The sequence below is a fragment of the Phodopus roborovskii genome, unplaced genomic scaffold, assembly GCF_943737965.1.
Source record: "Phodopus roborovskii unplaced genomic scaffold, PHOROB, whole genome shotgun sequence".
NCBI lineage: Eukaryota > Metazoa > Chordata > Mammalia > Rodentia > Cricetidae > Phodopus > Phodopus roborovskii.
The window spans coordinates 26,648,785-26,712,708 of record NW_026126571.1 but is presented as its reverse complement, the minus strand read 5'-3'; the positions used below and the strand labels follow the sequence as shown (position 1 = coordinate 26,712,708).

General features: G+C 46.0%; 2 protein-coding genes and 1 pseudogene across 2 annotated transcripts in view; 1 reads left to right on the top strand and 2 right to left on the bottom strand.

The window, feature by feature from the left end:
* Nucleotides 1-3,560: 3,560 nt before the first annotated feature.
* On the bottom strand, nucleotides 3,561-3,660 carry LOC127235888 (uncharacterized; annotated as a pseudogene).
* Nucleotides 3,661-17,851: 14,191 nt separating this feature from the next.
* Nucleotides 17,852-35,693, top strand: Nom1 (nucleolar protein with MIF4G domain 1). Its single transcript, XM_051202926.1, has 11 exons — nucleotides 17,852-18,828; nucleotides 19,128-19,246; nucleotides 21,131-21,326; nucleotides 23,378-23,701; nucleotides 24,803-24,913; nucleotides 25,469-25,636; nucleotides 26,533-26,654; nucleotides 29,858-29,990; nucleotides 30,420-30,551; nucleotides 33,223-33,332; nucleotides 34,394-35,693. The coding sequence occupies exons 1-11, from the start codon at nucleotides 17,872-17,874 to the stop codon at nucleotides 34,566-34,568; spliced, it is 2,547 nt and encodes an 848-aa protein (XP_051058883.1). The 5' UTR covers nucleotides 17,852-17,871; the 3' UTR covers nucleotides 34,569-35,693.
* A 24,659-nt stretch (nucleotides 35,694-60,352) lies between these two features.
* Mnx1 (motor neuron and pancreas homeobox 1) overlaps nucleotides 60,353-63,924 on the bottom strand; it is a 4,463-nt gene continuing 891 nt past the window's right edge. Inside the window, exons 2-3 of the mRNA XM_051203006.1 lie at nucleotides 61,168-61,328; nucleotides 60,353-60,715 (exon numbers count right to left, since the gene is read on the bottom strand). Coding sequence (XP_051058963.1) covers nucleotides 60,353-60,715; nucleotides 61,168-61,328 — 524 coding nt within the window. The remainder of the gene's footprint in view (nucleotides 60,716-61,167; nucleotides 61,329-63,924) is intronic.

Genomic DNA, 63,924 nt, shown 5'->3' with positions numbered 1-63,924 from the left:
ACTCATTTTTGTTTGTTTTGCTCGTTTGTTTTTTTGGGGGGAGGGGGGGTTTCTCTGGATAGTACTGGCCGTCCTGGAACTTGCTCTGTAGGCCAGGCTGGTGGAACTCAGAGATCTGCCTGCCTCTGCCTCCTAAGTGCTGGGATTACAGCTGTGCACTGTGCACTGTCACTGTCCATCAGTCCAACACTCTTGACAGAACACTGCAGCTCTCTCTGAGGTATTCTGTAGACCTCACTCATGACGGTGCTCTCCAGATCCAGCCCAGACTGATGGCACTCTGGCTACGCCTGTATACAGATAAAAAAGACTGTGCTCTGGCTTCACATAGCATTCACACCGAAGCCACATGCATCACAATCAGGCTTGTTCTTGAGGATGGCTTGAGGCTGGAAGTCATGAGGAATACCTTAGTAACAGACTCCAATGGTGCTGGGCTATGCACACCCCTCTTCTAATAATCCACTTAGAAGCCTAGCTCTCGAAACTGATGTGCTGTTCACGTGTACCCCTCTCCCACCTATGCACCTACAAATCTGTTAGCAACCTCAGACTCCCACCTATGTGAGCTACATACACACCCCACCCTGAATGATGAGTAAGTTTCTCCTCTCTGACAACTATCGAACTTGGACACTTTTTATTCAAATGTACACTCAATATATACAGGCCAGTCTGATCTGAGCTGGTTTTAGGTGCATGTGTCCTTGAGTGCACTTTTCAGGAGCATTCCCTATTTATGACCTTATTTCTGTGCATAACTGAATGTTCTTATGTTTAAAATCAGATGCATTATGGGAAGGAGTATAAGCAGTAGAAATATGGCTATTACCTAATTAATCAATCAAAACAGAGCCACCCTCACTATACTCTTAAGAACCAAAAGCTCTCCTTCTCTTTCAGGAAGAGGAAGGAAGCCTCAAACAGCACCCAGGGTCCTTGTGTGTCTTCACTATCAAGGTCCATTGCTCTCTTGTGGTAGAATCTGCCCTTTCTACCGCTTGCCCTTGGAAAGGTTTCTTGGCTACTTTCGCAAATCTGTGTAAGCCTTTATTTCAGTTCTTTGGATGAGAGACAAAGAACCTGAAAGCACCATCGATGACAGCAGAACTAGACACTACCACCCCTGTGTTCTCATCAGAACCACTGAGCACTGACTCTGGGCACAGGGCTGAGAGGAACGGAGCCTGGCCTGGCCCCTCCTGTGTTCATAGTTCCTCTCTGCTGCATGGCTACAGCATGGAGTAGCCCATCTGTCTAATGGCAAACCAGTGCCTCCTCACATAGGTGTTGTCATGAGACAGGACATGCTCTCCCCTGCCGGGTGCGTGGGAAAGTTTCAATGCATAATGGCTGCCTTTGTCACCATCTGAGTCACTGTCTCAGAGGGAAGAAAGAAATTATCTGAGGTGATTGTAGCTGTCTTTCTTCGATATTCTACCCAGGGCACACTCTGCATCCCTTATCTGCACTCCCCAGCTCCTCGGGCAGTCTGTCCATCTGCATATTCATGCTCTCCCTGGGGAGTCCCTTTTGCTCAGAGTTTAAGCTCTGCTGAAGATTTCCGGTCCAGCCAGACTATTCCCTAAGACACACGTGTCACCTCCCATCCATGCACCATGCTCAGCCGGTAAATTCGTTCTATGACACCGTGGAACACACATTAAGCAGAGTCCCAGGAGCACACATTCGGGTTCCAATACCCCAAATGACTGTAAGGGGCTGTGAGAGGTCTGCCCTTCAGTACCCCAGTTCTCCCTGCTTAGAGACCTCATCTCCTTTCCTTCCTGCTGGCGTTAGAATCCTAGGGTTTACAGACCATCCCCCAGAAGAGTCACCTCCCCAGGAACTGCTCAATGCTGGATGGAGAGGAGCCACGTGAGTCTTCTAAGGGATATGAGCTTCCTGATTCTTAGGAAGAGGGAATGTTTCCATACAGAACTGCTATACAACAGCCTGCATAGATACAATTGTGTTTCTGTTTCTAAGTGGTCTAGTTTGCTCTCTGTTGCTATGATAAACACCACAACCAAAAGCAACTTAGGGGGAAAGGGCTTATTTCACGTTACAGCTTACAATCCCTCATGAAAATTGGGACAGGAACTCACAGCAAAAACTGAGAGGCAGGACCTGATATTTAATAGAAGTCACGGAGGGCTGCTATTTATCATTCCTCCTGGCTTGCTCTACCTGTTTTCTTCTACAACCCAAGACCACTGCCCAGGAGAGGCAGCACCCACAATGTGCTGGGCCCCCCACACCAACCATTAATCAAGAAAATACCCCCAAAGGCTTGCCCACAGGCTGATCTGGTGGAGGCAATGCCTAATGGCCTGTCCTAATTGGGGGTTACTGTTACTGTAATAAAACACCATGACCAAAACAACTTAGGGAGGAAAGGGTTTATTTGGCTTATGCTTCCACATCACTGTTCATCATCCTGAAGAAATTCAGGACAGGAATTCAAACTGGGCTGGAACCTGGAGCAAGAGCCGATGCAGATGCTACAGAGGAGTGCTGCTTACTGGCCTGCTCAACACGGCTTTCTTATAGAACCCAGGACCACCAAACCAGCATTGGCATTATTACCCAGTGGCCTGAGCCCTACCTCATCAATCACTAATTAAGAGAATGCCCTTGCAGGCCTTTCTAGAACCTGATCTTTTGGAGGCATTTTCTCAATTGAGGTTCCCTTCTCTCAGATGACCATAGCTTGTGTCAAGTTGATATTAAACAAATGAGCACACCACCACACTTGGGGTGGGTTCTTAAAACTTTTTGAGCTTTCTTATTCTTATGAGTCTCCTCCTCTCTCCTGGAAGAAATGTTTCACTGTATAGCAGCTATACAACAGTGTACATAATTAGGATTGCTAGAATTTCTGTTTCTGTAATATTACTATAGACTGTCCCTCCCTGTCTCTGATAATGTTTCAATAATATTACTGTGTAATGTTCCTCTCTAATTTCTTTGCTCTGAAACCTACTTTTTTGGAAATTAACCATGCATTTTTCCTTTAATATTACACCAGACAGAGCTTTGCAAACTTTTTCTTTCAAACCACCCATCTCTGATAGCTGGCCTTAGTTCCTTCAAGCATGTGTGGCTGGTTCATGTTCTTTGAATCTCCTATGTTAATGTCTCTCCTTGACAGTATTTAGTATAGCTATCAGTACAAGTGTTCCCATGCCTGCCTTTTAATTTTTTGTTTTGTTTGCTATATTTACATCTGTGTTTTCCTTGCCTTCCTGGAGCTACCTGAAGGTGTTTTAGAATTCCTCTGTTGGGGCTGTAGAAATATCTCAAAGGGTAAACACGCCTGCAGCCAAGCCTGATGACTTGAATTCAGCCTCTAAGACTCTCACATGAAAGAAAAGAACTTACTCCTACAGGTTGTCCTCTGACCTCCATAAGTACACCATGGCATAAGCCACCCCAATAAATACATATGTATGTACATACATACATACAATAAAGAATAGGAAATCCCCCTTGTGATCTTTCCATAGTATCCTGTGTCTCTTTCTTTCTTTCTTTCTTCTTCTTCTCCTTCTTCTTTTAAAAATATGGAATGAGTTTGCGTGTCATCCTTGCACAGGGGCCACACTAATCTTCTCTGTGTCGTTCCAGTTTTAGTATATGCGCTGCTGAAGTGAGCGCCGGTGTCTATTCCTTAGTGTCGCTTTGCTTTGTTCGCGGTTGCTCCAGCCTCTGCCTGTGTCCTTTGGAGCTCCAGGGATGCAGTCATCAGATCTTATGCTCCCTGAAGCTGTTCTTCCCAGGCCCCGACCACTTCCTCTGGCAGTCCTTCCCTGTCATCTCCGCCACTCTCTTCCAGTTTGCTGCCTCTCGCTCTACCCCCTTCATCCTGAAGGTGAGCTCATCCTTTCCATTATTTCATTTTTTTCAGTTCTGAAACTTCTACTTGGTTCATCTCTGTGTTTTACAGTTATTTTCTGGGGTTTTTATTTCACTCAGTTAAGGCATTTTTTATCATAGCTGTGTCAAAACTTTTGTTGGATATTTTAACATCTCTACCAGACAGGTGTGATGTCCAGGCTTTCTGGTCTCCTTTGGTGGTATGAGTACAGACACTAGGCAGCTCCTTGTGGCCTTACGGTGGCTGTGCCCTCCTCTAGTCTTCACTGACACACAGTGATTATCCTGGTGGCTAGATCTCTGCATTCAAGAACAGCCATAGTCTACATAGCAAGGACAGCCAGCATTACAAAGTGAGACCTTATCACAAAAGTAAAATTAAGGAAAAAGCTTCCTTCCTTGGAGGCATCCCTTTCCTGGAGAGTTGGCTCGAGAAGGCATCTCTTTTGTCTGTGCAGACTGGGGTTTCTGAGTTTCTAGCTTCTTTAGCCCCAACTCTGAAATACACAGGTAGAAAGAAAACCGAGGAAACTCGGCTCATAGTGCCCTTGGGCTCCAACATCTCTACTGGATCTCTGTTCTTCACACCACCATCCAGTTTTTCCTGTGATTGTTTTCTATTTCCTGTGCAGTGATATTAGTTGTTTTTAGCAGGAGAAATAAGGAAATACTAATCTGTCTTTCTAGAAGCAGAAAGAATAACATTAAAGTCACAATAATGAAAATGCTGATTTTTTAAGTTTAGAGCCAACTTATAAACTGGATAGTAGATCTCATCATGGCCCCACAAGGAATGCACATGATTGTTCCTGAAAACATGATGGTCATGTCGTGTTGACGGGAGAGTCAGGAAGAGAGCAGGGTGAAGCCATCAAGAGAGTCACAAATGTGCTACCCGACAAAGTGGAGGTCAAAGGCAACGTTTCCAACTGTTGGAGCCAAGACTGATCTGGAATGCATGTTGCTTGAGGTACTAGAGTTACCAGGAGGAACCAACTGATTAACCAGGAATTGTTTCCCACTGTAAAGACCAGCAACAATGTTATTTAATAAAAATATGTACTTATATTCACAAGCATGCAAATATATGTAAAAGAATAAAACTACCTCTAAGGATGAGGCAAATAGCTCAGAAGTACAGTGCTTGCCTAACACGCACAAGGATGTCTGCATTGAATCCCAGCACTGCAAAACAATAACTACACAAACCACACTTATCATTAAACTACTCCCATTCTGAAGAATTTATACATAGGCACATTTTTTTTAAAGACAGGATCTTTCTATGTAGCCCTGCCTGGCTTGAAACTCTCTAAGTAGGCCACACTAGCCTCAAATTCAAGAGATTCGTCTCCAGAGTGTTGGGACTAAAGGCATGTGCCATCATGACAAGCCCATAGGCATAAATTCTAACTTTTGATCATAGTTGCTATGATCATTTTATCAATTCTATCTGTATCTTTGAAAAGTTTTCAAGTACCATTTAGTCAAAATGGTATTTTTAAATGATTTGCTTATTTTTGTTTTATGTATGAGTGACTGTGAAGTCAGAAGAAGGCATCAGATCCACTGGAACTGGTGTTGCAGATAACTTCAAGACAACACACGGATGCTAGGATCCCAACCTGGATCCTCTGCAAGAGCAGCAAGTGCTCTTAACCACTGAGTCCTCTCTCCAGCCTCAACATTCCTTACCACAGTTGGATGAGATGTTAGGGTCTTTGAAACAAACTTTCACTATGAAACCTAGGCCAGCCTTAACTCATGATAATGCTCCCAAGTTCTAGGATTATAGGTGTGTGTCACTAGGATAACAACATTGTTGGTTTTAACACGTGTGTGTGTATGTGTAATTACCACCACTCTCCTGACAATACAACCCAACATGGATCTAAACCGTATACTACGGTATTCTTATCAATCTAGCAGCAATTTAAAGCTCGTGAGAGACGATGTGTAGGTAAGTGCAAACCCTTGCATCACAGCAGCCGAGGGCCCTGAGCACTGTACATGTTGGAATTCTTGAGGTTCCTGACATCTGATCTCTGCAGACAGGGGGATAGCTGTGTCTCCATTCAGATGCCACAGTCGGCCTGATAAGAACAGCTTTCTAGCATTATCTGAGCTCTCTTGGCTGCTGCTCCTGATGCTAGTTGGCCAAAGGTTTCATGGCTTCCTGGGCTCCTGGGACAGTTCTGTGTCCTCAGCTGAGAGAGCCCCCTGCTTGTCTCATTTTAGAGGTCATATTGGAGAAGATGTTGAAACTTTTAGGTGCCTGGGATGTGTAAAAGGAGTCTTGTGAAAACATTTCAACACAGAATTTGATGTTAGAAGGCCATCACCACTCCCTCTGCCTTTCTTGGTGACATTATGAAAAAAGGCAAAAACTGCATTATTAAGTCTTGAATGAATCCATGTGTGCGTTGTAAAAGTCTGCCAATAGATAGTTTCTGTCTGGGGCTTTATATGTCAGACATAGGTACAATGGACTGGAAAATTCTGGTAGGATAACCAACTGCTCTGTGAAGCTCCAGTGAGCACTTGTCAACCACAGCTGCAGATCTATAATTCCACTATTAAATATACAAGCTAATGAATGAAATTTCTTGGGGGAGTACTCATTGAAAAGTGGTGGTGTCCTCGACTGGGCAACACAGTAGAACTGCCCTTAAGGTACAGGTGTGGGAGAACTGGCCCCACCCCTTTGCTCATCCCTGCCAAAGGTAAACTAGCCAGGGCCATGCTGGAGAACTCACCCTTGTGGTGATCGATTATTTATGATTTATTAAAGCTTGCCTGAGGATTCAGAAAGCAAAGCCAGCTACAAGCCATAGAGGTCAGGCAATGGTGATACGCACCTTTAATTCCAGCAGCCATACTAGCTAGCCATAGAGCTAGGTGGTGGTGGCACACACCTTTAATCCCAGGACTCAGAGGACAGGTAGATGGATCTCTCTGAGTTCAAGGCCACACTGAGCTACATGAAGTTGACCCAGACCTAAAGAGAAACAGCTCACAAAAAGGAGATCTCAGCACTTAGGATCACACGCCTTTAATCCCAGCCCTAGGGAGGTATAAAAGGAAGAACCTAAGGGTCTCATGTGGAGATTTATTCTCCAAACACATTGAGGACAGGCAGCAGTCTAGGGTTGCAGTTGGCAGGCTGATTTGCTTTTCTGATCTTCAGCTTGAAACCTGGACCCCAATATTTATCTCTGGGTTTTTATTATTCGTGTCACACACCCTAGTGGTGTAGACAAGGGAGAGCCGGCAGGCTGAACAACCCTGCAACTACCCACTCCACCATCCATCCCATCTATGATCTGCTGGAGGTGGGGGGGGGGGCGCTGTTCCTGTGGACCCAGGGCTACCTTTCAATTGCTGTGGTAAACACTGACCAAAAGTAATTTGGGGATGAAAGGGTTTCAGTTTTTAGTTCATGGTCCACCATGAAGGGAATTCAGGACAAAAACTCAAGGCAGGAGCTGAAGCAGAAGCCATGGAGGAACGCTGTGTGTGCGTGTGCGTGTGCGTGTGCGTGTGTGTGTGTGTGTGTGTGTGCACCTGTGTATGTCCCTGTGTAGGCCAGAAGTCAACAGCACATGCATTCCTCGATTGATTCCACTTTTTAAAATATTTTTTTTCCTTTATTGGTACTTGATGTGTGTGTTTTGCCTGCATGTTTGTTTGTGCAGTGCCTGTGGAGGCCAAATGGAAGCACTGAATCCCCTGGGAATGGAGTGATAGCCAGTTATGAGCCATCATGTGGGTGCTGGAATCAAACAATCTTCAGGAAGAGCAGCCTGAGTTCTTAACCATGCGCCATCTCTCCAGTCCCAACTTAATACTTTTTACAAATTTCTTGGCATTCATTTATTTGTGGCGATGGGGCATGTGTGTGCCATGGTGTTCGTGTGGAGGTCAGAGGACAGCTGGAAGGATTATTCTCTCCTCCTGCCTATGGGTCCCAGATATAGAAAACCCAGGTAAGCAGACTCAGCAGCAAGGATCTGGCCTGATGAACAGTTTCATTGGCCCTCTCCATCTTATTTCTGTTGTTGTTTTATTGCTTTGTTTTCAATTGGTTACTCTTTGGGAATTTAATACACGCGTACAATGTATTTTGATCTTATCCAGTCCCACCTCCTTCCATCCAGTGCCTCCCAGGCCCCATCACATGTCCCCAAGTTCATTTCTTCTTTTCATCTTCTTAATTGTTCTTCTACCTTCTTTTTTTAATCCACACACATTTTATTCTTTTATGTGGAGGGATAATGGTAGGAAAACATTAAGTCCTCTTTTTCTTTAGTTAGACTGGTCATTCTTTAAGAGCAGAAAACTTTGCATGGGCAGTAAAAATACTATAATTCATAACATGTGTTCCAGTGTTTGTTTATTGTGGCATGATGGCATGTGTAATGCAAAGTGTGTCTTGTCTGTTAGATGTTCAGAATCAGGGCTACAAGTGGTATGGTGTGGTAGCTCATTCCTGTAATCAGTCCTAACAGTCAGGAGGCAGAGTCAGGAAGGTCTCTATGAGTTCAAGTCCAGCTTAGTCTACATAGCATGGTCCAGACCAGCCAGTACTACACAGCAAGACCCTGTCTCACAAAATGAAACAGAACTGCAGCTGCAGCCGGGGCTTCAGTGAAGTCACATGATGCGACACAGGTAAGTGCTGCCGGGAAACCCTGGCTTCAGGGAGCACTTAGTTTTAAATTTGTTTTCACATTCAGAAACCTTTTACAGTTGCCAAACGTTTCAAAACGTATGTGTTTGGTTATGTAGTCCAGTAGAGACTTGTGACCCACAGTTGAGGAAGCTGTGTGCTTGACAATATAAAAACATAGAGAAAATAGAGGGAAAGTAAGGGGGAAATTAAAGCACTAACAGGAAAGGGCTCTCCATTCGAAATCCCACAGAATCAGAAGCAACCTTCTGCTGCCCAGACGGGTAAGGATCAGTCCACGGGGACTGCGCTGGGAACAAAGGTTTCTCAAGGACCTTAGTAACTGGGTGAGATTGATAACTACAACGGAAGCCACAGCATTAATAATAAAGGGATCAGTGACACAAACTAATATATTTACAAGTCACTGACTCAAGTTGAGGTCTGCGAAGCCCCAGATGCATCACCACTTTCAAATTTATTTATGGATCCATGTCCGAATGTGATAAACAGTTGACTTGTAAACTAAAGCTACTGAAAACTACCACATATAACTCCAGCTGTTTTTCTAATATTCACTGTGTGAGAGATGTCATCAAGGCCACTGGTCCAGGACAACTCCTTACTCATCTGATGAATGGATGAGTGTGTCAGAGGATGAGCAGCCTACAGCTAACTCTTCATAAACAGCAGCTCAGTCCCCTGTGGACAAACTTGGTGAGAACACCAAAGTTCTGCCCAGCCATGTCCCTCTGCAAAGCCAGTGTGAGCACACTATGCAGGCAAGTGCTGCCCAAGGCTCACGAGGGGAAACTGAACCCCTAGGCTTTCGGTTGAGCCGTTCCACAGGGAAAAGATGGAAGTTAGGACCTCTGAAACTCACCACCACTCACACTGCCTGAAAGCCCATCTTTCCTTTCTCCTTCTCCCCTCCCTCCTTCCCTTTCTGTCTTGGTGGTTGATTTCGCTGTGAAGAAGCATCATGACCAAAAACAAATTGTGGGGATGGGGTGGGGCGGTGGTGTTATTTCTCTCATAGTTCCATATCATTAGAAGCAGTGAGGGAAGGAACTCCTGTAGGGCAGGACCCTGGAGGCACGAGCTGATGCAGAGGCCATGGAGGGATGCTGCTTACTGGCTTGTTCTTTATGACTTGCTCAGCCTGCTTTCTTACAGCCCACAGGATTACCCACAATGGGCTGAGCCCTCCCACATCAATCACTAATTAAGAAGATGCCTTTCAGCCACATCTGGAGGATTTTCAATTGAGACTCCCTCCTCTTTGATGACTCTGCCTTGTGTCTAGTTGACATAAAACTGGCCAGTACACTTCCTTTTCTTCCCCTCCATCTTTTTTTTCCCCTTACCTTATTCATTCACTCAGCAAATGTCTGAATGGCTCCTGTGTTCCAGGAATGAGGAGGGCTATACAGCAGAAGCAAAGCAAGACTGAACCTGAGCTTTCCTCTCTGCAGACTGTGGCATGCAGACAGCCAATCCCAAATAATCACAGTTCCCACCAGTGACACCTCTCACATGTGGGAGCAGGGGTAAGGCACTACCTGGAGAAGCTGGAACACTAAAGCTGGGCAAGCCAGAGGTTGGTCATACCCTGCTTAACACAGGCTGGGGCTTCAAGGAACTCATCTTTCACTCTAATCCTACTTTACACTTGATTCTGTACACTAGAGACAGAGCTACTAGAGATCCAAAGCAGGGGAGTGGCCTAGGGAGGTGGGCTTTGTGGCCACAGCCTTGTGTTCCTCCTTCCTATACAATGCCTGCCTCCTCCACTCCAGCAAAGTGATCCTCATTGCTTCCTTATACAGAGCCAACCCACATCTACACCAACACACTGTCTGTGAAAATCCTCTCAACACATTAGGAAAACCTCTTGAAAAACTGGCCTGCATCCAGCTTTTTCAGAAGAATGTTCCAGCCTCCTCCATCATTCTCTACAATGTCTTCAAGATGGACCCTCCCTCCATCCTCCTCCAAACATTATTTACAATCTCCTCCAAATAAACCTCCCATCCTCCTCCTATAATGAACCAAGGTGGCACCACATAACTGGCTTGACCCCATAAGGTTAGAGAAATGTTTAAAGTGATGCCTCATGATGTAAGGACATTGAATACATTCCAAGGCATGCTACACTGGGTGAGCCAGAGCATCCATCGATGTAGGCCTCATCACAGGAATGTCTAACTTCTCCAAACAGACCCTGTATCCTCTTCCACCACACCCACTCCCATCTAACTCCTCTGGACACACCCCCCCCCCACCTAATTTCTTCAGTCAGGGGCCCCCTGTCCCATGTCTTAGGGTTATTGTGACTGATGAAACACCATGACCAAAAGCAAGTTGAGGAGCAAAGTGTTTATTTTGCCTACACTTCCACATTGTAGTCCGTCACTGAAGGAAGCCAGGACAGGAACTCAAGCAGTGCTGGAACCTGGAGGCAGGGGCTGGTGCAGAGGCCATGGAGGGGGCTGTTTACCGGCTTGCTCAGCCTATTATCTTACAGAACCCAGGACCATCAGCCCTGGATGGCATTACCTACAATGGGATGCCTCCCACTCCATCAGCCACCAATTAAGAGAACGCCCTAGAGCTGGATCTTTTGTGAGCGGTGGGGGAGGTACAAGACAGGTTTTTTGTTTGTTTGTTTGTTTTTTCTATGTAACTTGACTGTCCTAGAACCCTCTTGTAGACTAGGTTGGCCTTTAACTCACAATGATCCACCTGTCTCTGCCTCCCCAGTGCTGAGATTAAAGGTGTGCACCACCATACCCTGTTAGAGCTGGATCTTAGGGAGACTTATTCTCAATTGATGTTGCCTCCTTTCTGATGACTCTAGCTAGTGTCAAATTGCCATTAAACTAGCCAGGACACCCCTCCTTCAGACAGACCCTCCATCTGTCTCTCAGTGGGCTGTAGCTTTTGTTTTTGTGTCTCTGTGGCAGTGACAGAAGCAAGTTATAGAAAGACACACTTATTTGGGGTCTGTATCCAACATGGCAGAAAGGCCTGGAAGAGTGGTTAGGATGATGTCAACAGGAACATGAGTTACAGACTGCTCACATGGCAGCTGCCCAGGCAACAGAGGGAAGGACAACCCCAGTGCTCCCGGGCCTTCTCCCGTTCTTTCTTCTTGTTCTTTAGATTTATTTCTTTATTATGTATAAGCTGTTCTGTCTGCGTGTGTGCCTGTACACAAGAAGAGAGCTCAGTATAGATGGTTGTGAGCCAGCATGTGGTTGCTGAGACTCAGGTAGAGACTGCTTTATCCCAGGAAGTCAAGGTCACCCTGGGCTACAGCCTGAGACACTGTCTCAAAAGGAGAAAGAAAAAGGACACACAGAGGCCTTAACCCTGCTGCACCCACTGCTAGAGGTGAGTATTTGGCCACCTTGGGTTCAACACACCACCCTCTCCTTAGAACGTCCTGGTCTCTGAGACCTCCAACGCCTGACCCACCTACGCCCACCGGGACAGGAGAGGAGAAGAGAGAGAGAGCCCAGCTGCAGCCACTGGAAGAAGGGACAGAAAGACAGCAGTACAAGGACACAGGCAACAACAAAAAGACCAATATGACACCACCAGGATCTAGGGACTCTACACCAACAAGACCTGAACACACCAAAACAGATGAAGCAGAAGAGAATGACCTTAAAAACAACTTCTTGAAAGATAGAGGCCCTCAAAGAGGATATGAGAAAATCCCTTAAAGAAATGGAAGAGAAAACAAACAAAAAATTGGAAGAACTAGAGGAAAAGATGAATCAAATAATGCAAGGAATCAACAAATCTCTTAAAGAAAGTAAGGAAAGCCAAGAAAACATAATCAAACAGATAAAGGAAACAATTCAAACAGTTCAAAACCTGAAAACTGAAAGAGAGACAATAAAGAAAACACAAACTGTGGGAATGATAGAAATGCAAAACCTGGGTAAATGATCAGGAACTACAGATGTAAGCATAACCAACAGAATACAAGAGATGGAAGACAGAATCTCGGGTGCTAAAGATAAACTAGAGGAAATTGATTCATCAACCAAAGAAAATCTTAAATCCAACAAATCATTAACACAAAATAGTCAGGAAATGTGGGACACCGTGAAAAGACCAAACCTAAGAATAATAGAAATAGAAGAAGGTGAAGAAACACAGCTCAAAATGCAGAAAATATATTCAACAAAATCATAGAAGAAAACTTTCCCAACCTGAAGAAGGACAAGCCAATGAAAGCACAGGAAGCTTACTGAACACCAAATAGACTGAACAAAAAAAAGTCCCATCCCCTCACCACATAATAAACAAAAAGGCCAAACATCAAACATACAGAATTAAAAAAAAGACTATTATAAGAGCAGCAAAGGAAAAAGGCCAGGTAACATAAAAAGGCAGACCTATCAGAATTATACATTACACCTTATTTCTCCACAGAAACTCTGAAAGCCAGAAGGTTCTGGATAGATGTTCTACAAACACTGACAGTCCGTGCATGCCAACCAGACTACTATACCCAGCAAAACTCAGTCACTATAGATGGCTAAAACAAGATATTTCATGACAAAATCAGATTTACACAATACATATCCACAAATCCAGCTGTACAGAAAGTACTGGTAGGAAAACTCTAACCAAGGAAGTTAACTACACTAACAAAACCATAGACAATAGATAATCTCACTTTACCAGAAGGCAAAAGAAAAAGCGTGGCAAATCTACTCACCATACCAAGAACAACAACAAATCCAAAACAAACAAGAATTAACAATCAATGGTCCTTAATCTCCCTCAATAATAATGGTCTTAACTAGCCTATAAAAAGACACAGGTTAACAGAATGGATACAAAGACAGAATCCATCCTTCTGCTACATACAAGAAACACACCTCAGTTTCAAAGACAAGACACTACCTCAGAGTAAAGGTTTAGAAAAAGATTGTCCAATCAAATGAACCCAAGAAACAAGCAGGTATAGCTATCCTATTATCTAGCAAATTAGACTTCAAACTAAAATCAATCAAAAGAGATGAAAAAGGTCATTTCATATTCATCACAGGAGAAATCCATCAGGACAAAGTCTCAGTCCTAACCCTAACCCATATAGGTCTCACATAAAACCTCACACACTTACAGTGGGAGACTTCAACACCCCACTCTCACCACCAGACAGGACCACCAGGCAGAAATTTAACAAAGAAACAAAAGAACTAACAGAAGTTATGTCCCAATTGGGCTTAACAGACATTTATAGAACATTCCATCCAAACACAAAAGAATATACCTTCTTCTCAGCTCCACATGGAACCTTCTCTAAAATTGATCACATCCTCAGCAACATAACAAATCCAACAGATTAAAAAAAAAAAAAAGGAATATCCCCCTGTATCTTATCAGACCACAAAGCTTTAAAGTTAGAATTCAACAACATCACTAATTGCAGAAACCCTACACACTCATGGAAACTGAGCAATGTGCAATTGCACCATTCCTGGGTCAAGGAAGAAATAAAAAAAGAAATTAAAGACTTCCTAGAATTCAATGAGAATGAAGACACAACATACCCGAACTTATGGGACACTTTGATAGCAGGGCCAGATGGCTTCAGTGCAGAATTCTACCAGAAATTCAAAAAAGAACTAATACCAACACTCCTCAAATTATTCCACACAATAGAAGCAGAAGGGTCAGTGCCAAACTCTTTTAATGAGGTTACAATTACCTTGGTACTCAAGCCACACAAAGACACAACTAAGAAAGAAAACTACGGACCAATTACTCTCATGAACTTTGATGCAAAAATACTCAATAAAATATTGGCAAATCTAATCCAAGAATACATCAGAGAAATCCTCCACCATTAGCAAGTAGGCTTCATCCCATGGATGAAGGGATGGTTCAACATATGAATATCTATCAATGTAATCCACCATAAAAACAAACTGAAGAAGAAAAACCATATGATCATCTCACTAGATGCTGAAAAGGCCTTTGACAAAAATTCAACACCCCTTCATGATACAGGTCTTGGAGAGATCAGAGATAACAGGAACATACCTAAACATAATAAAAAGCAATATACAGCAAACCAACTGCCAACATCAAACTAAATGGAGAGAAACTCAAAGAAATTCCTTTAAAATCAGGAACAAAACAAGGTTGTTCACTCTCTCCATATCTCTTCAATATTGTACTTGAAGTTCTAGCTAGAGGAATAAAACAACAAAAGGAGATCAAGGAGATACAAATTGGAAAGGGAGAAGTCAAACTTTCACTATTTGCAGAAGGTATGATAGTTTGCGTAAGTGACCTGAAAAACTCTACCAGGGTCCTACAGCTGATAAACACCTTCAGCAAAGTGGCAGGATACAAGATTAACTAAAAAAAATCAGTAGCCCTACTATATACAGATAAAGGGGCTGAGAAAGAAATCAGAGAAACATCAGCCTTTAAAATAGCCACAAATAACATAAAATATCTTGGGGTAATCCTAACCAAACTAGTGAAAGACCTGTATAGCAATAACTTTAAGTCTTTCTAGAAAGAAATTAAAGAAGATACCAGAAAATGGAAAGATCTCCCATGCTCATAGATAGGCAGGATCATCATAGTAAAAATGGCAATGTTGCCAAAAGCAATCTACAGATTCAATGCAATCCCATCAATATCCCAGTACAATTCTTCACAGAACTTGAAAACAAAAAACCCAGGATAGCCAAAACAACCCTGGACAATAAAGGAACTTCAGGAGGCATCACCATCCCTGGCTTCTTGCTCTACTATAGCGCTATAGTCCTGAAAACAGCATGGTATTGGCCCAAAAATAGACAGGTAGACCAATGGTATCCAATTGAAAACCCTAATATTAACCCACACACCTTGAACACCTGAGTTTTGACAAAGCAGCTAAAATTATACAATGGAAAAAAGAAAGCATCTTCAACAAATGGTGCTGGCACAACTGGATGCTGGCATTTAGAAGACTGCAGGTAGACCCATGTCTATTGCCATGCACAAAAGTCAAGTCCAAGTGGATCAAAGACCTCAACATAAATCCAACCACACTGAATCTCTTAGAAGAAAAAGTAGGAGGTACCCTTGAACAAATTGGTACAGGAGACAGCTTCCTGAACATAACTCAGTAGTACAGACACTGAGATTATATATATATATATATATATATATAAATGGGACCTCCTCAAACTGAGAAACTTCTGTAAGGCAAAGGACACAGTCAACAAGACAAAACGGAAGCCCACAGAATGGGAAAAATCTTCACCAACCCCATATCTGACACAGGGCTGATCTCCAAAATATACAAAGAACTCAAGAAGCTAGTCACCAAAACATCAAATAATCCAAATTAAAAAGTGGGGTACAGAACTAAATAGAGAATTCTCAATAGAGGAATCCAAAATGGCTGAAAGACACTTAAGAAAGTGCTCAACATCCTTAGCTATCAAGGAAATTCGAATTAAAACTCTGAGATACCATCTTACTCCTGTCAGAATGGCTAAAAATCAAAAACACCAATGTCAGTTCATGCTGGAAAGGATGTGGAGAAAGGGGAACACTCCTCCACTGCTGGTGGGAGTACAAACTCGTACAGCCACTTTGGAGATCAGTATGGTGGTTCCTCAGGAAAATGGGAATCAGTCTATCACAAGATCCAGCAATTCCACTCTTAGGAATATACCCAAAAGATGCACATTCATACAACAGTGACATCTTGTTCAACTATACTCATAGCAGCATTATTTGTAATAGCCGGAACCTAGAAGCAACCTAGATGCCCCTCAACAGAAGGATGGATGGAGAAAATGTGGCACATCTACACAATGGAGTACTACTCAGTGGGGGGCGGGGGGGAATGAAGTCTTGAAATTCTCAGGCAAACGGATGGAACTAGAAGAAACTATCCTGAGTGAGATAACCCAGTCACAAAAAGATGAACACTGTATGTACTCACTCATGTATAGATTTTATACATAGAACAAAGGATTACCAGCCTACAATTCATACCACCAGAGAAGCTAGGAAACACAAGATCTCCTGAGCAAATTGGGAGCAGGCGGGAGGGTGGGAGAAGTAGTTAGGAGAAAGAGAAGGGGAGAAGAGGAGGGGAGAGGCGGACATGATGGAGCAGTAAAATTGAGTTGGAGGAAGAATAGAAAAGAACAAGAAAAGAGATATCATAATAGAGGGAGCCATTATAAGTTTGAAGAGAAAACTGGCACTAGGGAAATGTCCAGAGATCTACAAGGATGACCCCAACCAACAATCTAAGCAATAGTGGAGAGGGTTCCTTAAATGCCTTTCCCCAATAATGAGATTGATGACTACCTTATATACCATCCTAGAGCCTTCACCCAGTAGATGATGGAAGCAGACACCCTCAGCTAAGCACTGAGCGGAACTCCTGGAATCCAGTTACGGAGAGGGAGAAATGATGAGCAAAGGGGTCAAGACCAGGCTACAGAAACTCACAGGAACAACTGACCTGAACAAGGTGGAGCTCATAGACTCTGGACTGATAGCTGGGAAACCAGCATAGGACCAACCCAGACCCCCTGAACGTGGGTCTCAGTTAGGAGGCCTGGGAAGGCTATGGTAACTCTGACAACGGAACCAGGATGTATCTCTAGTGCAGGAACAGACTTCAGGAGCCCGTTCTCCATGGAGGGATACACTCTCGGCCCAGATATACATGTAGCAGGGCCTAGGCTCTACCCCAAATGATGTGACAGACTTGATACCCCCCCTCCATGAAAGGCCTCACCCTCCCTGGGGAGTGGATGGGGGATGGGTGGGGGATCTGTAGGGGGAATAGGAGGATGGGAGGGATAACTGGGATCGATATGTAAAATAAGAAAAAGTATTAAATTAAAAAAAAGATACATAAGGAAACAGTATTGACTGTCTTCCCTTGGGTACACATGCTTCATAGAAATGCAAGGGTGTGTGGAAGTTTTATACGTGTGGAACTTATAGCCGGTATGAATTCCACTGTGCACCCCAAAACAAAGCGCCGGTGTTTTGTTTTGTTTTGTTTTGTTTTGGAGACAGGGTTTCTCTTGTGTATCCCTGGCTGTCCTGGAAGTCGTTCTGTAGACCTTGAACTCAAAGATGTGCCTGCCTCTGACTTCTGGGCTTCACTTTTCAAAAGTGTCTGTGACTGCCGCCCTCCGACCAACAGAGGGCACCACCCTGCCATCCCAACTTTTTAGTCTCAGAGAAGCGCTCTCCCGGAAGTCCCACCCCTAGCGGAAGCATATAGCCGGGCACCCCGGAAGTTAGCCGTATCTGCAGGCATGGTCGCTGCCGGCCGTGGTGGCGCGCACCGGGGCATGGCCCGCCCGAAGCGTCGCGGCGGTGGCCGCGGTCCCGGTGGCGGGGAGGGGGCCCTGAAGCGGCTGCGGCTGGCCGTGGAGGACTTCGTGCGGGCTACCTCCGAGAGCGAGGCCCCAGAGGGCCGGGAGGGCGGCGGCGCTGCGGCACGCTCCCGGCCCGGCGGGCGAAAGAGCCGCAAGGAGCTTCGGAAGCAGAAGCGACACCTGAGGAAAGCGCGGCGCCTGCAGAGGACGGGGGGCTCCGGGGGCGGGGACCAAGAGGGTAGCGTCGGCCCTACCGGCGGCCGGGAGGCTCCCCCGCCCTCCGAGGCGCGGCCGACCCCCGCCAAGGCCAAGGCTCCCTCCGCTAACCTGAAGGCCGCGGCGACCCAAGCGAAGGCTAAGACGTCCGCTTCCACGGCTACGGCGATCTCTACTAAGGCCAAGGCTAAAGATGCTCCCGGGACTCGCGGTCCCGCCGCCGCCGCCGCCGCCCGGAAGCGGGCACTTCTAGCGGCCAACGAGGAGGAGGACCGAGAGATCCGAAAGCTGGAGCGCTGCCTCGGTCTCAACAAGCGCAAGAAGAAGGGCGACGGCAGCTCGGTGCCGCTCAGCTTCGCGCGCGACGGGCTGGATTACATTCTAGGGGCCCTGGAATGTGGCAGAAGCGGCGGCCTGTACGAAAGCAGTGAGGAGGAGGAGGAAGAAAAGGGGGACACTGGACAGACACTCATGGAGAGTGACCTAGAGGACAGTTCCGAGGAAAGTGGGGAGGACTCAGACTCGACAGAGCAGCGGGAGGATCAGGAGGATGCAAGCTTGCAAAATGAGAAAGAAGCAGAAAGTGGAACTCTAGCAAGTAAAGGGAGGAAGACAGTCCGTTTTGCAGAGGCGGTAGAAAAGAGCGAAAGTTCTTCGGAAGATGACTCAGAGCACCAGGTATGACGCCAACAACCTGTAGGCCCTGTGGGCTGTCATTCCAAACAGGGTGAGGGAGCAGGGGACAGAATAGTATTGGCAGTGACACACAGTGGCAGCCACAGCCTGCTGAGGGAAAGGCTGACCCAGGCCATTCCAGGCATTCACTCGGTAGAGCTTTTCTTCGTTTAAAAAATGGTGGCTTGTAACGACAGCTGCTCCAAATTCTCGTGTGGTTGGTATTAAGAATAAATAACGAGAGAAACTACTAAATTTACCCATCGTAAATTTTTTTTTGCAATTTTATTCCTGTCTTCAAGGAGAGTCACTGTGGTGAAAAGTACATCCCACCTCGGTTGAGGGTCGAGGAGACAGTGGATGCCCATAAGAAAGAAGAGCTAGAAAGGCTGAAGAAACACGTTAAAGGCCTAATTAACAGGTAACCTTACACAATTGTGGCATGTCATCACGTAACTCTAGAGGTCGTCTAAAAGGCAAATGATGGGGCTGGGGCTAGACAGCGTCTTGGATCCTTGTCCTTCGTGTGAGATAACTGGACCTAACCTTGAAGAGGTGGGATGCTCAGGTGTTTGACATTGCCCTTTCCATGTTTGAAGCCCTGCTGCAGTTTATTCTGAGAAGCAGGGAGGAACAGGGCAGGGCTCTGTGTCATCCCAGGAGTGGTCCAGCTGATGTCACCCCTCCCTGCCCCCCCCCCTGCAAAAGTGAATTCATCTGGGGGTGAACAGGGTCCCCCTCAGTCAGCATCCATGTCTATGTTTTTTATTGTCCATTTTAAGAGTAAAACATCAGAAAGGAGTCTGGAGAGATGATGGCTCAGCGGTTAAGGCTGCTCTTCCAGAGGGCCTGAGTTCAATTCCCAGCAACCATCTATAGTGTGACCTGATGCCCTCTTCTGGGGTGCATCAGTGCAAACAGTGCAAACAGAGCACTGATTCTTAAAAAAATAATTTTTTTTTTTCCATTGGGAGCCGAGTGGATGTCACTTACCTTTCCCTGTTGGCTGAATTGGAATCACTTGTCTAAAGCTTCCCCCGCCTTCTTTCATGTCCCTCATTCAGCCTCATTCAGGTCCTGTAAAGGTGTCCACTGTCCTGGTCTATGGCACCTCTCATTTTGTCAGATTTCAAATATATATTGTTCTTTTGTTGCTTGTTGTTATAGGCCAGGCTGTGGTGGTGTGCACCTTTAATCCAGCACTTAAGTAGCTAAGGCAGGCAGATCTCTGAGTTTAAGTCCAGCCACATCTACAGAGTGACTTCCAGGACAGCCAAAGCTACACAGAGAAATACTGTTTCAGGGAAGGGAAAAAAGGCTTATTATTGTAGATGATGGGGAGTTTAAAAACAGTGTTTGGGAGGTCCTTAGAAGGGCCACTTCAGCCTATACTACAGTTAAAAACACAGAGAGAGCTGGGGGTGTGGCTAAGTTGGTAGAGTGCTGGTCTAACCTGCACAAAGCCTGCAGCCCTAGCTTGCCAGACAACATAAACCAAGCATAGTAAAACATGCCTGTAATGTCTGTAATCCCAGGGCTCTAGAGGTACATGTAGGAGGGTCAGACGTTCAAGATCATCCTTAACTAGGAAGTTTGAGACCAGTTTTGGATACATGACCCTGTCTCAAATGAAACTGACACACAACTCCAATAACTTTTTCAGTTCTCATCATTTTTTTCAAGACAGAGGCTGAGACTGATTCTGTGGAGTTTTGTTGCATGAAGATTGGTGACTGCCGCCAATATCCAGATGTATGGCTGTTTATCACAAAAGGGTCTCAAGCCAGCCCTTGTCACACCTCCTCTTCCCTCTGTGCTTTTGATTTCTTTTTCATTAAACCTTAAGCTGAGGGGGAACTGGGCTTGGAATGTAAAATATAAATTTAAAAAAAAATGCAAAAAAATAAAAATAAACTATAATACTATATTTAAAAAAAAAAACCTCATGCTGTTTTCCTAATACTCTGTAATTCCACCATTACCTGTTGTTTTAACAGCAGGTTCAGTATTAAGCACAGGTACACAGTATAGGAACAAAGTATGTTTGTGTCACATAAGAGACTCACCGCCTAGGAGTGGTCAGTGCCTCTGGGGATATTAGGTCAGGCTACCTATGGGCATGTATACAGACTTAGAGGAGATCCTAGGGTCTCTGCTAAAAGATGGTCACATCATTATTTCAGGGTTCTAGAGTGTTCTGAGAAGTATGCACCAGGTTTTTGTGGCAAAGTCAGGGTGATTTCTGGGTCAGAAATATGCATAAAACAGAATGTATCAGTAACACTTTGCTCATACTCCACTACAGGTTGAGCGAGCCAAACATGGCATCTATAAGTGGGCAGCTGGAAGAGCTATACATGGCCCACAGCAGGAAGCACATGAACGACACCCTGACCGCTGCCCTCATGGATGCCTGTGTCACTGCCTCAGCCATGCCCAGCAGACTGATGATGGAGCACGTCCTCTTAGTCAGCATCCTTCACCACACAGTTGGGATAGAGGTACATCTATCTGTGCCTTTTCTCCATACCCTGACTATGTCAGCTATAGTAATGTCCCGCATGGAGTCAGTGAGTTTGAGAGTGAAGGTGTTGGGAAGGTCAGGACAGAGGACAGAGTGACTTAACTACCTCAAAAGCCCTGCTGTGCGAGATCTACTCTGACTGTCTCAGGAATTGAGCTAATGTAGCCCTAGCGCCCCCCCCCCCCATGCTTATTTTCACATGTGAATGCCTGAGTCCATTTTCTTGCCATTACAAAGTGTAATGGACGCCCTGGACAGCTTTCCTGGAGCCCCATAATCACAGTAATTGACACTGTTCTCTGGCTGCTGTGGTGTCTCCCCCATCCTACACCACACTGGGACAGTTCAGCAGACTTAATCAAAGTGATTTGAGTGCAGACAGCATTGCAGTGAGTTATTTTAAAAGTCATAGATGTGACCACCACAGCACATGAGGAATTTACTTGATTTGAAAACCTGAAATTATTGGTCCTACTTCCCATTTAAACCTTTGCTAATAGCATGAAGGACAATGAGATGACTTGTTCAAGGGGAAGTCATTATAGTACTTTAGCTAATGGCGTCCCCTAAGGCTTGTGCCAGATATGCTGTGTTCTCAGGATGCTGGTTCCCATTAAACTGTGCCGAGAAAAACCTCCCAGGGACTCATGGAAGGAAAAATATTAAAGATGTTCTTGGCTACTGTTTGCCTTCTCTCAATCACTTAACATTCAGGCCTTTGCAGATCTGTGCTAAAATTCACATATCCAACATGAGGTTTCTTTTGTTTGTTTGTTTTTGTTGTTTGTTTCTTTGTTTTGTTTTTTCCTATTTCTAGGTTATACTCATATGTTTAATTTTAAAAACATTAATAGAATCAAAATTTTAACCTTTTATATAATTGGACCTATTGTATACTGAAAACATACCTGAATTGATGTCTCAATGTTTCTTGCCCTCTGAAGCATCCTGACTGTTAACATTCTTCATGAGCTTAAGATAGTGGTACTGATCAGAGAGGATATTCTTAGGTTTTTCTTCAGTGAGAAAACCTGAACTGGGTATCAAGCCTCGGGCCTTTAGTTTTGGCCTCCAGAAATCAGTATTGCCAGTCTTTTCTAACGTCATTGTTTTGCAGTATAGCAATCCTGTGTGTAGTTGCCCATTACACTCTGAGTTATATGTGGATCTCATTTACCCTTGTACATCTACATGTCTTACCTGATGTGAATTTAGCATAAATATGCACAGGTCCAACTGCCATTGAACCAGATTTTGACCAGCATCCCACAACCTACTTAATCCTGTCTGGTTCCTGGAGAGCCAGACCAAATGCTAGGATTACACCCAGTGATGCCTACCCTGCCAGTCTGTCCCAGGTCACTTTATAAGCAGCCCTTTCTTTCCTATCTATCCCAGCTGGATACCCTGCGGGAGAAAGTAGTCACAAGACAGTGCTACTAACAGGAGGGTCGCTGCCGTTCCTACCTTCAGGTTTCACTGCCTTCGTTCAGAACCACCACTGGTTGAAATCCTGGCCTTCTTCCTCCCCAGCATTAACTTAGAAATTGTAAAAAGAATGTTCCAGAGCACCAAAAGAACAGTGCCGTAGTGACTTTGCCCAGCTTCATCAGGCATCTGCTAGGTCTTGGCCTGGTGCTGTCCCCTAGCTATCACCTTTATGTGGATTCCGACATCAGGCTCAGGTCACCAGGTGGGAAGCAAGCTCCTTTATGCGGAGCCATCTTGCCATCACCTTTTTAAAAGAAATTTTTCTAGAGAGCCACTTGGTTGTTGATTCTAAAGAAGTGAGAATATTTTTACAGAAAAGGCTTGTGTGCTGAGGCAATCACTCAGTACCATGTTTGTTATGTAGAATCTTCTCATCAGTATGTGAAGTCTGAGTTTCTGAAGTCTGTATTCTTAGCCACCAACTCCCCTGCTAGAGTTCTTATGCCCCCTGTATTCATGTTGTACTTTATAGGTATTTGTGCATTTGACAAGCAGGGTCCCAGAATGGCATGATGACATTCCTTCCGTCTCCTTCAGGTTGGTGCTTGCTTCCTTGAGGCTGTGGTGAAGAAGTTTGATGCCATCTATAAAGATGGAGGTGAGGGGAAAGAACTGGACAACCTGTTTACCATGATTGCCCATTTGTACAACTTCCACGTGGTACAGTCTCTCCTCATCTTTGACATTTTGAAGAAGCTTGTTGGAACTTTTACGGAAAAAGACATTGAGCTGATCCTGTTGATGCTGAAAAATGTGGGCTTTGCATTGAGAAAAGATGACGCCTTGTCACTTAAGCAGCTGATCACAGATGCCCAGGCCAAGGCCAGTGGGGCAGGCAGCAAGTTTCAGGACCAGAACAGGGTAGGAGTGCCACTTGACCTGCTGAGTGCCCCAAAGCACATAGAGTGACGAGCACAAATGAGTATCTGGCCAAAAACTAGTTCATGCCCTAATGCTCTCTGTCTTCTTCTCCCTTACCTGGTACTTTCCTGTGGTTTTGTCTTTGGCCTACAGACTGACCTGGGTTGTGAGGGATTTGCTTTTGTTTTCTTGGATTTTTGAGTAGTCTCACCATATAGCCCAAGCTGGCCTAAAGCTCTTGATCCTCTTCTGAGTGCTGGGCCTTGCTTGGACCTTGTTTCTTCATTAAGAACCATACATATTTTATGATCATAACTGATTTGTTGGCCAGTTGTCAGCCTGGGTAGGATGTGTGGCACTGCTTCTGAGCAGCAGAGACTTAGTCTTGCCAGCCAGCTTCCTCTATAAAATGGACTCACAGCTCTGACCCCATCTGAGGGTTAGGACAGCACCTGAGAAGCCCTCAAGGAGGAAGGAGAATGTCATGCTGAAGAGCACCATTTCAGGAACCTGTGGGGTTTGACCACAGAGAAGGTAGGGCTCAGGGAAGCCAGGTTTTTTTTCTTGGGTGGAGGAAGATCTGAGCAGATAGTTATTGGCAGGTGCTCTACTTTGATGGCCACTTTGACCCGGTGTAGAAGAGATTGGGCCAGAGCAGGGAGAACGGCTTCAGGAATCTCTAAACAAAAGTAGCATGTGTAAGTGTGGTGACAGTGGGTTGTAGTCTTGGGAGTCTGAAGTGAGTGACTTTTGGAGGAGCAGGAACATGAGATGGGAGTTTGGGGTCACTCTGAAGAACATACAGGAGGAGATGGGAAGTTGACTGCTTCTGAATAGTCAGCTTGTCATCTAGATGAGTTTTGAAGAAGTGTTTGCAAGGAAGGGTTCTGGGTCACCCTCATCCCAGGGCTGGGGTTGTGGGAATGGAGGAGAGAAGGCCTCTGGATAGTGAGATGCGTCTATTTTAAAATACTCTACCCCTTACTGAGATATTAAAGTCTCACAGACCTTCCAGTGCTCTCATCTGTGGTGTTTCTTGCAGCATTGAATCGTCAGTGGCTTTTAAATGGTGAGTTTAGATGGTTTTCCTTTTCCTTTAAGGTACGGTTCATGTTGGAGACCATGTTGGCTCTGAAGAACAATGACATGCGTAAAATCCCTGGCTATGATCCTGAGCCTGTGGAGAAACTAAGGAAGTTACAGAGAGCACTGGTGAGTGACACCCTATTCTGGTTTGTCCTGAGCCTCCATGTCATCCTGACCCATTGTGACTATGTTCAGCACAAGTCTTAGAAACTGTATGTCTATAGTGAGACTGGGGAACCTCCATGCACAGGAATCATCAGGTTAGTTGAGTGCCCAGTATGAGTCTCCTGAGGTGCTAAGCTAAGGCTGTATGGTAAGATCCTCTATTGATACTCAGAAGGCCAGGCCCCACCTGGAACCAAGAAGCCTCTCAGGTGTCCAACCTGTAGTCTTGCCATATAGCCTGAGATGGTTACCACAGTCATTCTAAGTTTTTAGTCACACAGACATTGTTGCAGAGCTCAGGTCACACACATTTGGATAATGAACCCATAGACTTCACAAACAGAACACTGAGAGTTGATAGCTCTTTCTGGCATTTTTCCAAACATGCTAACTGTTCCAGTTGTCCATCATTCATTGCCATAGTCATACATGGAAACTGCCATTTTCAAACAAAGCATGATAGAAATACAGAATGAGGCAGCCAAAACACTTCATGAAGCCTTTTCTTTTCATCAGGTACGCAGTGCTGGCTCTGGTTCTGAGACTCAGCTCCGAATCTCCTGGGATGGCATCTTAAATGCGGAACAGACTGGCCGTTGGTGGATTGTGGGGTCTGCATGGAGTGGGACCCCAATGATCGACAACAGTCATCAAACACAACTACAGAAGCCACTTGCAGGAACGGTATGAAGACCCCTGTTGGCTTCCTGACCTGCTGTGTCTGAAGTCTGCTCTGCCCAAAATAGCTCCCTAGTACTCCTGCGTATTCTTGAAATGTACCACACAGGCTTATCAGGAGGCTTCATAGAAGAAGTAGCTCCTGTTGGCATACGATTAATTCAGTTTCTGCATCTTAAGAATTTTTAAAAGCTCCAAAGCCTGCCGGGCGGTGGTGGTGCACGTGGAGCTTTCAATCTCAGCACTCGAGGTAGAGGCTAGTGGATCTATGTGAGTTCAAGGGCAGCTTGGCCTACAGAATGATTATAGGACAGCCAGGGCTACAAAGTGAAACCCTGTCTTGAAAAATGAAAACCAAAACAAAAAAGTAAGTTCCAAAACCCAATTCAAACAAAATCTAGAAATTGAATGGAATGAGAAAGGGGTGAAAATGGAATTCATTTGAGAGGAGCTATTGTTGGAACTTGGGCATATGCTGTTCCCAGGAGGTGTAGGTTCCAGTTCCTACTGTGGATTCGAGTTGTAACTCCAATTTCCTTTTTGTCTTTCCTTCCTGGGGACCCTGATCTCACTTCCTAGTTGTGGCCCCCAGATGCTGGTAGCTGCATATATCTGAACTTGATCTTCATTTGATGCACAGATCTGATCCACAGATTAGAGCCACCTCCTGAGAAGGCTCCCACTGAGCTTTTCTCCCTTTGTAAGAGTTGCCTAAGAATACAGACAAGGCATTTACATGCATACATGTACATATAGTTTACAATCACATGCTCAAATGTGTATGTTACACTTCAGAAATTCAAGTTCAGAACTGCTAAGGAACAGTGTCTTGTTTCTGAGGAGACCGCGCCCATTGGGATGATTGGAGGGTCAGGCAGGACACTGATCTCTTTCTTTTTCAGGTTAGCTCCAAGATGCTGGAGCTTGCAAGGAAGCAGAGAATGAACACTGATGTCAGGAGAAACATATTCTGCACTATAATGACAAGTGAGGACTTCTTGGATGCTTTTGAAAAGCTGCTGAAGTAAGCATTGGTGTGAACATTTTGATATGTTATTTAATAAACATAACAAAGTATGTTGATCTAGGTTTTAGCTTTTGGGTAATTTCAGTAACTGAGTCTTCCCCATTACTTTCCTCTCACCTGGGTTTCTGGGTCCCCTGTGACCCTCATAAGACATTGATCTCTACTAGTATACACTTGATAAGTAGCATTTGAGAACTTGGCTGGCCGTGTTACATAACCAGACACTTGATAGTCTGCCAAGGCTGTAATTGTTATATCTATCTTTCTCTTAATATAAAAACTTTACAATATAGTTTCTATAATTAGTTGTAAATTTTACAAAGTTATTATAAACAGTTGAATGTCAAATCCTTTATTGGTTCAAATTTAGATATAAGTGCAAGTCTTGATTGAGTTTTCTTTTTTTTTTTTAAGGTTTTGTTTGTTTGTTTGAGACAGAGTTTCTCTGTGTAGCTTTGGACTTGTCCTGGAACTCACTCTGTAGACCAGGTTGGCCTCAAATTCACAGAAATTGCCTGCCTCTGCCTCCCAAGTCCTAGGATTAAGGTGCGCCACCACCATCTTGCCTGATTGGGTTTTTGAAACTGAACCTTGTTAATATGGAAACCTTGAGCTTGCTTATGCTTCTGAGACCTTACTGTTTGCTCAGTGTAGGTAGCACTGAGTCCCCCAGTCAGTGTCTGTCTCTGAGAGACTTTGTTAAAGGAAGATTATACTGTCCAGTCAAAGGGTCTGACTTTCCATTGCTAGTCAACTTTTGTCACTGAGGCAGGATGTCTGAGAAAATCAACTTGAAGGAGGAAAAGTTATTTGGGCTTATAGTTTCAGTCCATGGTCACTTGGCCCTGATGTGATGGGTAGTGGTGGGACAGTACATCATTGCAGAAAATGTGTGGTAGAAGAGACCTGCTTATTTTGTGGAAGCTATGATGTAGAGACCAACCCCTCAACACATGACCTTTGGGAAATGTCCCTGTTCTGACACTGGTGTTCTTTATGCCAAAAAATATTTCCTTCACTGTTCTCCTATGGCTTAGTTAGCATTAACTGTCACCTTGATACAGCCTAGAATCAGCTAGAAGAATCTTAGTAATCGTGTGTGTCAGGTTGGTCTGTGAGGGGCTGTCTTAACTGATGTAAGACTCAGTCCACTGTGGGCAGCAGCATGCCAGGCAGGTGGTGCTGGGTTGATTAAGGAACTAGCTAGCCTAATATGAGTAAGCCAGAGGGTAAGCCAGTAAACAGCATTCCTCTGTGGTTTCTGCCTGGACTTTTTCAGTGATGCCAGATAAATCCTTTCCTCCTCAAGCCGCTCCTCATCAGAGTGTTTTTATCAGGAAACTAGAATATCTTGTTAATTTCAACATTTTCAAACCTTTAACATTGCCGGGTATGGTGGTATAACCTGTTAGCCTGGCACTTTTGAGGCTAAAGCTGGAGAATCTTACTTCTGTTAGGATACAAAAAAGTTCTATCAGACTTAACAGTGGTTCCCTGCCCACCCTACTTTTATTCATGAAGGTCATTAGCCGGGTTTTGATTATAACTCAACAGTGTGAGGCCCTTGACTCCAGCATTCCAGCACTGCAGATTTCTTTTCTTTTTTAAATCACTGCCTATTCTTGTAGATATGTAACTCCATGGATTATGTACAGCTGAAATGAAACTGGCTATCTGGGTGGCCCACATACACCTTGAACAGCATGCTGTTTTGGGTTTTGTTTGTTGCTTGGAGAAGGTTTGGGGGTAACATGGCAGCAGAGTTGCTGTTTGTCTCCTAAGGCATAGGGCATCTGCCTTGTCTATAGCTAATGGATTCAGAGGGTAGTCAGCTGGGGCTAGGGACGTGGCTCAGTGGTAGAGGGCTTGCTTGGCCTGTACAAGGCTGTGGGTTCAACTCCTAATGCCCTCCAGAAGAAAGGCGATTGGTTATTTTTAATCACCAAAAACTCAAAGGCCTTGTGTTCTTCCACTAATGGGTAGACTAACTGTGGGTCCTAGGTACATGTGTTTCTTGTCAGTCAGCTCTGCAGAAGACTGAGCAGCAAGGCTCACACCATCATGCATGGTTCTAAAATATTCCCTGCCCTGGACAAGGAACTAGACTTGGACAGCCACTTCATGACTGTTGACACAGCAGAATTAGAGAGGCACAGAAAATGCATCCATGGTGGCCTGTGTTTCAGGGAGATACCCTGCTGCAAAGGAAGGAAGGGGATGGTAGGAGCTGTAGAACTTCCTGTATCTCCACTGTGGTGGTTGCTGCCTGATCCACACTCACAGGGCTGTACACAGGAAAGAGTGCATTTTGTTGAGTTTTACCTGGGGGAAGGGTGTTTTTGGGGGTTTGAGAAAGGTCTCCCTGTATAGGTCAAGCTGGTCTTGAGCTCACAAATCTCCCACCTCATTTTCCTGAGTGTTGGGTAATTGTTATGTAGCATGAAAGCTGTCACCTTAAGTTTTAAAAGTGAGAAAATCACCTTAAATTATAAAAGTCAGAAAGTGTCAGGTGTGGTTGCCCACGCCTGAATTCCAGCACTAGGATCTCTGAGTTCAAGGCCAACAGTCTATAGGGCAAGTTCCAGGACATCCTAAGAACAGCCAACACAGAGAAACTCTGTCTCAAAACAAAAAAGCCTCAGAAAGTGTCTGCTGAGATGGTTCAGCCTTTAAGAGCAATTGGTGCTGCTGCTCTTCCACAGAACCTAGGTTTGATTACTAGCACCCATGTAGCAGCTCACAAACATCCGTACTCCAGTTCCAGGGCCTCAGGTGCCTGCTTTTCGTCTCCATGGGCAATAGACATGCAGGTGATGCACAGATATACATGCAAGCAAAACACCCATACACACAGAAATTAAAAATCTAAAAATACCGTTTAAAAAAATCAAAAAGTAAAGCCATTACCTTAACCATACCCAGCTTCATGGCATCACAGGAGAGTGCTGTGTATTAACTGCAAAAACCAGTATTCAGCTTTGTAGCTGCTTTACAATTGGGAGCTCACACATTTCACCATATTATTCGGAAAACTGAGGCCCATAGAAGCTAGGAACAAAACTGGGTTGTGTCCCAATATGTGAATGTCATCACCGTCTTTACCAGTTCACTTTCCACTGGACTCCTCAGACAGGGAGGGGCTGATTTTGCCATGAAAATTGAAAGTAGAATACATTCTTAGTCTAGCTGTTTGTCTACAGGCTTGGGCTGAAAGACCAGCAGGAGAGAGAGATTGTTCACATCCTCATGGATTGCTGCCTGCAGGAAAAAACCTACAATCCTTTCTACGCTTTCCTGGCTAGCAAGTTCTGTAGCTATGAAAGGAGATTCCAGGTAACTTAAAAGACCACCAGTACATCTGCCTGGCTTATTACCAGGAGGTCCATGTTCCCATCATGGATCTTGTCCAGGCTTACCTGAATTGAAGAGAAGATAGAACAGTGGGGCAAGGTAACAAGGGTCCAGAACATCCCAAGGCACCTTGTCTGTTACAGCTGGAAGGATTGGGGTCAGGCTGCCTGGATGGTCTCTAATAACTGGTTGTTGCTAGCAACCTCTCTTGAGAGAGACAAAACTACAACAAAAAGGGACTTTTTTTTTTTTTTATGCTGCTGTGGGAAGGGACAGTGAAGTTGCTTTTAGTCCTTATTTGGGTTAGTGACAAGGAATAAGAAATAGCATACCTTTAGAGTATGTTCATCTTGAGTTGTTCCAGTGATTTGTTACATTTTAACTTTTTTCTTCTTTACCCTTGTTAATTAGATGACTTTCCAGTTCAGCATATGGGACAAATTTCGGGACTTAGAAAATTTGACGTCCACTAAGTTCTCAAATCTGGTTCATCTGGTGGCACACTTGTTGAAGACAAAGTCACTTCCACTTTCTATCCTAAAGGTTAGTATAATGCAAGAAATTAGTAAAATTCTTTTTATTTGGTGTATTTTTAAAGTGTGTTTTCTGAGCTTCTGAAATGTTTTCTTTCTTTTTGGTTTTTGTATGTTTGTTTTGTTTTTTAAGACAGGGTTTCCCTGAAGCCTTGGCTGTCCTGGAATTCACTCTGTAGACCAGGCTGGCCTTGAATTCAGAGATCTGCCTGCCTCTGCCTCCCCAGCCCTGCTGCTGCCATCCACCCCTACTATCCCTAGATCATAGCCATCACAGACAATATCTAACCAATATATAATGTAAATCTACTTAGAGAATTAGTGTTCAGTTATAGGGTTTGCATTGTTTTTTGGCTTTGTTTTGCTTTACATTATTTATTTCATGTATGTATATGTTTATATGGGGGTAGGGGGCTTGCATGTGCTGAGGTCAAAAGGCAACTATCAGAAATTGGTTCTCTTTCTACCACGTGTTCTGAAAATCAACTCAGGTCATCAGGGTTGTCAGCAAATGACTTTACCTGCTGAGCCATCTCATCAGCCCAGTTACATGTTCTTTGATAATCAAGTCATAGTTTTACAATGCTGAACTGGGGGCTGGAGAGATGGCTCAGTGGTCAAGAGCACTGGTTGCTCTTCCAGAGGTCCTGAGTTCAATTCCCAGCAACCATGCTGAACTGGTCACAGCTCGGCTGGGAGCATAAAGTGAAGTAGGACTTTGTCTTCAGGGTTAGTTACTATTGCTATGATAACACAAAGACTAAAAGCAACTGGGGGAAGGGTTTATTTCACTTACACTTCTAGGTATCACCGAGGGAAGTTAGGCCAGGAACCTGGAAGCAGGAGCTGATGCAAAGGTCCTGGAGGAACACAGCTCAGCCTGCTTTCTTACAGAACCCATGACTCTGAGCCCAGAGATGGCCCCACCCACAGTGGGCTGGGCCCTCCTGAATCATTCTCTACAGCCCATTTTATGGAGACAATTTCTCAGCTGAAGTTCCTCCCTCTCAGATGACTGTCGTTTGTCTCAAGTTGACATAATACAAGCTAGGACAGACTTTCCTCCTTTTAAAGACATAGTTATGGATCGTCACTGCAAAATGCCATAAGGTTGTAAGTTCCCCGCCTAAGACATCAGTACAGAAAACAGTGAAGCCAGGCACAGGAGGCTTCCTAAAAAGTCCTGAAGGAGATAAATAGCAGAGACAAGTCAGAGTGCTCACTTCAGTGTCCTTCTGTGTCATTGCTGATCTGCAGGGCAGCCTCCTGTGTCCTGTATCTGTCCTTGACAATTTCCTGTGACTGTGAGAAGTGGGCAGGAGTCAGTTGTGGGTGATAGCTGTATTAATCAGGGTTCTCTACAGAAGCAACACATAGAGTAAATCTCTCGGTGTATAAGTAGAAAGGGGATTTATTAGAATGACTTACAGTCTGTGCTCCAGCCAATCCAGCAATGGCTGCCTGTGAGCAGAAAATCCAAGAATCTAGTATTGCTCAGTCCATGGGGTTAGATGTCTCAGCTGGTCCTGAGTGTGTGCTGGAATTCTCAAGAAGCAGCTCCAGTGCCAGTGAAGGGATGGGTGGGCTAGCAAGGCAGAGCAGGCAGGCAAAGAGCAAAAGCTTCCTTCTTCCTTGTGCTGCTGTGGCTTCCAGCAGAAGCTGTGGCCCAGATTAAAGGTGAATCTTCCCACCTCAAGCTCTGGATTAGAAGTGGATCTTACTAATTTCAAATTAATCAGAACCTCACAGGTGGGGTTTTAGTTTCAGATGTAGTCAAGTTGATAACCAGGAATAACCATCACAGGGCCCTAGACACATCCCTGGCCCTGTTCCTGGGCTCTTGTCTGTGCCCAATGTGGCGTTCATCCTTGTTCTTAGGCATGCTTTTCTGCTGTAAGCAGTGTATGTGGGCATAGCTCGGGCCTCTCTAGGCAGTGCCTTTTTGTTACCATACACTGTACTTCTGCAATCTTTTTTTTTTTAAAGCATAGGCAATTTTATTAGCATTTGAAAAAGGAAAAACTACAGGCAAGCTGTAAAATCTCAGCAGCTGCCTGGAAGAGAGAAGAAAAATGACCATGCCATTTCAGCTGGCACGGAGGTCAGTCACAAAACAAAATAAGCAGACGTAGGATGGGATGGGAGGCATTGGAAAAAGAATAAAGAAACCCAATGTTTTGGAGGAAAAGCCCTCAGTGTTAAGGAAAGCGTGTTTGGAAGAGCTTGGGAAGTTCTATTTAAATTCATCTTAGATTGTGTTTTCCCCATGTTGGTGTCTGGTTCTCTGAGCAGTGACTTCTGTGCGGAAGTCCACCATGGGGGAAGTAGAGTATGCTTATCCCACTGATGACATCGACATGCTTTGTACAGTCCCTGATGCTGTCCTGGAAAACGCGGACATATTCTGTGCCAATTCTCTGCTATAGCCTACACCCTCTGTGAGTTGTAACTGAAGAGTGGCTCCTTAAGAGGACAGAAACAATACTAAGTAAACTTCAGGTCTGGAGTGTATAAATCCCCTGTAGCTATGCCCCCGTTGCTTGTAGCCTAGGAGCCAGCCCACTCACCCTGCCAGCAGTACTCTGTGTACTTGCCAGCACTTGGTGTTGCAGAGAGCAAGTGTCACACAAATCATGGTAACCCTGAATCAGCAGAATGTTTTCCTACCTCCTAACCCTTAGGTGGTTGAATTCAGTGAATTGGATAAACCCAGAGTCCACTTCCTACGGAGAGTGTTGACTGAGCTGTTGATGGAAACAGAAGAAGAAGACCTGGGTTTAATTTTCTCAAGGTATGTGCCCAGTGTTTCCTGACAAGATGTGAAAAATGCAGAGAGATTGCCTTTTGAGCAAGCGTGGAGATTACTCCCATTTCACTGCTGGTGCCTTACAAAGCCAGGGTTATGCCTAGTGCATGATTTTTTACCTATGCACTGGATTGAAAGAATTGCAAGATTTGCCTAATAGAGAACAGTGGTTTGTAACAAGTACATATGTAATGTTCCATGGGTTTCATTTCCTTTCTTCTTATGAGGTGCTGGGACTTGGGCCCAGGCCTCTGTGCTGAGCATATGCTTCACTGAGCCTCATTCCCCAGCCCTCAGGAAGTTTTTAAGTGAAAGCTGGGCATCTGGGTTCACATTGTAATCCCAGAATTTAAGAAGCTGAGGAGAATTGTATAAGCTTAAGGCCAGCCTGGTGATTTTGAGGTCAGACTAAGACACAGAGTAAGACCCTGTCTCAAAAATAAAAAAAGAAAGAAAGAAGAAGAAAAAGTTATTTTACTGTTTGTTTGTTCATTTTATTTTGTTTTTGAGACAGAATCCCACTGTATATTCCTGGCTGGCCTGGAGCTTGCTATGAAGACTAAACTGACCTCAATAAAGGTGGTTCTTAACAAAGAATCCTAGTTTAAAAGAAGCTGGGTGCAACCAGTTATGGTAGCATGTTCCAGTAGTCCTAGCACCTTGAAGACTGAGACAGGAGGATTCCAAATTTGAAGCCACTCTAGGCTGCTTTGTCTTTAAAAAAGAAGCCAGCTGTAGTGACATTCCTGAGGTCACAGCTTTTCTAGAGGCAGAGCAAAGGAGGATCTCTTGAGTACAGGAGTTCGAGGCCAGCTTAGACAGCACAACAAGACTGTGCCTAAAAATAGATTTTTGTAAGTAAGGGGCAGGCTGGGGGTGTCTCGGTAGCAGAGCACTTGCCTATCTTATGCAAGACCTTGGGTTTCATCCCATCATCCAAAAAAACAAATGCCTAAAAGTAGGCTTTGCCTTGCTGCTAGAGGTGCCAGGCACTGAGATCTGGAAGACCAGCCTGTGTCCCTAACCTGTCTCCAATTCCTTTTCAGAGTATCTGAAAACCCAAAGCTGAGGATGCTGCAAGAAGGCCTGAAACTCTTCATTAGCCACTTCCTGCTGAAGCACACACAGACTCTCCAGAGTGCTGAGGAAGCCAGTCTGCTGAGAGAGCGGGCAGGCCTTGCATCCAAGTCTTTACAAGGCAAAGCCATACTGAGGATGTAGCCAAAGGATAGGGAACATTTGACCAAGAGATGTCATTTATGAATTCAAAGACCTGTTCCATCTCTGTAAGAACAAGAAGAATTATGCCATGTTCTGTCATGGTTTAAATACTATATTTTCAGATTTTTTTTAAAATCTAGGGTTGTACTGTGTATTTCAAATGTATATGTATGTATATAGCAGATCAAAAGGAAGGGAGAGAGAAGATGGAGCATTGAGCCATGAGAAGAGGCAAGATCATAAATTGATGAGGTTGTTTTGTTTTGTTTTATGGTATTTGTTTTGTTTTGTTAACCTTCTGAAATATTGGTTAAAAGTTCAGACAATTGGCCAAGCATGGTGGTGCATGCCTCTAATCCCAGCACTCAGGAGGCATAGGCAGGCAGATCTATGAGTTTGAAGCCATCCTGGAGCTGGAGTCCCAGGTAGTTGTGAGCTGCTAGTGTGGGTGCTGGGACCCAACCTCAGGTCCTCTTAGAATAGCACACACTCTGACCACTATGCCAGATCTCCAGCCCCAAATGTGTCTGTTACTGTTTGTTTTGGGTTTGTTTTTGGACATAGAGTATCTTCTTGTAAGCCTAGCTGTCCTGGGATTCAATATGTAAATAAGGCTAGCCTCTAACTCACAGAGATCCACCTGCCATCCCTTTTCCTACCCCAAATGATAGGGATTGAAGGTGTGTGCTATCATGCCAGGCTCCAAATATGTTCTTTTTTAAAAAATGTATTATAGCTACATTTGAAAAGTACTACAAGGTGCTGAGACAGCAACTTTCTCTCCCTCTCTCTCTCTCTCTCTCTCTCTCTCTCTCTCTCTCTCTCTGTGTGTGTGTGTGTGTGTGTACAGGTACGTGTGTACTTGTATACTTATTACAATAAAGGTTAAGAACAATGTATAAACTAGGTGTGGTAGCGCACATCTTTAATCCTATCACTTGGGATGCAGAGTCTGATGGGTTCAAAGCAAACCTGGTCCATATAGCAAGTTCCAGGGCAGCCAGGACTACATAAAGAAACCCTGTCACAAACAGCAAATATATGTATAGATTCACTTTTTAAAGGGGGGGATTTCATCTATAAAGATGTAAACTTTATTTAAAAATAAACTTCATTTGAGCTCTTTTCTGTAGTGCACCACCACTGAGTTCTGAGGCTGGCTTGAGTCCATTAGGAGAGACTGGCTTCTGCCATCCCAGAAACTGCTGACATGGGGCTGTGTGATATTGTTCATACTTGGTTGTCACCAGACTCTTCCCTTAATCGTGTGACATTTCCTGAAAAACAAAAGATGTTGGCTACAAAATGGCCAAAAGACAGGACAATTCTCTGAAAAGGCTACGTGTTCATGCAGACCATGTTCTCTTCGTCCATTCACCCATCTGTGGACATTCAGGCTCTCCTTCACCCATCTGTGGACATTCAGGCTCTTGCGCATGTTGCTGCAATGAACATGGGGTGCTGTGTCTTTGGCACTCCAGCAGTGGACTTAGTGTACTCTATGGCATTTCTGTTGTTAGTGTTTTTCAGGAACTTCCCAACTGTTTTGCATATGGCTGTACCAGTTTTCATCCCACCCACACAGTACAAGGACTCCCTTTTGTTCACACCCTTCAGTCACTTGTTATGTTCTGTTTTAGCAGGAGCCATACAGACAGCTGTGAGGTGATGCCTCAGTATGGTTTTTATTTGCATTCCCTCATGAGGAGTGATATGCAGCCTTTCCTCACTCCTGTTGGCCATTTTATATCTACTTTGGGGAAAACTTATTAAGATCCTTTGCCCATTTTTTTTCATTCATATATATATATATATATATATATATATGTATATATATATATATAATCAACTTTGGGGGTTTGTTGTTTATTTTTTATGTTTAGTTGTATGAGTTCCTTATGTATTTTGCATATTAACCACATATAAGATACAGGATTTGAAAATGCCTTCACCCATCCTGAAAGCTGCCTTATTACATTTTTACCTTGTAGGTAGGTCCTGGGGATTGAACTCAGGTACCTTGGAACACGCATCTCTACCCTCTAAGCTATCTTGCTAGCCCCTGAAGGCTGCCTTACACTGTTGTTTACTTGTGGGATCTTATTAGCTACATGCTGTCCCACTGGGCACTTTCTCAATTGTCTCTGCTTTGGGATTCATATCTGAAGACATTGCCAAGACCAGGGCCAAACAGCCTTTGCTGTTTTCCTCCAGACCCAAATGTAAGGCTCAATTAGGAGTTGGCTTCTGTGTGGCTTAGGTGCCTAGTTATAGTCTTGTAGCATGTGGACATCTGGTTTTCCTAGCACTGCTTATAGGAGACAGTGATTTCCCCATTGTTTGTTCTTTGCACACTGTGTAAGTATTAGTTGATCGTGTTTTGATCCTCTTGTGCCAGGACTATTCTGCTCTAATGACTGCCACTGCGGTGTAGTCTGAAACCAGGAGGGTGAAACCCTTGCTTTGTTTTTCTCAAGATCACTTAGTTCTTCATAATCTTCTGTGCTATAAATGAATTTTTGGTTTTATTTTGTTTTCCTCTATTTCTGTGGAAGGAAATGCCATTGGGTTTTGGTAGAGATTGCTTTGAGGGGTAGTGGGAATGTGGCACTTGAGACAGTTTAGGACACCACATTCCCTTTCCGTTTTTGTGGACTGACTTTCCCATTCCCTCACTTTCCACTTTCTGTAACTGTACAATGGGTTCCTGGTGTGCAGCAATAGTTGAATCTTGGGAAGGTGGAGAGGAGAATAGTTCCCATCTACCCACCTGTGTCTTTTGGTGGCAAGGTTAAGCTTTTTATATTGTTAGGGCTAGGAATATGGCATCTTCAGGGTTTTCTAGATAACAAATCACTTGCATGCAGTTCAGGTTTCAGTTCCTAGAACTGTAAAAATGAAACGTAAAGTTGATTTTTGCTGGGGCTGGAGAGGTGGCTCAGAGGTTACGAGCACTGGCTGTTCTTCCAGAGGTCATGAGTTCAATTCCCAGTAACCACATGGTGGCTCACAACCATCTGTAATGAAATCTGATACCCTCTTCTGGCCTGAGGGCATACATGCAGACAGAACACTATATACATGATAAATAAATAAATCTTTAAAAAAAAAAAGTTGATTTTTGCCAAGTAAGGCTATTGCTGTTTTTGCAGTTGTCTTCTGCCTTGGGGTCCCTGGTCCTTTGTTCCTCTGCTGCTGTTTTTGTTTCATTTCATTTTTCATGAGTCTTTTGTACTGGTGTACTTTGATTCCTTTCTCTTTACCTTTTCTGTCTCCATTACAGGTTTTTTTCTTTGTAATTATCTCAAGGCTTGCATAAAGGTCTCGTAGTTCTTAACAACTAACAGCAACTTAACTTGAATGACATATAAAAGCTGCATTACTGCATTCATATGGTTGTATCACAATTCACACACACTCCTTGATGTATCCACTAACAATTTAATGTAGTTGTTGTAGTTTGAACACTTCTTTCTTTTATGCTAGAGATAAAAATAATTTTTTACCCCCTTAACGGTTCACTTGTATTTTGGGTTTAAGAGTGTTCATTAACAATTTTTCAGGGTAGGTTTAATAGTGATGAGCTACCTCAGCATTTGTTTGGGGAAATCTTTACTCCCTCTTCATCTCCAAAGGACACAGTCTTGCTGGAACAGTATGTTGAGTGGGCTGGGTGGAATTATTTGGGATATTTATGTGACAGTTTTAATTGTTAAATTGTGGACATGGAGATTGACATAGGAAGAGATTCTATGAGGAATTGTCTAGATGAGATTGGCACAGGAAGAGACTCTGAGTCTAGATAAGATTGGCCTCCAGGTGTGCCCATCGGCATTGCCTTAATTACTTGGTGTGGGAGGACACAGCCCAGGGGGCATCATCTAGGGAAGTAGACAGGAAATCTTAGATTTTATAAAAGTAAGGCTGGCTAGCTGCATTCCAAGCAGAATTCATTTCTCCCTGCCCTTGACTGGATAGGAAATGACCAGCTGCCTAAGATCCTGCCCTGACCTGCTATGGTGGACTATAACCTGGAATTGTTAGCCCATGTCTTAGTTTGGGTTTCTATTGCTGTGAAGAGACACCATGGCCATGGCAACTCTTATAAGTGAAAACGTTTAATTGGGGTGGCTGGCTCGCAGTTTCAGAGGTTCAGTCCATTTTCATAGTGGGGAGCATGGTGGCACGCAGGCAGGTGTGTTGTTGGAGGAGAAGCTGAGTGTCCTACATCTTGCAGGCAACAGGTAGTGAATGAGGCTTAAGCAAAAGGCCTCAAAGCCCACCTCCACAGTGACAAGGCCACACCTACTCCAATAAGACCACACTCCTAGTAGTGCTACTCCCTTTGGGGGAGGGCATTTTCTTTTAAACCACCAGAGTCCTCCCGTTTTTGTTAGGGTCTATGGCTATAGAAATGATATTAGAACCAAGAGGCTGGTGTCTTGGGTTTGTTCTCTGTTATGACCTGGGAGCTTTCCCCCAGCTTTGAGGTTTCCAGTTACTTCTCTGTATAGCCCTCTTCCCCACTCTCTGGGACCCCATGCTGCGTATTTTGATGGTTTGTTCTGCCCTAAACCCTATAGGGTTCTTTGCTCTTCATTCTCTTATCTTTTTGTTCATAATGTAGATAGTTTCTGTGTCTGCCTAGAGATCGCTGGGTCTTCTGTCTGACTGCATGCACTGTTGAAACTCTGGAATTCCACAGTTCCAGTATTGTGTTCTTCGGCTCTGAATTTCCAAGAAGGTTCTCCTTGAGGTTTCTTTTTCTCTAGAATGCCTTGTTCAGGTGTTGCTTTCCTGGATGCTCAGCTATCCTACAGAGTTCTCTTGCAGCTCAGTGGGCTATTTGAAGATCCTTTAATTCCTTGTCAGGCTATCTGCAGCCCCTGGTGTCTTGGGTTATGTCTCTGGAGTTAACCCCTGGAGCTCAACTTGGTTCCTTCAGTGCTTGCTGTCTGTTTTCTCAAGCCTTGCATCACTATCTTGTGTATTAAGAAGCTGTTGCCTTTGCTAACCCGACAGAGAAAAGGCTTCACCAGCCACCCCAGCCAGGGCTCAGGGAGATGCTCAGACCTCTGGACACCTGTTCCTGCTTACAGCGAGTCCTGGAACTGTAAGCCTAGCTTGCATCCTGCAAAGCCAGGTTTGATGCAGTGAGCTTCCCGTTCCTGTTCCCTAGGGTGGTACCTTGCAGTGCTCTACCATCTGCCAGCCCAGCAGAGCGGAGCTGCTGCGAAGAGAAACACCTGCTGCTGAGATGGTCTCAATGGGCAGGGGTCATGTGACACACTGGGGTGTGCTTCACCTGAGGGGGTTCTGATCTGCAAATAAGTTGTCCTGGGGGGGGGGGGCTTGCTGGAGTCCATGCTGGTCACTGGGTCACATACCTATTGAGATTTGGTATTCAAACTGTACACACCTCTTTTCTCAGCAATCTCTGTGTGGTTTGGCTGTCTTGAGTCTTAGTGTTCTGGGGCAAAGCAGAATGCCCCACCCTCCAATATTGGGGAACCCACTTCCTCTTGAGTGAAATCACGACTGAGGGAGCTCTTTGAGGAGGCATGACACTTGTAAAATGTTGTCCTGGATGTTTTCCTCCACTGGGTCTTGGCACCTCCCACTAAGTACTCTTGTCAGTGAGTAGTTCCAGCTCCAAGGCTGGAACCTCCTGTCTTAGCTCTTCCCGTGAATACACATAAAAGAAATCTTTAGAATTGTTGTAAGAGAAGATAATGATGTCAAGGAAAAAAAAAGAACAGGTCATGGTGAAACATGCCTTTAATCCCAGCACTCACAAGGCAGAGACAGGTGGGATCTCTGTATTCCAGACCAGTGTAGTCAACACATAACCAGCCAGGGCTACCTAGTAGCCCTGTCTCAAAGTAGGAGGGGAGCTTGTCTTGGTTAATGTTCTACTGCTGTGAAGACACACCATGACTAAGGCAACGCTTATAAAGGAAGCATTTAATTATGAGCTTCCTTACAGCTTTACAAGGTTAGCCCACCATCAGGGTAGGGAACATGGCAGCAGGAAGGCTTGGTGTTGTATGTAGTAACTGAATCTTGACTCACAGGCAGGAGGCAAAGACTGGGCCTGGCATGGGCTTGTGAAACCTCAAAACCCACCCACAGCAACACACCTAACCCAAACAATTCAACTGGGGACTAAGCATCCAAATATATGAGCCTATGGGAGGCATTGGCATTCAAACTATCACAGCTATAGGTATGTAAGTGTGATGGGAGATGCCATTCTGTAAATATGTTTCTCTTTTTGGTTAATAAATAAAGCCCTGTTGGCCAATAGGAAAGCAAGATAGGCAGGACTAGGAGACAAGGAGGATTCTGAGAGCTGTAATAGAGTAGGAGAGCAAGATGTACGGACTTAAAGGAAGAGGTCAGGACCCTTTCTCAGGTAAAATGGGAACACGAGGAAACACTTAGATTAATAGAAATGGGTTAATATATAAGACAGAGCTAGCCAATAAGAAACACCAGTAACTGGCCAACAGCTTTATATGTAATGCAGTGTCTGTGTGTTATTTGGGGCTGATGTGGCTATGGGACCAGGCTGGTGGGAGAAACTGCTCTTAACAGTAAGTGTGCCAATCATTTTCTGAGATGGACTGTAGGTATGTGTCTTAGGGTTTCTGTGGCTGTGAGGAAACACAATGATCAAAAGTAGCTTGGGGAGAAAACAGTTTATTTGGATTACATATCCTGAATCACAGTCCATTGAGGGAAGCCAGAACTCAAACAGGATGGGGTCCTCAAAGCCAGAGCTGATCCAGAGGCCACAAAGGAGTGCTGCTACCTGGCTTGCTCAGCCTTCTTTCTTATAGTAACCAGGACCACCAGCCCAGGGTGGCCACATCCACAACGAACTGGGCTCTCCGCTTCAATCACTAGTTTTAAAAAATGCCCTACAGTCTTGACTACAGCACCACCTTTCTCAATTGAGGTTTCCTCCTCTCAGATGACTCTAGCTTATGTAAGTTGATATAAACCAGCCAGCACTCATGTATGCCAGTATGGCACTCATTCTGAGATACCACATTTCCTTCTTAGCCCCTTTAAAAAACAAGGAGAGAGTCCTATGATTGCTGTGTGTAACCCATGCATTAAGCCTGCCTTCACAGGATGACTCAGGTGCCCACCCAACACTCCAGCAGTCACCACCCGTTCCATCCCATATCTACATCTCTTCTGTGTGACAAATATGCACTTCCTCAGTCACACAGCACAGAGTGGTCTTAGGTCGGCTGACTGAAAGACTGTAGAGAGCTTTGTGATTAGGTCAAGATGTGCTTCTAAGTCCTCTGGGGTTGTTACTGTGGGGGTCGAGCCAAAGCACCTGATGCTGAGTTGGGAGGCTTGGTTCTCATTTCCATGGTCTGAAATGTAGATAACACCATTATTTCTGTTTGTATTCCACTTGAGCCCGCCCTCCGTCCTTCTGATTTATGGATTGTAAATTACTTTTAACAAACCATTATATTCATGGAGTTTTACTGTGTGCTGTGTCCTTCTGACATATTCCAGAACATGGAACCTTTGAAATTTCAGATATTCCTGTTTATCAGTAAACCAGATGTGGGTCTCTGGTGTGCCACAGCTGTGAAAGTATGGCTTATTGCCAGTGGCAGCAGCCATGTGCCTTTTTGTGGTTCTGATTACATGGAGATGCATGTACCAGTAACTGGGTTGAAGCCAACTGGCTGTTGTTCTCAAAGGGGCCCTCAACTCACCTTGCATACAGACCTGCGTCTTTGCCATTTCAGTAGATTGCTGAGATAGAATGAGGTGCCTAAATTCCCTGGTTTTCATACAGCCATCAATGTCCCATTTTAGCAGGAAGTAATCCTAGGAAAACAACACCCCCTTTCCCTACTGTTGGCAATAAGGGATAATATTCTACATAGGGTTGATTTTTAATTATATAGGGTTGGATATGGAAGGTGATACTCAGACTTGAGTATCTCTTTTAAATATGTGTAAGGGTATGGATGGGAAAGGTATGGTTAAGATGGGATATAGGTAGATTAACATATCTTCTTGTGAATTATATTAGTAACTATTAGCTATAGACAACCTACATTGCTATAGATTCTTGCATGTTGTATTCCTTTCTTGGAATACATATATTGTATTTGTCATATTGTGTAAGATTTTTCTGTTTATGATGTTTGGTACACAAATATCTATCATATTCTATGTATGTATGTTTCACATATGTTTAGGATAGTTTGTATACTGATACAATTTAGGATATTTTTATCATATTGCACTCTACCATTTTACCTCTATAGTCAAGACATTTCAGTACCTGCAGAATGTTATTTAAATGTTTTAATATTAATACTCCATTGACATGAGACACAATTGCGCCTGACAGCATGGAGCTATTCCCAGGAGTATGTTGGCACTGATATTGCTCCTTCTGGGGTCCATCTTCTCCTTGGCTAATGGCCTCTTGGGCAAATAACTGCCCCCACCTCACCCACTGACTTTGGACCTGCTACTGTGCTTCCAGGAGATAAACTTAGAAGACTGCTAAACCTTGCCAAGTCAGGGTTAAGACAGCCTTTCTACCTCCCTGCTTCTGTGTTGGTCAGTCAGATACTCTAGACCTTAGTGAAAGATGGATGCCCCTATGCTGCTGTGAGATTTTGGGTGACTGTCCAGGTAGCCCACTATTTCTGTCTTCACTGTAGCTTTTGGAAGTTGCTCGACTGCACTTCCTGCCTACCCTAGTATTGTTATACTCCTTCTCAGGTCTTTGATGAGGTTGAAGATTAGATCACCACTATTATTGCTCTCTCTTTCTAAATAGAAATACTAGGTGCAAGACTTAAACTTTCCATAATAGGACAATCTCTAACAATCTCTGTTATGCCTTTACCCTAGGACTGGCTTTGTAGTTCTTGCCATTTGCTCTTGTTGCCTGGCTGGCAATAGGTCTTAGTGTGTATGTTCTTACATTTTCCTTTTCCTAGAGCATACTTGATATTTGCTATCTTTGTATATAGTCTTGTATCAAGCCTAAATCTTTTCTTTAGACTAAAAGGAGGAATTGTAGTAAGATATGTACCCTGCCCACACCTGTTGCACTGACCATGCCCATTTGGGTATGGTCACATGATGGAGAAGGCTAGGTCTGGGATCCCAGACCCCAGCTCGCTCTCTTTCTTCCTGGTTGGATTACGAAGAGCATCCAGATGGCATCTGTGGAGCAGGAACTTGCCTGTGGCAATCCTCTGTTTCATGTGTAAGTGAATTCTCACAGAATAAACCTCATTTAACCTATACTGAAGTGAATCTTATTTCCCACACTTTCTCTCCCCATGGTTCTCTTGGTTTATCATGAAGAAATCAAATTAAGACTCTGCCCAATAGCTTGTCAACGGTGGTGCATGCCTTTAATCCCAACACTTGGGAGGCAAAGGCAGGTGGATCTCGGTGAGTTCCAAACCAACCTGGTCTACAGAGCTAGTTCTAGGATAGCCAAAGCTACACAAAGAAACCCTGTCTCAGAAGCAAAAACCAAACAGACACCAGTTCCTGGCTTGACTGAGGAGCAGGACTCCAGGCCTTTCAGTTTCCCTTTCTTATACCACCATTCTGCACTCTGTGCAAGCATCTCCTGAGGTCACTGCTCACTCCCACAACCTTGGAACTGTCTGTACCCCCATAAGGCAGCTTGCTTCCTCCTTTCTCTAGTCTGCCTATGGCTAATTGGGTGGGGTCAGGTCTTGTAGAGTCAGTCAAGGATTCTAGAGGGTGGGTGGAAGGAAGAACTGCATGGCAGGAACTGTGCAAAAAGAAATTGCACAAAATTGTGACCAGAGCCACAAGACAGAATGCAGAACTCATCTGCTGGCGGCAGCTGTTAAGTCAGTCTGGGAACTGTGGATGTTTGGGTATGCCACCTCCACCTCACCCTTCAGGTTATCCTCTCTCACTAAGGGCTCCAGATACAATGAGAGCTGCAAGCTTGGACACCTGCACGAGCACAGCTGGAAGGTGGGGTAGACATACTCACCATTGCCCCACCTGGCATCACGGTTGGTGACAACCAGAGTTGTTCCATGAGAGGTCCCAACTCTGGCTCAAGCCTACTATGGAGGCAGATATGGAAACTTCCCAAGGTCATGCTGCAAGGCAGCCCCGAATCCAGATGTAGTGATATTTTGTTTGTAATCTAACAAAGTTTGCCTAAAGATCAGAGTGCAGAGCTAGCCATTAGTTAACCACACACCTAAGCTAGAGAACAGTGGCCATACCTTTAATCCCAGCACTCAGGAGACAGAGGCAGATGGATCTCTGAACTACACTAGAATGAACAAGTCTAAAAGAGAAACAGCTCACACCTTTGATCCCAGTGCTTGGGATGACACGCCTTTAGTACCAGCACGAGAGAGGAATCTAAGGAAGGAGCTCAGTGTGTACTGTCTGAGGTTTGATGGAGACAGATGCAGTTGGATTCAATCTGAGGATTCGTGGAGACAGGATCTCCCTTTCAGTCTGAGGTAGAGGTGAGAACCCTCTAGTGGCTTTGCTTCTCTGATCTTCAGCTTGAACCCCAATATCTGTCTCTGGGTTGTTATTATTTGTGCTGCAGCTAGATGTGGTGATGCTTCCAGCCTCCCCTGCTGCAGATTGCTCCCCAGCTGGATGCCTGTGCTGAAATCACAAGAACCCTGGAAGAGATGAGATGGAGCCTGACAGGGTGACATGGCATCTGCTTAGGGTCCACATTCACTAGGAGGTTGCTGGGGTGCTCTCTGCTCTGATCTTATCTGGTTTTCCTCCACTGGCTGCATCACAACATAGCAGTGGATTAGAAAAGTACAGAGGGCCAGGCAGTGGTGGCACCTTTAATCCCAGCACTCTGGAGGCAGAGGCAGGCGAATCTCTGTGAGTTTAAACCAGCCTGGTCTATAAAGTGGGTTGCAGAACAGCCATGACTGTTGCACAGAGAAACCCTTTCTTGAAAAGCAATCAACAAAATTGTTTAGAAAAGTGCAGAGTGGATGAATACGTAATCACCTAGCATGCCACTCGCAATATCACTGCAGGCGACCATTGCCAGTACCTTCCCAAGGCAGCATCCCGTAACTTGATAACTTCCCATGAGGCCCTCTTTTTAAATGCTCCACAGGCCCTACACTGCCACCCTGCAATCCTGTTCCCAACACACAAACCTTTGGAAATAAACCACACTACTGCAGTATGAGACACTGCTCAGAATTTGGAAGCTGAGGAGATGATGGGTTGTGAAGGAAGCACACTGCATTTTCTAAGACCTGAGGAATCTTTGGCAGTCAGGGCCAGGCAGACTCCACTTCACCTCTGGGAGGAGCCTGTGGACCTCCAGCATCTCCGATCCCTGGAAGAGAGTAAAGTCATGAGGGAGGAAAGCTGGACAGGTCCAGCGGCAGGACAAAGACCACAGAGCTGTCCAGTGAAGGCAGACAAACACATGGTGGGAGTATGGATTCTCGGATGGGAGGACTCGGGTGTGTGCTCTCCAGAACCTCATTAGCACCATGCCCACGAGTCCACGTAGCCACAGAGGAATTAAAGGTCCATGTGCAGGCAGTCCTTATAGGGCAGAGCACTTAGCCTTTCCTCGCCTTATGTCTTGTGTCATGGGCTGTACTGGCACAGTGGTAGGAGGGACTTGGCTCATGGGAAGGGGATGTTTATCTTGAATAGATCAAGATAATGGTGGAAAATTATGTTTGCACGAGATGATGAGACGGGACACTGGGTCCAGTGATGAGGTCCAGGTCTCAGGTCTGTGACTCCCACACATCAAGTGTCCCACTGGAAGGCAGCTTTGCCCATGCTGAGCGATTGTGACCTTGATCCAGATGAGGAAGTGACTGGTGCCAACATTTCCTGGGTCCCCAGCTCATTTTGCAAGAGAGATGGGCATACTTTCTGAGAGCAACTGACTAGCTCAGAGTAGGCTGTGGTCCCGATTCCTACACTGGAAACAAGCTGTCAGTCACGCCTTGACAGCCTCCTTGTTGGCTGGCAATTACCCCAGCACCTAGGAGAGAACAGCAAAGGCAGCAAGCTTGGCAGGGTGTCAGAGGGAAGAAAAACAACTGGACTATTTTTGAAGATATTCTTGATGAGTCTTGATAGTGGGCTGTTTGTTTCATTTCACTTTCTCAGAAGTGTTTCCAAGAAAAGAGCAGCCTGTTGCCTTTATTTATTAATTATTGTTGCTTCTCCAGTTGCTCACAGTGCTAACCATGTTCACTTTTACATATGCTTGCATATACAGTTACATATGCAAGTTTATATACATTTTGATGCTATTGCCTGAGTGAGCAGCTGTCACCCCTCTTCCCTCCCGACCTTCAGCCTGCCCCCTCTGTGAATGCAGACATTTCTTCCATGCCCTCAACACCATCACAGCACGGAGGCTATGCACTGGTGTCCCACACGTCAGAAGGACTGCAGACTGCTGCTTCTGGTTGAGCTATTTCTATAGCCTCTTTCCCTAAAAAGGAGCAAATAGGGTTCGAATGTCACCTTTACTTTTTATTTTTCATCTATATAGAACACCCCTGCCCCACACTTTGTCCTACCATCCTGGGAATCTTTTTTTAAAGGATATATTTATTTTATGTCTATGAATGTTTTGCTTGCATGCATTTGTGTGTATATGGGTGTGCACCATGTGTATGTCTGGTGCCTGCAGAGATCAGAAGAGGGCATTGGGTCCCCTAGAACTGGAGTTACAGACAGTTGTGAGCCACCACGGGAGTGCTGAGAATCAAATCCAGGACCTGTGTAAGAGCATCAAGTGCTCAGACACTGATTCCTCTCCCCAGCCCCCACCTTTTAAGAACCTAACTAGCTGTGATTCAAATTCCCTCTTCCCAGATGCCTGGCTGGCTTTGAATAATTAAACATGTAGGTGAAGGCTACTGCCTAGAACTTCTAGGCTCTTCACAAAGACTGGCAGCCTCCAGCGCCAGCTTGAAGGCCCAGCAGTTACCTTCTGCAGCCCAGGTTTGGGCTGTGGGCTTGCACACTATTAGTACAATAGCATTCCATTATCCACAGACCATTTAAAAAGTAACTGGAAAGGGAAAACCTCACAGAGTGTGGTGCCCCTGCAGTCAGATGACAATCTATGGACAACAGGCAGTGAGGCCAGGAGGGAACAATCACATCAGAACCTACTGGACTGTTGGGGACCCAGTTCAAGGCCGGCAGAGTCCCTGCACTGCACTGGCCTGTGAGGACAGTCACCCCTGCATGCTCCCTAGTGTTCAGTGGTGCTGTGATCTCCAGGGACACCTCCATCACCGTAAGACCAGCTAAGGCCCTGTTCTTGCTTCTTTCTGCTGACCTTCGCTGTCACTGTCCCTGTGGACGGCGGTGCTGATAAGGTGACCACCAGTCCTGGTTTATTCACAGCGGGATGGGATTGTCCCAGACAGAACATGAGAAAGTTCCACCAACCAGGCAGATTGTTCACCCTGCAGCAGCAGGTAGCGCTTGGGAGAGCAAGCGACTTCTGTGTGATCAAGATGGGAAACTGGAATGCCACAGAGAACAAGAGCAAGCACTTCCCATCACTGCCCTACTGAGAGCCATCAGCCTGACACCTGTCAGCCAGCATGCCCCAGGGAACTTCAGTTACGCATCATTGCCCCAGCTGCTCTGTCCTTCAAACCACCAGGTGGGTTTTGACCCACAGAAAGGAGACCTCTGCTGTGGTTTGAGAGCAGAGCCGGTTTTCTCACTAAAGAGCAACTAGGGAAGTCTCTTTATGTCTTCATGGTGTGCGTCCGTGTGTGTGTGTGTGTGTGTGTGTGTGTGTGTGTGTACACGTGCCTGAGTGCATGCATGCACACAGCTTTGGGTGTCAGGAGCTGTCTACTTAGTTTTTGAGACAGAGTTACCCACTGATTCACCTAGGCTGGCTGGCCATCAAGCCCCAGATCCTGTTTCTGCCTCCTTGGTACTGGGATTATATATGGACAAACACCATCACACCTGGTTTTTATGTAGGTGCTAGGGATTGAACTCAGACCCTCATGCTTGCATAGCAAACATGTTACCTGCTAAGCCACCTCAGCTCTTCTACCTGATTTGTCATGAGTATCGTTGTAAGAGTATATATTAGTATCTATTTTACTTTTTTCTAAAGCTGGGTAAATGAGGATGATCTTGAACTTCCTACCTCCACCTTCCATGTGCTGGATCCCAGGGATAAACCACCATGGCAGGTTTATAAAGTCCTGAGGATTAAACCCAGCATCACATGTGAGCACTCTGCCAAACAAGCTATAGCCTTAGACCTAGTATTCGTTTTATAATCCTTAAAAGCTGATGGGTAATCCACGACACATTTTCTCACTTCAGGAAAATAATTCCTAGTAAGAGGAAGGCAAAGCCCAGGATGCTGTCAAACATTAAGACAGGCACCCAGGTGAGCCTGGCTCCCAGCATCCCAGCGAGCAGGATCTGGGATGGCATGTCACAAAACTGGGACCAAAATCATTAATACTACTATTGTTTCATTTTGCATAGCCTTAATGAAAACATCAATTTCCTGGAAAGAACCAACCCCAAGCAGCTGTGCCCAAAGGTATAATTATCGGATTGGACACAGAAGCCTTCCTGTATGTACATACTTATCCAGAGCTTGAGGCTATGGAAAAGTCAGTGGCTTACACTTGGGGTATAAAACACTCAATTAACTCATCAAAAAGACACTGTGGTTATTGAGACTTTTTTTTGTCCTTGCCCTCAACCATTTGATTAGTGGATCTGGCCCCAGTGGGTGAAACCCTGTGGTGGTTGCCAGGGCTCTCTGCGTGGTGAGGGTGGGGCTGGAACCCCTCTACCTTCTGGTTAGGTCTAGCAAGTGGCATGCCTGCATTGCCATTTTAGCAGCAGCAGGACTTGCTGGTAAACTAAGTTGTGGATAGGTGCTGACCTTGCCCTGGGGTGGGAGGCTGGGGGGGGGGAAGATTCAGGGACCTGCCACCTCATGCCTTACCTTGCAGTCAAACTTTCCTTTGGGCCACCAGCTCACAAATAATGTCACAGAGACTTGCTATCAATTATGAATGCTCAGCCTTAGCTGTTTCCCACTAGCTCTTATAACTTATATTAAGCCATTTATTTTAATGGACATTCTGTCCGGTGGCTTGGTACCTCATCTCTCTGTACTGCTCCTGCTGCTGCCTCCACCTCTTCCTCCCAGAGTTCTCTCCTCCCGGAAGTCCTGCCTAACTATTGGTGGCTCAGCTTTTTATTACACCAATCACAGCAATACACTTTCACATAGTGTACAAATAACCCACAACATGACCTGGGGAATATGGCCTCATGGTTTACATGCTACAGACACAATACTCAATGCACATGTAACTGGGACATGCTACACCACAGGTGTCACTCGTGCTCCCTCAAAGAGCACTAATAGTCCACCAGGACAACAGAAGTGTTCACCAGAACAGTGCTTCCCGGCCTGTGGGTCACCATCCCTTGGAGGAGTCAAACCACCCTTTCACAGGGCTTGTCTAAAACCATTTGAAAACATAGATATTTACATTATTATTCATAAAAGTAGCAGCAAAAATAATTTCATGAGGGGGGAGTCACCACAACATGAGGAACTGCATTAAAGGGTCACAGCATTAGGAAGGGTGAGAACCACTGCTCCAGAAGGTTCTGTCCAGGTCTGGGCTACCTTAGAACCCAGACACATCCTTAGAGAGTCCTGGTGTCATGAGGTCATCTGTCACTATTTGGAACATCTAAACAGAGTCATACACCACCTCCAGGCCTGCTAGACTCTGTTTTACCCAGAAACAAGGCGCCCAGTGGCCTTCCAGGACCCTGTCCTCCAGAATTCCAGACCCCTCCTGGCCTAGCTCCCCTGAGGCAGGTAAGGAACAGAATCTACAAGAGCAGTCTCATGAATGACTTCCTGCTCCCAATCAGAGACTCAGATCAGCCAAAGAGGGTCTTGGATATAGCAGGAGTTGGTCCTGGCACCAGTGTTCAGCTGCAGACTTCCCTACTAGCTCCTGTTCAAGTCCAAACTCATATTTGAACTTCACCCGTTCTGAAGGCCTTATGTCTCACGTAGCCTGGACAGATGGTAAGGAGCTCTGTTCAGCCCTCTCCCTGGCACCACCGTGGGAGAGTCCCAGGGTCGGAAATCCGAGTGTCACTGTAGCCACAGTGGGAACCACCGGCTGAGGCACTCCCCCATCTTAATGGCATAATAAAGTGCTTTGTTACCTGTGCAGGAGAGGCCTGATAAAAGCAAAACATTATCACACCGTCTGTGATTAGGAGGCAACCAGGCCCTGAGACTGAATGACATATATGAGCAAATATAATTTATTTCTGTTCTCTGATTATGAAGGTCATGGTGGTTTAACCTGCCGGGAAGGTTGCAGACATTATCTGCTCCAATAGAACTGGGAAAGAAAACACCAGCAGTCATTAAAAGCAAATTACTTTGTTTTATGAAGATAGAGAGGAAAAGGCCTCCAAAACTCTAGATGTGGATGGATTATGGGGGCACCATAGAAGGAAGGTAACTGGGGTACTGGGTGTTGAGCTAGGATTTGGTAATGACCCCAGCCACCTGCAGCTGGAAGGCAGGGAGAGAGGCTCCCCTAGGGCTTCTGGGACCCCTCATCTCAAGGTTTTTCTGAAAAGACTCCAATCACATGCTGCTTGAGGATGTAATGTTTTCTGTGCCTGCAGAAACAAAGAGAATTTCAGAGGCCTGCTTTTCTGGTCCTAAGAGGGGTTTTACAAGAAAGAAGCATGGGGCCTGCGAGATGGGCCATGGAGTTTACAGATCCTTATTTCTGCAAGTCTGATGGTATAAATCCAATCCCTGGAACCCACGTGAAAATTAAAAGAGAGCCGGGTGTGGTGGCACCCACCTATAATCCCAGCACCCAGCAGACAGAAGCAGGTAGACCTCTGTGAGTCTGAGGTCAGTCTGGTCTATATATTGAGTTCCAAGTCAACTACACAGTAAGACCCTGTCTTTAAAAAAAAAAAAATGCAAGGAAAATACTGACTCCACAAATTTGTCTTCTGACCTCCACACATGTACTATGGAATGAATACTTACACACACGCACACGTGCGCACACACACTAAATGAAACATTAAAAAACAAAACAAAATCTGGGTGTGATTGGCCTGTAATCCCAGCACTTGGGAGGCAGAGGCAGGCAGTTCTGAACTCTGAGGCCAAAGTGGTACTGAGGGAGTCCCAGAACAGCTAGGGCTACACAGGGAAACCCCATCTTGAAAAATCAAACAAATATTTAAAATTTAAAAAAGAACCAAGCTCCTGAAACATGCAATGCCACAGGAGTAGGGTAGAAGGTACTTGGCACTCAGGGCATGAATTGCAGACCCCGGAGATGATATTTGGATGGTGAAAAGTTGAGGTACAGACAGGGGAGATGCCATATGCACCACTTACAGTGGTTAAAAGATAAGCTCTTTTTACCACAATAACAAAAGATCCAGATCAATCACCTGTGACAAATTTGTTTCTCAATAACAGCTTACCCCACCAGGCAAGCTGCACAGTTCAATCAGGTCCCTGGCTAACCAAAAGTAGAAGCTCTCTTCCTGTCCCTCCCAGAGGTTCTGTGTTATTGTGTGATGAGTTCCAGCCAGTAGGATGGAAACACATCCAGGACTGAAGTCCTGGGGAGTCACACTCCCTTATCTCCTGTGGGAGTCCTGGGGAGTCAGCCCTTATCTCCTGTGGTGGCTAATTGCCTTGTCACTGTCAACTGGACTAGATTTAGAGCCACCTAGGAGATACACTCTGGGTATGTATGTGCGGTCATTTCCAAAGAGGTCTAACTAAAGAGGAGAGACCACACCCTGGCAGTGGGAGGCAACATCCCATGGTTCCCAGGCTGAACTGAAAGGAAACAGCAAGCTGAGTGCCCAGCTTTCACCTGGCTGTCCTTTCTGACTACAAGCCACCAGCCCAGCCACACCACCTTTCTGCCAGAAGGGATAACCCCCTCTCAAACTGTAAGCCCAGATAAACCCTCCTGGAAGTTACTTTTTCTCAGATACTTGGTTCTAGCCAGGAGTAAATAACTATACAATGTATCCTCCCCCTCTTGCTGGTTGGGATATGGAGCCAGGAAGGGAAACTCTCCAGAGAAGTCTGAACATCAGTGAATACGAGGTCATCAGCCCAGCCCTAGATGGCCTGTTCACATGAGCTAGAAATAAACTTCTGTCTGTTACCAGTTACCTGGAATCCCTGTCGTCTGATCTACCCTAGTCCTGACATGCTCTCAGGTATGGCCCTGCAAATCAAGCACACCAAGAGTGCAAGAGTGTACCCTCTCACGTATAGAGGATGGCTTTGCAGACCTCTCCTTTAGGGGCTGAGGCTCACCCTGCCTCATGGGAGGGTCTAGACTGCTGGACACAGAGTGTGTATTCTGTCCAGCATGGTCAGGTACCTGGAGCGATACTGTTCCATCAATAAGGCAGCAGTCTATGTAACTGTAGACAGGCCAGAGCTTGGCTAGAAAATATGAGCTGTGCCAACAGGGTCCTCACTGTATCACAGAGCTTCTGGGTAGGATGCAACACAAGGAGGGTCTTAAAACCTTTGAATGATAATTGTTCATTCAAATGGGAGTTGGCCAGACTTAATGGGTATGGCTGCTATCACTTGCTGACATCTTGGGAGGGTTGTCTCTGGCCAGTCTTTCCCCCTGTCCACTGGCTACCTAAAGCAGCAGACAGGGTGGCAGTTGTGTTTTAAGGCTCTGGTTTGTATGTGCAAATGTCCCATTGGTCAGTCACAGTTTCATCTAAGGACAAATCAGAGCCAGTGCTCTTTCTAGATGGAAAGCTGAAAAGGGGTCAGGAGATGGCTCAACTGTTAAGAACACTGACTGCTCTTGCTGAGGACCTGAGGTTTGAGTCCCAACATCCACCTTGTGGCTCACAACCTTCTGAAACTCTGGTTCCAGGGGATCCTATGCCTTCCTCTGGATGCTAAAAACACCTGGCATATAAATGGTATAAATATAATTTATTTATGTATACATACTAAATAAATTAATTTTTTAAAAAGGCAGTCTTATAGTTTGGATTAGTTGCTCTGGGTGGCATGGGTTCCTAATCTGAGACGGGTCATGGACCTGAACACCTAGGATAAAGAGACCATGATGGTGAGTTGCCTGGAAGGCAAGAGACAGTGTGCGCATGCTGCACTGTGAGGAAAACAAGATTTATATTTCCTTTGTAAATTATTGTTGTCGTTTTAAAATACTGAAAGTTGCTGTCTGTTTTGACCTGACTTGAAGAGCTAGAGCCAGCCAAACCTGAGAGCTGCGCCTCTGTTTGCACGAAAGGGCCTCTGACACTGGCTGAGGCACAGTTTGCAAGAGGCAGCTAAGCCAGGGCTTAACCCAAGCAGCCCGTGACCACCTGGGAGTCCCAAGCTGAGTAAGCTGAACAAACCAAGGCTCTCGTAACAGCCCCGGACACTCCCTGCCCCCTTTCTGGCTTCTTGTTTATTTTATTGTTTTCTTCCTTTTCTTCCTTTTATTGAGTTCCAGCATAAAAATAAATATTATGGTTGAAAGAACTATTTTAATCAGGAAAATTAAAATATAACAAATATAAAACCTGCAGGCATCTTGGTGAAACTGACTAGGTTTAACACTATCCAGTCGCTGATCGCTTATCCCATTTGTTCACTTCTACGCTGTTTTTTTTTTTTTTTTTTTTTTTAAGACACTCAGAACTCTTCCTGGGGTATTACAGGAGCCTATGTGGGGAGGAGGGCCCGCTAGGGATGAACTGAACCCAGGCCCTGAGCATGCCCTGCTACTACATACAGCTATAGCTCCTGGGATCTATTCTATCACCTTGCTGAAGGCTCGACTGGAGCAGCCCTGGAGTCCCCAGGGATCGCCGCTTCTTGAAGCCCACGGGCAAGTACTTCCTTTTCGCGGCCCCAACCTAGGGTCCCGCCCCGCGCCCCAGGCCTGACCCCGCGCGGTTCTGCCCCGGGTCGGTTGCGCGGGCTGGGGAGATAAGCGCGCGCCTTTGTTCCTCCCCAGCTGGGTAAACCGCGCGCCTGCCCTCGCCGAGCCCGCGGGGGGGTGGGGGTGTCACCCTGCGTCCCGCCCCTGCGCTGCCCCGGACAATGGGTCGGAGCCGCGCTTTGTCAGGCACGGTGTGTACCCGGGGCGGGGCGGCAGGTGCGCAGGCGGCGGAATGCAGGGTCGGCGCTGGGCCGAGCGGCTAGGAATCCCGCGGGCAGGTGACCCCGGGCCGCTCACCTTCTGCTGGCTACGGACTGGGGAGGTGAGAGGCGTGCGCGAGAGGTGGTGCGGGGCGCGGACCCGAGTCGCTACCACCATCCCGCGCGCCCGCGCCGCACACCTGGCGCTCCCTGAAGTGATTTACGAAGTGAAAGTGTTAAACGAGGCCACCAGCTGGAGCCCGGGCCGGCTTTATGCGTTTTATTAGGTGTCCTATTATGGAAAATAAACTTTAATCCGATCATAAAATCCAAATCTGAAAAACATATTCGCCCTTGTAGTCTGAACACTGCAGCATTCTTGGCGGAGGTCACACCTCCAAAGGATTAGTTTTATTGAGGGAGACACAGAGTAGGGCGGGACTTTGATACTGGGGGGCAGGGAGCATTCCTCTGGGCACCCACACCTTGCGAAGCTTCTGAGAAGGCTCCCAGCCCCTTCCGAAGGATCCCCAACATCTCCAGGCCGCTTTCCCGGCCGCTCTCCTCCCAGGTGTCCCCACCTAGATAGCCCTAGGGCTCTACGGGGTCAGACTACTCAGACTGTCCTTGCACCCTGAAAATAGGGGAAGACTCTGGGACTCCTTTAACTGTAATCCCGAGAGGTGTACGGGCGGAACCTCCCTGAAGCACAGGATCAGGCACCGAGCTACACTCAGAGACAAACTCAATTCTGCGAGACTAATGAACAGAGCGGCCTGCTTGGCACTTAATTTGTAAGAGAGAGGAGAAAGGGGCGCGGGGCGGGGCAGGGCGGGGGCGGGGTGGGGGTAGCGTGTAGAATGCATAGGCTAGGAGTGAAAACATAAAAAACATCTCTTTTTTTAGATGGGGTCTTGCTATGAAGACCCAAACGAGCCCCTGGCAATTTTCCTGTCTGAGGCTCCAGAATTGTGGGGTTGCGGGCTTCTGATACAACATATTGGCTGTCCTCTGCAGTGCTGGGGTGATAGGCATGTGCCCTCATCTTCCTCACCACCATTTCTAAGTACAGTACAATAATGTTAACTAAGCGCCTCTTGTTCTAGTTCTAGAGAACTTTCTCATTTTTTTCCAAACTGAAGTTCCGTCCCAGGAAACAACTCCACAAACCCTCTCTTTCCACCCCCTGACAACCACCAAATGACTTCTGAGGGTCTAAAATGATGCCATTGGTGTGGAGAGATGGCTCAGTGGTTAAGAGCACTTTCTGCTCCAGCAGAGGGCCTGAGTTTGGTGCACACACCCACTTAAGGCCTGTACGTAGTAGCTCAGGGATCTGTATCTTCTGCCTCTACCTTCCAAGGATCCCTGTGCTCACATGAACACACACACAGACATATGCATACACGTTTTAAAAATTACACGGTGCCTATACAAATAAAAGTCATATAGCACTTCTTTCCCTGTGAGTGGTTTATTTCCTCAGGGCAGGGGTCTCCGGACTCATCCATGGTGCCTGTCTTCCTCCCTCCCTCTCTTCCTCCGTTCCTCTATAGTGTGAACAAAATCATAGACTCACCTGCAGCTGAATAGTAGCTTGAGTGTGCTTATTTCTCCTTCAGAGCTTGCTGTCAGTTCTTTTAGATACTCAGAACTAACATTGCGGGCTCATACAGCTGTCTGGTTTAGTTTCATTGCTGTTTAGTAGCAATGGGAATTTAACTTAGGGCCTTATACATACTAGGCAAGCACTCTACTTGAATGCACTCTGCCCAACTGCTGAGTTATACTCTCAGCTCAGTTTTGATTCTTTGAGACACTTCTATATTGTTTTCTACGACTACACCACTCCCATCCAGTCGATATACAAGGGATCAAATTTCTCCACATCCTCATACCAACACTGGTAGTCTTCTTTATCTGTAGGTACATCATCCTTAAGGTTTGACTCTGTTTCTCTTCCTAAACATTTGTGTGTCTGTTACAGTCCTTTGTGAATCTTCAGTTGTGTTTTGATTTTTGCTGCAGCTGAATTGGCGCTCTTTATTTTCCATGTTCACCCATTGCTTATAGTGTTTCCTGTCTTTTCTAGGTGGATCTTTCTGTAAACTGTGTTCTTCCTGGCACTGAAATTTTTCATTGATAGACTTCCAGCTGCCTATTTTTGTTTCTCTTGTCTGTGCTTTGGGGGTCATAAAAAAAAAAACTTCCCTCTCCATCTGGGCACTGGGCTGGGGAGGGCTAATATGAAAAGAGCAGGCCCATCTCCTCTACCTATAGTGGCTCTGTGCTTCCAGACCCTGTATTATTAACCCGTCTCTATGATCTCTCACTGGTCTCAAGGGCTGTAAAGGGTTGTAAAAGAAATCAGTCATGGGCTGGCAGGGGTGGGGAGGTGGAGTGGCACATGCTTTTAATCCCAGTACTTGGGAGGAAGAGGCAGGTGAATCTCAGTGATTTCGAGGCCACCGTGGTCTACAAAGTGAGTGCCAGGACTGTTAAACAGAAAAACCCTGTCTTGAAAAACCAAAAAGAAAAGAAATCAGTTATCAGAGCCAGATCTTCAGGTTATGAGAGCAGACCTGGGGTTCCTGGAAATCCACATCAGCTTTGGGTGGGGGCTCTCTAATCGGACCTTACATCACAGTGTAGGGCTGCAGAATCACTCTACAGAAGCACGTTTAGGTTGAAGAGAGACACATCCTAGGGACCAGGCATGCCCAGCCGCGGGCTAGATTACCTGAGGGTATCTGTGTAAGATGCTTGGAATTCGAACTCCGGGCATCAGGACACCCACTGTGTAGACCTGGTTGTCTCTGATTCTGGGAACCCAATCCTTGGGACTGCAAAGCCATTTTCTAGCCCCACTACCGTGGCCAGGAGGTCACAGAGGCTCAAATGCTGACGAAGGAGAGGCTCAAGGCCGTCTTTTTTGCACAGCCAAGTCGGTGACCCCGAGTGGGGGCGCGGCCATTCACTCGCACCAGAAGGCCTCCAGGCAGTTCGTTAGGCGGGATGAATGTGTGCCATGCCCGGAGTAAGCTAGGATGAGGCAGTGATTATATTTAAATTTGCTATAATTGATTTGGGGAAGAGCTACTGTGACAAGAACGAATTGATCATTAAATTTATTAGCGAGATAAATTCCGCTGCGATTAAGCTGCTGGCTTGAGACACTGAGGCCGCCTGCGGATCTGCGCGCCAAACTAGAGATTTGCTGCCCAGCTGCACCGAGTGGGGAGAAATGGAAGGGTTGTTTCTTCCTGCAGAAATAGAGGTTGTTTCTTTCTGCAGCATCCGTTGGGCCTTTGTTCTAGGGCAGCGTCTCTCCCTTGGACCTGAGTCCCTAGGTCTATTCGTTGTTACTCTTCCACCCCACGTCCAGGCCTCCCTTTTCTGTTTACCTAGTGTTTAGGACTACAAGGCTCTGAGACTGGGATGGCCATCCTCAGAGGAAAAATAACCCCCAGATGTGGAGCAAGCTTGCGGAGAGATTGCTTCGGGCTGAACCTTGTCAATGTGTTAGAAGTTAAAAAGAGACACATGCATCTTTTTAAAAGAAAAAAAGAAAGGCATCTGCTCCCCCCCCCACACACACACCCCTGCCTCGTCCACTCCTCTCAGATTTTCCCATTCCCTTTCCCCCCAGCCCTTTACTTTCTCTGCCAGTTGTAAAGCCAGTCCAGATTCGCCCCAAAGAGCCTATGGATCGGAAGCTTGGGACTCAGGCAGCTGCCCTGCCTGGCTTTCAGCCCCATACCCCGGCTTGGGCCGGTTTGGATGTTACAGAAGGAGCCCGGGGTGATAATGAGCTGCCAGAAGGATATTAATCTGGCTGGGCTCTGAGATGTAGGAGTGCCCTGTTGGCCCCGCTGCAATCACCCAAATGAAACTCCAGACCCCTCTGAACTCTCATCAGCTGGAAGGGAGAGCAGAAGCAAGGGGAGGAGGCTGCTCGCCCCCACCCAGGTGTGGGAGAGAAAGTGACCGACCAACAGGAGGCAGACACCAGAGAGGCGAACCTCTTCAGCTATTTTCTAAGTCGAAAGCTGGCCACCAAGACTACCATGGGGGAATGGGGAGCGGGGAACGAACCAGACCCGGAGGACCCAGCGTTCCCTGGACAGAGTCAGGATGCTGAGGACCGGTGTGCCTAGGGCTGGGCCCAGCATGTGTGCTGCACATGGTCTGGGGGCTGAATGATTGATGGCGTTCGCTGCAGAGGTTTATTAACCCAGAGCCATTGCAGTTCTGGCATGGAGCATTCTTGCTGCTCACTGCTTCCTCTCAGAAGACATTTGTACAAAATCGTTCCGGGCTAGCACAAGGTACATCGTGCTGGCTGAGGGTCCTAGGTCAAAAGGAGAATGTGCTGCATGGCGCCATTAAGCGCTTTTCCGGGAAATGTGCTTGCTAACGGATTGCTAGGACTCCAAAAGCCACTAACACCTAGTTATTGGCAGCTTATTCTCTGAAACATTCAAATCCTATATTCCCATGCCACTGGAGCTAAAAAAAAATCCAAGCAAAGGGTAAAGTGTCCAAAGTCACTCAGCTAAGAGTCTTATGAACAGCACAGAGTTTTAAGCAAGGCACTTGTTCTGACACCTGGCCTCTGATAATTTTAACCACATTTCACACCTGCTGCCAACCGCTCCCCCCTCCAGGACCTTCAGCCTCCGGAATCAGGTTGGCCTTGGTGGGCTCAGGCTTGGAGGTGGGTCCTGACATCCATTTGTCATTCTGATTTTCACCCTTTGCTGATAACCAAAACAACCAAGCCCTACAAGATTTGTTCTTCCTAAGCTGCTAATATGGGCCAGTACCAGAGCACTTGCTTCACTTGCCGACTTGCCCAAGGCCCTGGGTTCAACCCCCCTCCTTCCAAAATTAAAGTGTTTTTTTTTCCACTCTCATCCAGTACAAAACCAATTTATTTTACATTCCATCTCCACCCTGGGGAATGGGGAAGCTAAATAATAATTTAGCATGCATAAGTAGACATTTCTTTCTTTCTTTATATATAAATACAATATACAAAAATACACTACCATTCTGAGATTTTTTTCAGCAGTCTGAATGCTCATGACATAACACCCCCCGACCACCACAGGCATAAAACCTTTTTTTCTGTTTTCAATTCTCAGCAGAATGGTGTCTCCAAAGGAGGTTTCAAGTTTCTAGGTCACTTAACACTGTAGTTTTCCCTTCTCCGATGAGGGAAGAGCCAGGCAGGAGCCACTCCTAGAAGGGATCGGTTCTTCTCACAAACTCCTCCGGCCAACACAACCCGAAATTAAATTTAAAAGATCGAAAGTTCACATTGGAGCTCCCCTTTCTCCTCTCTCTCTCTCTCTTTCTCTCTTGCGGTCCTTCGAGGGCCCAAACAGAATTCCCCCACCCCAGCGCGCACCTGGATGCATGGTCGGGGAGAGGCTGCCAGACTGGCTGCAGGCCACAGGACAGGGTTGAAAACCCGCAGCCGAGGTAGCCGTCGTCATGCGCGTCCCTGATGCCGAGCTTGAAGCAACTATTGGGGCAGAGGTTGGTGCCCGGGTCCGCCCGGCCTTGGGGGCGGCGAGTCATCCTCGGATGAGCAGTCGGACGAAGCTGCGTGGGCGCCGGCACCATTGCTGTAGGGAAAGTGGTCGTCCTCATCATCATCTTCATCCTCATCAGGGTCACTGTCTCGCAAGTCCCTCAGGCGACGGCCGCTGGCCTTGTCCCCGGACACCGGCGGCCCCAGCAGCTCCTCCTCGGCCTTTTCCTCAGCGCAACCTTTGCCAGAGCCCCCGCCGCCGCCCTTCTGCTTCTCTGCCTCCTGCGCAGCCTGTTCTTTGGCCTTTTTGCTGCGTTTCCATTTCATTCGGCGATTCTGGAACCAAATCTTCACCTGCAGGCACAAGTTGGCATGAGAAACCCGACACCTACATCCCCACGAACCCAGAAGGTGTGAGCACCCAGGACCCTTGCCCCTCGGCCCACCCTCACCCTAGAAGGGGTTTCCGTAGAGGACTAAGAAGCTGACTGGGCAGCAGCTTCTCCATTCCCTCATCCCTACATCCACTCTATTCATCAGTAACCCCATATCTGGGCGTGGTGCCCCCCAACTAGAATGTAGCCTGGGGGACATCTCTCCAGAATAGCTGGATAAATATGGATTCTCAGCTTGTACCCCAACCTATTGAATTAAACCTCCTGCACCTAAAGACGCTCTGGGTCTTCTTCCCTAAGGACCTCGCCCACTGAGAATTAATACCGAACTTAAAGGTCAAGAAGCTGGGACCCAGTTGCCAAACCCTCCTAGGGATTGGTTGGGAGGGGCGCTGGGTATCAGGTGTGTACCTGGGTCTCGGTGAGCATGAGCGAGGTAGCCACCTCAAAACGCTTGGGCCTCGACAGGTACTTGTTGAGCTTGAACTGGTGTTCCAGCTCCAACAGCTGCTGGCTGGTGAAGGCTGTGCGAGGTCTTCGGCACTTCCCCAAGAGATTCGACTGCGCCTGGGCTGTGAACCAAAAGGGGGAGAGGACATTGTAGGCTTGTCCTACTGCCCGGATTCCAGCCATCATTGCCCTTGTCCCTCTCAGGGTCCAGCCTCCAACTCCCACCCGGCAGACGTGGGGTTTTTTTTTTTTTTTTTTCAACATCAGTGTCTACTCCCCACAGACCAGAGGACTCACATCTCAGACACAAGCAGAAGTGGAGGGCTTGTCTCAAAAGACAATCTTTTCATTTGAGAGTCGTGATTAAATAGGGCCGGTTGCCTGCTCGCAGTAGCCACATGTATGAACACGGGCAGGTCTAAAAAAGCTGGGGTAGCCTCGTGGAGGGCCTTCCCACACCTCAAGCTGGAAAAGCACCAGTCCTCTTGGTCCCACAACCATCTTAAAGCAGAAGAGCAGAAAAGGCATGTGCCCCCCCCCAGATCGTGGGGGAGGGAGGTGGGGAGGAAAAAGGGAGGGAGGGAGCAAGAGGGAGAGAAACAGAGACAGAAGCTGGAGCCTAAATAAGCATATTCATCAGGGTGTCTCCAGGTCTATCTTGACAAGCTCCCTCCTTCTCCTAGAACAGAGGGCAAAGGGACTGGAAGCCTGTTCCGACTCTTCTCATTACTCAAATTAAAGGCCGAGCTGTGAGTAGATCTGGCTTTCTGTGTGTTCCAGGATATCTGTCCAGCTTTATTTACATAATTTCGCACGGTTACATCACAGAGACTTTTATTACCTCAAAACGAGACTTCCCTTGATTTCCCAGGAGTCCAAAGAGTGTTAGACAATAAAAGAAAGAAAGCAAAGGAAAGAAAGAGGCCAGCCCCTGGCTGGGATGAGCTCAGGCTCCCCTGGGATGGGCAATTTGCTTTATAGGAAGGTCCACGCCCCCTGCTTTAGTTAAACAAGGCTATGAATTCCCAACTTGACAATACATTAGAACTCTAATTAAAACACCAGCTCGGAAAGGATCATTGGGAAATGCCATCCAGTGGATAGAAACAACCAATTAAAGAAAACCAAGCCTCTTTTCCCAGGTGAGAGGGAAGTCCCAAGAATGGAACACATTCAGCCACCCTCTGTGGCATTCCTTAGTGCTGGTCCCAGGACCTGCTTTGGATTCTCTTCCTAATGTAACACTGGCCTTACTTTTAATGCAGCCACCATGAGACTTCATGGACTTAGTGTGCTGGCAAAGGGATCCCACAGGCAGGGCTTTTGAGCGACCATGGGCTTCACAAAAACACCCTTTCTCCCACAGAGAGCACTTGAGCAGTCAGGAACCCAAAGCCATGGAGGTCTGTTGGTGACCAGTGGCCAGCTCCTCTCTGGACACCTTTGCATCTCAGGCCTAGGAAGTGCAGCCATCAGGACATGTATGGGTAAATTTCCATCTGAAGGGATTTGCTGGGCTCCTCAGCCAGGTTTAGATCCTGCCCAGGACTTACTAGATAGGAACAATTTCAGAGACAGCTGAGCTGCAGCTCCCCACCCCCACCCCCAGCTGAGGTTAATGGAAGCCTTTCCTCTTTGCTGAGATCAACAAGGTTGGCCTTTTTGGAGCCAAGCTGGGAAAAACCTGGGTGGCTGTGAGCAAACAAGTGTGCAGGCTGGGAGAGTCTCACCACATTGCTACTTCTGCAGTTCTCCGGGACCCTCGCTTTCTCTGTTTAGTTACAACCACTGCTTCTAACAGAGGAATCTGAATTCTGGCAAGTGTTTATTTCTGTTTTCTTTTTTGCTTTTTTTTCCCTCCAGTGCCTGCATCTCCCCAGTCTAAACAAACCCACTCAGACGGAAACAATGGGGTCTCTTTGTTTGGGTGTTGGGCGGCTGACAGGGGAAAGTCATATACATCTTCTGTTCTGGCCTGAATGGAAAGGCAGCTTGCCCCTACCCATGTGGGGCACGGGGCAAGAGTCAGAGCCAGGGTGCCCTACACAGATACAGCTGCATCATGTGTCAGGGATGTCTGAAATGGCTTCTGAAATGTCCCTCTTGCAGAGAAGATGCAGTGGGTTGGCGTTTCTTTTCTCCTTGGACAGGAGCTCCCAAAGGTGTTGGGCACCTGGAGTTCCCAGGAGGACACTTGCCATTTAGAGTCTCTGAGACCTTCTGTTCAAAACAGACCTCTTGGACATTGTTTGCAGGGACACACACACACACACACACACACACACACACACACACACACACCCTTGGCCCTTCCGAAGAAGACAGAATCCTGACAAGGGCCAGAGAAGAGCTTGGGCCCTGGCCTTGTAGTCCTGCTACTCTAGGAGTCCATTTTTTCCTTAGCTACTTCTGGACCTGGTGATGTATCTCTTCGTAGCTCATTGTGGAGCCCCTGGCCAAGTTCATGTTCCCAGTGATAAGTCCCAGGTTTCAGTGACCCTAAAATACCTGCCCCATTCGAGGCCCTTTTTGGCTAGAATTCCCCCGCACTTCCTTCTCCAACCTGCGAGTTAATCATTAGGTTTCAGCCTCACACCTCTAACCTCCTCTGCCCATTAAGAAAGAAAGAGAAAGCAAGGCCTGAGCGTGGCCATCTTAATAATTCGCTGGTCCTCTCACACCGCACGGCCCACGCGAGGCCTCACAGGCCCAGGGATG

Coding starts and splice junctions, on each gene's coding strand:
- Nom1 (XM_051202926.1), top strand. CDS start 17,872: ATGGTCGCTGCCGGCCGTGGTGGCGCGCACCGGGGCATGGCCCGCCCG. Junction 25,637..26,532: donor AGAAGCCACTTGCAGGAACG/GTATGAAGACCC, acceptor TTTCTTTTTCAG/GTTAGCTCCAAGATGCTGGA. Junction 29,991..30,419: donor GCTATGAAAGGAGATTCCAG/GTAACTTAAAAG, acceptor CTTGTTAATTAG/ATGACTTTCCAGTTCAGCAT.